General features: G+C 37.7%; 9 protein-coding genes across 24 annotated transcripts; 5 read left to right on the forward strand and 4 right to left on the reverse strand.

Annotated features, from left to right (window-relative positions):
• Positions 1-2,477: 2,477 nt before the first annotated feature.
• On the reverse strand, positions 2,478-4,490 carry LOC149936163 (uncharacterized). The gene is made up of 2 exons (XM_090153642.1): positions 4,481-4,490; positions 2,478-3,781 (listed from the first exon to the last, which is right to left on the reverse strand). The coding sequence occupies exons 1-2, from the start codon at positions 4,488-4,490 to the stop codon at positions 2,478-2,480; spliced, it is 1,314 nt and encodes a 437-aa protein (XP_090009768.1).
• On the forward strand, positions 4,121-11,225 carry eIF5 (eukaryotic translation initiation factor 5). Of its 3 annotated transcripts, none has more exons than XM_090180840.1 (10): positions 4,121-4,217; positions 4,515-4,914; positions 4,967-5,153; positions 5,214-5,462; positions 5,528-5,755; positions 5,823-5,903; positions 5,960-7,371; positions 7,494-7,618; positions 7,789-7,915; positions 8,097-8,587. In XM_090180840.1, exons 2-7 carry the CDS (start codon positions 4,535-4,537, stop codon positions 6,020-6,022), a joined length of 1,188 nt encoding a protein of 395 aa, XP_090036966.1. In that variant the 5' UTR covers positions 4,121-4,217; positions 4,515-4,534; the 3' UTR covers positions 6,023-7,371; positions 7,494-7,618; positions 7,789-7,915; positions 8,097-8,587. The 3 variants fall into 3 exon arrangements, with proteins under 3 accessions (XP_090036966.1, XP_090036964.1, XP_090036965.1); XM_090180838.1 differs by lacking the exons at positions 4,121-4,217; positions 4,515-4,914; positions 4,967-5,153; ... (1 more) ...; positions 5,528-5,755; positions 5,823-5,903 and adding exons at positions 8,723-8,804; positions 8,875-9,317; positions 9,383-9,535; ... (1 more) ...; positions 10,506-10,631; positions 10,697-11,225 and having other exon boundaries at positions 7,235-7,371; positions 8,097-8,660; XM_090180839.1 differs by lacking the exons at positions 4,121-4,217; positions 4,515-4,914; positions 4,967-5,153; ... (1 more) ...; positions 5,528-5,755; positions 5,823-5,903 and adding exons at positions 8,723-8,804; positions 8,875-9,317; positions 9,383-9,535; ... (1 more) ...; positions 10,506-10,631; positions 10,697-11,225 and having other exon boundaries at positions 7,235-7,371; positions 7,789-7,907; positions 8,097-8,660.
• A 124-nt stretch (positions 11,226-11,349) lies between these two features.
• On the forward strand, positions 11,350-20,896 carry Klc (kinesin light chain). Of its 5 annotated transcripts, none has more exons than XM_090180833.1 (12): positions 13,271-13,963; positions 14,339-14,534; positions 14,600-14,869; positions 14,927-15,023; positions 15,085-15,313; positions 15,361-15,571; positions 15,653-15,926; positions 16,007-16,233; positions 16,290-16,562; positions 19,296-19,465; positions 19,830-19,872; positions 19,932-20,896. In XM_090180833.1, exons 1-12 carry the CDS (start codon positions 13,935-13,937, stop codon positions 20,001-20,003), a joined length of 2,091 nt encoding a protein of 696 aa, XP_090036959.1. In that variant the 5' UTR covers positions 13,271-13,934; the 3' UTR covers positions 20,004-20,896. The 5 variants fall into 5 exon arrangements, with proteins under 5 accessions (XP_090036960.1, XP_090036961.1, XP_090036959.1 ...); XM_090180837.1 differs by having other exon boundaries at positions 13,273-13,963; positions 15,382-15,571; XM_090180834.1 differs by lacking the exon at positions 13,271-13,963 and adding an exon at positions 11,350-11,473 and having other exon boundaries at positions 14,600-15,023; positions 15,382-15,571.
• On the reverse strand, positions 20,847-22,108 carry Enoph (enolase-phosphatase E1). Its single transcript, XM_090180841.1, has 6 exons — positions 21,931-22,108; positions 21,749-21,850; positions 21,483-21,676; positions 21,287-21,419; positions 21,098-21,221; positions 20,847-21,029 (listed from the first exon to the last, which is right to left on the reverse strand). The coding sequence occupies exons 1-6, from the start codon at positions 22,009-22,011 to the stop codon at positions 20,902-20,904; spliced, it is 762 nt and encodes a 253-aa protein (XP_090036967.1). The 5' UTR covers positions 22,012-22,108; the 3' UTR covers positions 20,847-20,901.
• A 568-nt stretch (positions 22,109-22,676) lies between these two features.
• On the forward strand, positions 22,677-29,119 carry Spred (Sprouty-related protein with EVH-1 domain). Of its 2 annotated transcripts, none has more exons than XM_090154395.1 (5): positions 22,677-23,094; positions 26,065-26,422; positions 26,485-26,653; positions 26,921-26,982; positions 27,048-29,119. In XM_090154395.1, exons 1-5 carry the CDS (start codon positions 23,072-23,074, stop codon positions 28,233-28,235), a joined length of 1,800 nt encoding a protein of 599 aa, XP_090010521.1. In that variant the 5' UTR covers positions 22,677-23,071; the 3' UTR covers positions 28,236-29,119. The 2 variants fall into 2 exon arrangements, with proteins under 2 accessions (XP_090010521.1, XP_090010520.1); XM_090154394.1 differs by lacking the exon at positions 22,677-23,094 and adding an exon at positions 25,622-25,777.
• On the reverse strand, positions 29,043-31,167 carry mldr (mitochondrial ribonuclease P catalytic subunit). The gene is made up of 5 exons (XM_090154396.1): positions 31,085-31,167; positions 30,088-31,014; positions 29,759-30,020; positions 29,564-29,703; positions 29,043-29,505 (listed from the first exon to the last, which is right to left on the reverse strand). The coding sequence occupies exons 2-5, from the start codon at positions 30,978-30,980 to the stop codon at positions 29,193-29,195; spliced, it is 1,608 nt and encodes a 535-aa protein (XP_090010522.1). The 5' UTR covers positions 30,981-31,014; positions 31,085-31,167; the 3' UTR covers positions 29,043-29,192.
• Positions 30,870-33,377, forward strand: sll (adenosine 3'-phospho 5'-phosphosulfate transporter 1). 3 transcript variants are annotated; one of them, XM_090154398.1, is made up of 5 exons: positions 30,870-31,062; positions 31,399-31,426; positions 31,496-31,647; positions 31,709-32,315; positions 32,523-33,377. In XM_090154398.1, the coding sequence occupies exons 3-5, from the start codon at positions 31,518-31,520 to the stop codon at positions 33,013-33,015; spliced, it is 1,230 nt and encodes a 409-aa protein (XP_090010524.1). In that variant the 5' UTR covers positions 30,870-31,062; positions 31,399-31,426; positions 31,496-31,517; the 3' UTR covers positions 33,016-33,377. The 3 variants fall into 3 exon arrangements, with proteins under 3 accessions (XP_090010524.1, XP_090010525.1, XP_090010523.1); XM_090154397.1 differs by lacking the exon at positions 30,870-31,062 and adding an exon at positions 31,072-31,332; XM_090154399.1 differs by lacking the exon at positions 31,399-31,426.
• LOC149936170 (cyclin-dependent kinase 20-like) lies at positions 33,217-35,291 on the reverse strand. Of its 5 annotated transcripts, none has more exons than XM_090154402.1 (10): positions 35,236-35,291; positions 34,763-35,080; positions 34,659-34,695; positions 34,418-34,606; positions 34,236-34,357; positions 34,120-34,182; positions 34,019-34,070; positions 33,888-33,959; positions 33,496-33,651; positions 33,217-33,435 (listed from the first exon to the last, which is right to left on the reverse strand). In XM_090154402.1, exons 2-10 carry the CDS (start codon positions 34,912-34,914, stop codon positions 33,376-33,378), a joined length of 903 nt encoding a protein of 300 aa, XP_090010528.1. In that variant the 5' UTR covers positions 34,915-35,080; positions 35,236-35,291; the 3' UTR covers positions 33,217-33,375. The 5 variants fall into 5 exon arrangements, 4 of the variants coding, with proteins under 4 accessions (XP_090010528.1, XP_090010526.1, XP_090010527.1 ...); XM_090154400.1 differs by lacking the exon at positions 35,236-35,291 and having other exon boundaries at positions 34,763-34,972; positions 35,035-35,175; XM_090154401.1 differs by lacking the exon at positions 35,236-35,291 and having other exon boundaries at positions 34,763-34,981; positions 35,035-35,175.
• A 593-nt stretch (positions 35,292-35,884) lies between these two features.
• LOC149936171 (poly [ADP-ribose] polymerase tankyrase-like) lies at positions 35,885-50,717 on the forward strand. Of its 3 annotated transcripts, XM_090154339.1 has the most exons (41): positions 35,885-36,055; positions 37,835-38,126; positions 38,304-39,336; positions 39,406-39,528; positions 39,589-40,095; positions 40,156-40,399; positions 40,476-40,593; positions 40,654-40,808; positions 40,866-41,079; positions 41,139-41,339; positions 41,409-41,572; positions 41,637-41,749; positions 41,810-42,064; positions 42,120-42,328; positions 42,408-42,638; positions 42,707-42,763; positions 43,156-43,245; positions 43,514-43,633; positions 43,706-43,858; positions 43,931-44,035; positions 44,096-44,137; positions 44,194-44,248; positions 44,323-44,489; positions 44,552-44,625; positions 44,681-44,805; positions 44,878-45,103; positions 45,166-45,399; positions 45,470-45,698; positions 45,759-46,138; positions 46,198-46,480; positions 46,546-46,609; positions 46,677-46,886; positions 46,961-47,264; positions 47,328-47,433; positions 47,496-47,807; positions 47,873-47,988; positions 48,071-48,423; positions 48,485-48,687; positions 48,755-48,859; positions 48,931-49,051; positions 49,130-50,717. In XM_090154339.1, the coding sequence occupies exons 2-41, from the start codon at positions 38,019-38,021 to the stop codon at positions 49,279-49,281; spliced, it is 8,061 nt and encodes a 2,686-aa protein (XP_090010465.1). In that variant the 5' UTR covers positions 35,885-36,055; positions 37,835-38,018; the 3' UTR covers positions 49,282-50,717. The 3 variants fall into 3 exon arrangements, with proteins under 3 accessions (XP_090010465.1, XP_090010466.1, XP_090010468.1); XM_090154340.1 differs by lacking the exon at positions 43,156-43,245; XM_090154342.1 differs by lacking the exon at positions 35,885-36,055 and having other exon boundaries at positions 38,008-38,126; positions 38,183-39,336.
• Positions 50,718-66,281: the final 15,564 nt, after the last annotated feature.

Consider the following 66,281-nt stretch of genomic DNA (forward strand, 5'->3'; position numbering starts at 1 on the left):
GTAACTTCAATACATTCTTGGTCTCGACGTGATGGGTTTTTAACTCTTTGTTGAGCAAAAACCGAACTCAAGAACTCAAGAAAGACCTGTTTGGCGTCAGTGTGAGAAATAAGGCAATATCACAGGCTAATCGCCAGTTTAAAAATTAAATGCTTGGGGTGTTAGTGGCCCTGGTGAACACTTAATTAATTCAAAGTTTTTCCCTTCAAGATTTTAGTTCATTAAAAACCCTTATATTAATCGCTAAAATTGTTTTGTCTTTGCTTCTATGCTGTGTGCTTGACCTTGTGTCAATATGGATGGGTGACTGGGTGTCGTGAGTCTGTCTTCTCTACACTCTACACACAGTATAGAAGAAGCGAATTTAGCAGTTGCTTAAGCAGATTTATAAGCTTCGAGCTTAGGAAATATAGCGCTATCTAGCTGCCTTAATATCTGTAATATGTGAAAAAATAGCAGACACCTTTTGAATTTCTAGGTTTTCCGGTTGAACTTTCATCCGTTATGCATAGAGAATTTTGAACGAGCAGACAGCTTTCATATATTAAATTCAAAACTCGGTCGGTAGGCGGCGATACTTATGACCAAAATTTAAACTACGCACGAAGCCTATATAACTAACCTACTAAGCCTATGCCCTAGCACATATTGTCAAGAATAGATAATTTGACCATAAATTATGAAAGCCTTATTAAGATTAAAAATGGTAAGTGGCCACTGGCCAGTTTTTTAATTAAACAACCTAGGCCACAGGTCCAGTTTAAAAAAATCCTAACAGCGGTTTTTTTGCTGAACGGGTTTTTTGACTTCCGGTTTTGACGTCACGTTGATCATCGGAGACTCAGCGGGAACATCGGCTGAGCGAGATGGTTTTTCCGTTGCTCATCGGTGTCGTGACGTCATTCGACAAAAGTTAAAGGAGGGGTAGCAGACGATATTTTGTTCGTTAAGCCAGAATCGTACAACAACTTTTAGATTTTTGTGACGTAGCGTTGATTAAAAGAACTCAACGATAACTCAACAGTTTTTCTCCGTTGATAGTTGTTGAACGCAGCCCTTATTTCTCAATGTTAAGTTAAAAAGAACCACCTATGGACTGCATTGTTGAGGATGATATAATTTGCGAATGAGTAGATAAGTACATTATGAAAAGGGATAATAAAGCTAAACCCTAAACAAAGAAATTTAAAAACTTACTATTAGCTCGTACCGATTATTGTAACATCCAACCTTGAACTCTATTAACCTTTGAACTTGACGACCTTGACTGTATACACACATAGAGGGCACTGGGGGGAACACAACCTAGGAACCAGACATATATGTAAAAGATTCTCGACCATGTAACAATAAATGATCTCAGTAAATATATTTCATATCAATCAGTATTATTTAATCAGTACAATTAAACAACACAACACCGATAGGTCTTCGAGCAAACAAAAAACGCGAAACTCGGACCAAATAGATCTTCGAGTGAAAAATTAAATTAAATAGCCAGAAATTCCAACGGTACACCGGATTCGTCCTATTTGGCCTTAGGGACTCGTCAGTACCGTGCGGGAAATCTGGCTTGCGACTATAACGCCAAATAGAGAAACTAAGCCTAAATATTAAAAATTTCAAAATGAGTTGCATAGCAACGGAAAGCCGAATAGGGGGAGAGTGGTGGAGATTAGTATTTATTTATTTATTTATTATTAAGAAAAATACAAGTTACGAAGCTAGAATAGCTTGTATATAACCCACAAGTGGAAAAGCAAGAAAAAAAATTAAACGGTAGAATGGAGAAACTCCCGAGTGCGGCAGCGGAAAGTCCAACGAGATTGAGCAGAAAGTACATCTGCGGGGAGGGAGTTCCAAGTTTGGATAGCACGGAAAGCAAGGTGCCATTGACGTTGTTTGGTCCGGGCCCGTGGTTTGAATATTTTTGCTACATGACCCCTGGTCTTGCGAAGAGTGTCTAATTTGAAGAAAGCGGACAACTGGAGAGCAGACTGACCCGATCACATGTTGGAGAGCCATGTGAGAGCAGCTCCCGTAATGGGGAATGGTATCGAACGCTTTTCTGAAGTCTAGATAAATGACATCGACAGGCTAGACCTCATCCAACCAGGTCGTCCAGTCGTTGGTGGCGGACAAGAGATTAGTGGTGTAAGAATGTTTGACGCGAAATCCATGTTGAGACGGATGGAGAAAACTGGTGGCCTCCAGGAAGGCACGGATGGGTTTATCAACCAAGCGTTCTCCAATTCGAGCAACGTGACAGGTGTTGGCAATAGGGCGGTAATTGGCAGGGTTGTCACGGGCGCCAGCTTTATGAATCGGAGTGATGTTGGCACTCTTCCATTGCTGGGGTACAATCCCTGTAGTGAAACTCATATTGTACATGATGCATAACGGAGAGGCGAGCGCATTGGCTAGGAGTTTAAGCAGGAACGGGTGTAGCCCATTGGAGCCAGCAGATTGGGTAGAGTTCAACGACAGTAGTTGTTTGTGTTCATCAGCCGCAGTACAAGAAAAGGAGTCGAGAGAAGGCTGGGTACTGCCAAGGGTTTGGGAGGCACAGTAGAGGGCGAAAATGATTGATTGACAGTAGAGGAAACAGAGATTAAATGGTCAGTGAGGATAGTAGCCATCAAACTAGGTTCAGTGACAAGTTGGCCATCAGAGGCCCTCATCGCTGTAATGGTGAATTTAGTTCGCCGCAATCTATTAACATGACTGTAGAAGACCTTCGGATTGGAAGCAACTTGCGCAGTGAGGTCAGCTTCAAATTTGCGCTTAAAGTTCCGACTAGCATTAGTTACGGCATTCCTGGCATTTTTGTACGCAGCGTAGTCCTTTGCAACCCGAGATTGGGAGTACCCACGGCGTTTAGAACGCACGTACTGCGCCCAGGTAGTGGTTTTAAAATGTAAAGATTTCTGGAAGCGTGCAGAGAAATGAGCCGGACGAAGAGGACGGATGACCCGAAGAGGAACAAAACGCTGAATACCGTCATGAAGGATGGCCGAAAAATGGGCCCGGCAGAATTCAACATCGCCAGAGCCAAATTCCGCTCGCCAGTCGACCTGGGAGATAAAGGTACCGAACGAGTCGTAGTCCCCTCTGAAGAAGTCACGACATTGGCGGTGAGGCACCGATGGTGTTGGGCAGGCGATGCATAAGAGAATGACATTGTGGTCACTTTTACCCAGTGGAGGGAGCTGTTTGACATCGTAGACAAGGTGTTCTTCAATAGAGAAGACAAGGTCCAGTATACTAGGGCGCTGGAAGACATATCCCAAACGGGTGTGACAGTAGATGGACTGTGTTAAGTTGGCGTCAGTGACCATTTCGAAAAAACGCTTAGTGGTGGCATCAGCTGGGGGAACAGTGCGTCCTAAGGACCAGTTTACGTAGGGATAGTTAAAGTCCCCCAGCAGTATTAACTCCGAGCGAAGAGTTGCATTGAAGCGGAGAGTGGCTTGTAGGACGTCTAGCAGTTTAGTGTGGTTGTCAAAGGAGGGAGACCGGTAAAGAAGGCAGAACAGGAACGAACGTCCCGGGACGGAACACTGAACAATCAGGAAATCCAGCCCGTACTGGGAGGAGAGGGTGTCTGAGTCAGATGGTGACAGGATATGGTGCTGCAGCACAGTGCAGGAAGTAGGAAACATGAGAGCGACACCCCCTCCCTTTTGGGAACCAGAGCGGTCCCGGCGGAATATATTAAACTGCGGCAGCCTCAGTTCACCATCAAAGACCTCAGGTTTGAGACCAGTTTCCGTGAGAGCAACTATATCGACGTGGTTGGTGTAGATTATAGAGGCAAGTTCCGACGTCTTGTAGGTGGTTAGAGTACAGGGGTTGGTCAGCAGAAGCTCGAAGATCTATTTGGTCCGAGTTTCGCGTTTTTTGTTTGCTCGAAGACCTATTGGTACGAGCTAATAGTAAGTTTTTAAATTTCTTAAAATTTGTTTAGGGTTTAGCTTTATTATCCCTTTTCATAATGGACTTATCTACTTATTCGCCAATTTTATCATCCTTATTTCTCAGCCTGTCTGGCGTGCCATACTAACTGCGCATGCTCAGTAAGTAGTATTAGTACTAGCTTATTGTTTCGTCTGCTAATTCTGACGTGGGTGACCCTTGAAAGTGAAATGGGTTAAATGTGCGATAATAATTATTTTCTCAACACATAGAATAATATTCGTAGTACTGTAGTATATTAGGTAAGAAAATTTTCATTGGACTAGATATAATTTGAATATGTTTTAACATAAATGTATCTAAGATTAGTTAAAGCCAAGGCTTAAGGATAATTTATAGAGTTATTATACTTCTAGCTTTCTTGGCTTCCTGCTCGTTAGTCGTTAATATTTGTATTTTTATATATAAACTGACTAAAGTATTTTAATTTGGGCATCAGATTATACATTTTCTGTGCTAAGCAAGAGTAAAACATTTCCTTGGGATGGGTGTTTTCATATCTTACCTGCTTCCATTTTTATGAAAATGTTTTCCTGCAGGTAATTACACAACAAACAAAATGGATTCCATGCTACGAGATCGTTTAACAATGATCACAGCCTTAGGAGCTGGTGTTGTTGTTGGAATAAGTGGAATTTATATGTATTACAAATTGAATAGAAGTGTAACGAAAGAACTGACACAGCTCTCTGGAACCATTGAAATTCTTAAAAAAGAGATTGAGGAGCTTAAGAAAACAACAGTAACTGGTGACAGTGTTTCATTAAATACCAGCAGCTCAAAACGTAGTGGACGACACTTGCTTTCATTATCTGAAAGAAGGTCTTTGAAGAGTAAACCAAGTTCCTTAAATGGTGATGCTGTTAGCAAAACGGGTCATACTGGTAACAATGAAAGCAGTGGTGATGAAAATGAAGAGTTCTTTGATTTTACTGATTCGTAAGTTATCATTTTTTTTTATGTTCAGTACCAAAAAATAGTGTTTTTTTAGTGGAGAGGATGATGATATTGACAACTTGTCATGGGCCACTGCAAATGGCCCTCAAAGTGTAAGTTCTAGTGGGAGCATCACAGCCTCTGTGTTTTCTAATTTCCTGGATAAAATTGATGAGCTATTAGACGGAAACAGTGCTGACAAACAAAAAGCTTTTAATCAACTGTCATCTAAAGAAGATGATGTATGTTATTTTTTATATTAACTGATATTTCAAAGTGTGAAAAATTAATTGTTTATATAGTTTAAAAATGCAAGTGCTTTTTTGTGGAGATATTCAAAATCTTGCCATTTTGCCAAATTAACGTCTCAAAAAGAAGGCGATGATAATAGAAAGAAAGAGTTAACTTTCAAAGCTCACGAAGCCGCAGCTAAAGCTTTACAACTAACTAAAGATGATCCTGAAGTTCATAAGTGGTACGCTATTACATTAGGAGCTTTAGGCGAATATGTTAGTGTCCAAGAAAAGATAAAAAATGGCCACACATTTAGAGTATGTTTAATGGATTTAATTTTTTGATTTTTTTTTAATATTTGTTTCTCACTATTTTAAAAAAGGAACATGTTGAAAAAGCTGTGTCCTTAAAACCCGAAGACCCAACTTTGCACCATTTGTTGGGTCGATGGTGTTTTGAAGTTGCCAATTTAAGTTGGTTAGAGAGGAAAGCCGCTTCCATGCTTTTTGCCGAACCACCCACCGCAACTAATGAAGAAGCTGTTGAACATTTGTTAAAGGCTGATAAACTACTTCCTTCTTGGAAAGAAAATATTCTTTTACTGGCTAAAGTAAAAAATTAAATAAAAATTTAAATCTTTTATCATCAGGGTGACACAAAATGTACTTTTATTTTAGTGTTATATAAATGAAACTGACTATGGAACAGCTATTCGGTGGATAGATAAAGGAATGGCTATTTCTTCCAAAGCCGAAGATGTAAGTTTTATTTGTATTTTTCATTTAAAAATGTTAATACTTTTATCATTTTAAAGGATGAACTTGCTCATCAAGAGTTGGAGGGATTACAGCTAAAATATCGCAGTTACAGAACTTGAATTTATATACATATATAACTATAACAAGTTTGAAAGTTGGTAGAATTTTCTATCAGTTTCTGGAGTGGGGTATGACAATAGCAACTTCATCCGTAATGGGTTTAAAATATTTATTATTAGCCTTAGCTAAGACAACACCTTGGTGTTGTGAATTGGTTTGTGACTAAATTCTATGTTAATCATGTATCCAAAATATTTTGTTTTAAATTATCTATTTCAATATTTTTGTTTTAAATTAATGGTAGATATTGATTTTACACATTATACTTGTTGAATAATATATTTAGTTACGTTATACCACATCTCTTGATATAAAACAGAAGAAATAGCAACTTGAACTACATAAATTTGAAATATTTTAAATGCACACTGGTACCCTATCAAAAATGTTTAATATTTTATAACTGTAACTGATACCTAAATGTTTTATCTAGTTAACTGAAGGATTGTAATTTTACTCGTGAAAAAACAACTACATGTTAGGGTCCAAAATTCAGGTTAATAAGCCTTCTAGATCCGAACATGTAAAGTTAATGTTGCAGCAATAAGTTGTTTTGGAGATTGTTGAATGGGTGTTTCTCTATAATATGAAATGACTTATGTTTGTGTTGCTAAAATCGCATAAGCAATTTTCCTATAAATGTGAAATGTTTTTTCTGCAGATTTAAGACTGATAAGGTATCCTCCAGCGGTTTGTGTGGTTCACAATTAGTTTCAATCAGAAATTAATGCACCAATAAGAATTTAAAACTTCAGGAGAACTAAGACAAACAAAAATATTGGAACATACTATATTATAGAAAGACCTATTACAGAATAAGAGTATAATATGTTTTTTTTATTATATCAATAATTTAATCATTCCATTTTAGGTATCAGTGTTCTAATTATGTGGTATATTTAATTGAAGAAGTACAAAGTATTTTTTTAGGTAAACGAATTATAATAGAAGTGTAAAGAGGTTCATTAAAGAGATAAATATTGAAAAATATTTGATGTAAGAATTTAAAGGGGCACGCGAAATATGAAAATTTTACTAGTTAATTTGTCTTTTTTTTTGGCTTGTAACCAAAAAACTAACAAGGCGTATTTACTAACTGAATTTAGTACTTTTTTGGCATTAGGCCAAGATATTGTAAAGGCGTGGTTTATTACGTGCGAAGTCGGGATTGGTGTACAATTTTATAAATGTGGTTTATTGGTTTATTGTCCTGACGTCTCATGGGTTATGTGTTACGTCATTTTCGCGAATGTCTCTGAAGTTTGCGCATTCTTTCGCGACTGCTAACGTGGTCAGGATCCGTTCTTTCCTACCGTACAAGTTCCTTTTGGTCATCGATTGATTGTTGGTGAGGAATTTTAGCGCAGTTAGGCTTAAATAAAGTCGTTTTTAAAATCCATATTGTTAATTAATGTTGGAGAAACCTTTTCTTTTTTTAGTTGTAATTTGTAGTGTTTTTTTTGACGACAGATTTTGCTAACGTGGAAGTTTTATTTCTCAACTCTTATTTCAACTAGAAAAGTAATCAGTGGCTAAGTTTCAATTTCTTCGCGCTGGTCAACAGTTGTATATGAAGGCTTTATTACGTTGGATCGGTAAGAAAAAACGCTCTTAATTTTACTATTATTTGCAACCGAATTAAGCCTATTATTTTATCTTACAATCCTTGAAGCCAATGATATTTTTAAGCCTAGTTTTCCCTTCGTTCAACACCTACATTAGGCTAAAAACTGACTCTTATATTGTCTATGTCACAATGTTACAGATCTGTTGGGTCGTGGAAATCCAGTTCACTATCGGAATTACCTTACCGAGCATCCTGATTTGCTCGTATTACAAAGGTTTATGCATTTCCAAGAAACTTTGAGTCCCAGAGAGCATCAGGTACCAAGGTATCACCTTAGTTTACCAACTTGGTATTAAAGAAAGATTGCGTGAAACCTTACTTTTTTAAATTTATTGATCCAGTAGTATTAAGGTTTTTACTCTGTTTTTCTTTAAAACAAATCATGTCCCCACCTTAAAATAAGAAAACTTTGTTCATACTCTTAATACTTAAATTATTTAATATAGACATCCTTGCCATCACAGAAAAGTGCAACCTTTCCGGTCGTGACTTTAAACGGCACCAAAACGTCATTATTAAAAATAGCTTCGAAGCATTCTTCTACACTCTTTTCTTTTCCTTCCCTTTCTCTTAGTTTTCTCAACCAGTTATCTGGTCACTATCAACCTCAACCCTCTTTAGGTTTATATCTAGTTTCCCCACCACACCGCTGAACTTTTATCTCTTATTCTAGAGCTATTTAAATTTTTTATGCTTGGAGCCACTTTGAGACCAAAGATTCAAAATTTTCTGTTTAAGTACCTTTTTAAATAATCTCTTTAGCCACGAATTTAACTTGGGACTCTAATTAAATTTTTTTAACTAGATACTGTAAAAAATACATTGGTTAAAAAATTGTTGCCCGGGCTTTAGCCCAACCTTTTGATCTGACTCTTCCCCATCCTCTCCCCCTTTATTTATCCATTGGAATAAAGAAATAAGTAAAAGTCGCCGAAATGGGTAGCGTAAATGTAAACCGAAGCCTCACTGATCAGTTTTACAGATACAAAATGCCCAAAATCATTGCTAAAGTACGATAAAACATTAAATTAGTTTAGGAAAAAGTATATTGCTAACTTAATTACATTTGAAGGTTGAAGGCAAGGGTAATGGTATTAAAACAGTAATCGTAAATATGGTGGAAGTAGCTAAAGCTTTAAACAGACCCCCAACTTGTAAGTTTTCTTTAATTACTCTTAGCTTTTTGATATTCCAGAGTTGTTTGATGTATAACCGTCTTTTTAGATCCTACCAAGTACTTCGGATGCGAATTGGGTGCCCAAACGCAGTTTGATTTAAAAAATGAACGCTTCATCGTAAATGGTTCGCATGAAGCTCCGAAACTTCAAGATTTGCTAGATGGATTCATCAGGCGTTATGTACTGTGCCCTTCTTGCGACAACCCTGAAACTGTTATCGAATGCTTAATCAAAAAAGGTCTAATCACTACCAAATGTAAAGCTTGCGGCTACAGCGGAACTCTGGATAGTACCCACAAACTGGCTACTTTTATCCTTAAAAATCCACCCAATCAAAACCCAGCTGCACAAGGAGCATCTGTGCAATCTGGTAAAAAGAGCAAACGCAAATCCAAAGAGGATGGAGGGAAAGGGAAACAAAATGGAGAGGATGGTAACCATAGCCCTCAACAGGGGGGAGACTCTGATCAAGGGTCTTGGGGTGATAAGGTAAGACCATTTTTTTTATATAGCTTTAACCTCAATGCATGGCTTAAACATGTAGAATTTGAAAGGATGAAGATGATGATTGGTGTGTTGACACAAGCCAAGATGCAGTTGCTAGACGTATGGAGACCTTAACCACCAGTGCGAAGGGTCTCATGCTTAACGATGATCTGGAGAAAACTCCTCAAGAAAGACTTGATTTGTTTTATGAGTATGTCAAGGTAATATAGAGGAGGATTAGTCCAACTAATGACTTTGTAAGATTTTAATAAATTTTTACCTTTCAGAAACGCAAGATGGAAAATTCTCTAGAAAATGCTGCAAAGGAAATTTTGGGAGAAGCCGAGCGTTTGGATATCAAAGATAAAGCTCCTTTGGTTCTTTGCGAGCTTCTCTTTGATGAGAATATTTTGTCTCAGATTAAGACACACCGCTTGCTTTTCTTGCGCTTCACCAACGAAAACCAAAAGGCCCAGAAATATCTGTTAGGTGGCTTGGAACAAGTCATTAAGCTGCATCGTGACACTTTGATGAAATTAGTTCCCCGTATTTTCAAATCTCTCTATGATTATGATATTATTGAAGAAGAAGTCTTGCTTGAATGGTCAAAGAAGGTAAACTTTTTATTAGTGCTGTGCGAGTACTCGTTATCGAGTCCGAGTCCGAGTACTCGGACTCGGACTCGGAATACGTAATTTTATTACTCGCACGGGTACCCGATTCCCACGAAAAGGGTACATAATTACTCGAAGCGGACTCGAGTAAATAGATAATTTGAAAATTACCCGGTGAGTCCATTATTAAAAGTCCTAAAAATTAAAATATATCATACTAATTAATTAGAAACCACTATTAATGAATTTACAAATTTAATGATTATTTAAACAGCGGCAAATAAATTTCAGGCGAATTGGCCACGATAACTTAGGACTCGAATTGAACTCGATAAAAATTAGGACTCGAATTGGACTCGTTAAAAACATTCCGGACTCGTATTGGACTCGAAAGCTTTAAACCTAATTCTTTAGGACTCGAGGACTCGATCAAGTCCTTAATATTTGGACTCGAGGACTCGCGAGTCCAAGTTTCTAAGACTCGAGACTCTACTCGAATTTCAAAAAACAGGACTCGCACACCCTTACTTTTTATAACTCATTTGGAGGGAAATTTTAATCTCATTTGAATTTGAAGGTTTCTAAGAAATATGTCAGCAAAGAAATAGCCCAGGAGATTCACGAGAAGGCTAAACCCTTTATCATTTGGCTCCAAGAAGCTGAAATTGAAGAAAGTTCTAGCGGAGAAGAAGAAGCTGTTGAGGTAAAACTTTTATACATCTGAATTTGGGAGTTTGACGGGCCATAGTTCATAATTACTTCTTTTAGGTTGTGTACTCGGATCGCGTTCACATAGAGTCATTGAAGGAGGTGAAAGAACCTGTGGCAAAACCGAATGTAGTGAAAAACTCCTCTAAAATTGAGAATGAGGGTGAAGATGACTTGGATATTGATGCTATATAAAATATTGAATTCTTGTAAACTTTTTACTAATCTTTTTTTGGATAATACCACCTTTCTAATTTTTTTAATAGTATAACCCCTTCTCCCAAGTTAATAAATAGGCCTATTTCTTGTTTCTGTGGTAAAATATTTATCTTCCCTTTCATTTTGAAATAGTGAGAATCTAAATTTACGAACTTTATTGTGGCTCCGTTGATAGTCTTAATTTTTTTTAAACTGAGTAACGCACTTTGGAAAAAATGGTTTCTTTTAATCACATTTTTCCTCGTGAGAAAGTTAATGTTTTTGAACAAAAAGGTTATTGGGGTTGGGAATAATATTTGTCCTTTGGATCAATCCATAATTGTATTTTTGTGCCATTGAATGTGAAATTTAATAAAGCACTTGCAAAATTTATTGTTAGTTTTCCTTTTTATTTGCAACTACTTAGTCTATTTTTAATCGCTGGATGGCGACAGTGTTCTAACTTTACTTCGGAGCCGTGATTTTTTCCTTGATTTCGTCTAGCCGCGTCGGAAATCGACGTTTTGGTAACGCCATTTTTTCTTCGCGTCCCTTTGTATCTTCTTATCACGTCGGAACGTAGTTTTTAGTGAAATTTTCACCTTTGCAACGTAAATTCGATGAATTTCTTTTTCAGTTGTAAGTTATTTCATATTTTAATTTTTGCGTCTGGTATACCATTTTTCATAGACCTACGATAAAAGTAAAGTTCGTGATACAATTTGGTCCACACTAACCAAGGCTCGTAATCAAAATCAAATTAAACTCTTAAGCCTTGGCTCTAAAACTGATAATGAAGGCGTTGACGAATGACGGGGTTGGGTTGTTGTAAATGTATCCGTTGTAGCTCAATATAAGATATCTTTGACAGGCTGGTCTGTATTGTTTTAAGTATATAGTATACGCTACGATGTAATTGTAATTAGTGTGATAAATAACCGACTTTTCTCTGGTCAAAATGAGAATATTATATGCCCAAAAGTACCAGTACAAAATTCTTTATGGCAGTGAGAGCAAGTCTCTGCCCGATTGCTGCAGTTAGTGAAATATTGTTGGCTAATGCCCAGTAAATGTCAAGTTTGAAGCAGACTGGCCTTAAGGCAGGTGAACTATTAAAGCCTATCAGTCAGCTTAAGGAAATACTTTCCTTATGGTTAAACAACGCTGATTTGCTACAACCCTTTCCATTGCTTTGCACTGTCCGAGATCCATAAGTTCTTTCAAATGTGTGTAAAGAACAAAAGAACTCTGCTTAGTTTACATTGGTTATTGTATTGTCAGCTTAAGGGTATAAATATTGTAATGTTAGAAAAAGACCTAGTTTTGCATGAACTGATAGCCATATATTGGATTGACATAAATATGAACAAGCTGCGAAATCAGTACTGGTAGTTATAGTTTGGACATAGTGGGTAAATGTATATATTTTGATGTGTTCAGGAAGGTGTGACCAAACTGGAAATAGCTTTTCTGAGCTCAAAATAATTATAGGAAGAAATTGTTTTAGAGTAACTTTAGATTACTTTCTATACCATTTTTCAAATTTTTAAACTATTTGGTTTATTGGCTAATGTTGTTGACCCCAGAGTTATTGTTAGTTTTGAGTTGATTACTACTTCTCTTTGCTTTATCAATGTGAATTGCCCTATAGATAATTTTTTCTAGAAATTTGTATCCCAGATTTTCTAATCAATTACCTCCTGGGTATAGGCTTACTTAGACCATAAGAAGTTTTTTATTAACATTTGGGAGGAGTGACCACAGCTTTCCGCATTTGTCTTATTTAGCTGGTCAGGGAACCATGAAGCGTTTGTTTTTTGTATTCACATGTACAAACCAACCTTTCATACATACATTTACCATATAGAAGGCAGTAGATGCTGGAGAACAATTGGTTTAGGAAAATTGCATTTTAATCCGATTAAACTGTTACCTCTTCTCACTCCTCCCCTCCAATCATAAAATTCCTTTGTAATATTCTAATGGGTCAGTCGGTCAGATTCCCTATATTTTAAAAGGGGCCTCCACCTATTTTTAGTTATAACCCTCAGGCCAGGGGGGGGTGGCTAAAAGACCGTCTGGAACATTTTTTGCCGTCATTTTGCCCATAAAGAAGAACTTTTACTCTTGAAAAGTAGAGGGAATAGAGATGATTATATAAATGTCTCGGGTCTTGGAAAATGGTATTATCGATTTATTTGCAAATTTCCAATATTTTATCTAGTGAAAGGTGCTTTTTTGCTTGATTGTGTCTTTAGCAGTGAAGGAGGTTTCGAGGGAGGGTAAGACGTGGGGGTGGAAACAGGGACCTTGCATTTATCGATTAGCGGCCTCCCACTCCTCCTTTGCTGTATTGCGGGAAGCCGTCTTATAGACTAGACGGCGGCCGGGGCCCAGTGGAGCATCTACCTCACCAGTACGCAGCCGTTCTTGCCTTTCCTCCCACCCATTTTCGCTAACTTCGCCTTTGATAGCCCGGACTAAATTTTATTTTATTAAGTAGCTTCCCTAACTCGGTACCCTAGTTCTAACAACTGTCTTCTTTTCTCGGCTTTAATTTGACTGGTAACGAAACTCGAAATTCCAGCGTTGGTAGAAGAATCTTGGCGTTATCAAAATTTACCGTAATTCATTGAATATTACGCGTTGCGAATAATTTCAGTTCAAGTACGACGTAATAATGCGCCTCGGGGATCCCCTCGTTCACTTTTCAACAAAAAAAACGATCGTACCCTGATGCCGTCATGTTTTCATTCTGAAGCCACGCCTGTGTAGGGTGTCGCGATCGATTATTGCGCTCAACTTCGTCGATGTAGATAGTCATTCCCGGACTCATTTCGAGGGATAACTCAAAAACTTTGCAAAAGGGGAAATAGTACTCTCTCTTAGGACTAACTACGTCTTCAATCTCCTTGCATATTTTCGATTTCGCGGTTATTTCGCTTCCATAGTGTCTTCGAAATTTATCGTTATTTTTCTTTGCTATCGAGATTTTATCCCCCTAAGTATGAATTGTAATGGCCCTAACTTTATGCGTGTTCGGTGATTTTTCTGTGATTTTATTTATAAAATAAAAAAAAACGGTGGTGGCTTTTTGAATATGTCCGAAGCTATCAAGGCCTATAGAGTGTGAGTAATATCATTCTCTCTGGAGTGGTTGACTGAGGGAGCTTATTTAGACTGTTATCCATTTCCTGTGGTCCTTTTATTTAATTACTGAAAATTATACTGAATATTGAAAGTAAGCAGTGAGCGTGGTTTTATTTCTCTAGCGTTTCTCGAGCTTTAAATTTTGTTACCTAAAATAAATGGTTATTTTTTCCATGTGTTGTTATAAAGCTTCCTGAAGAAGTAAAATTTTTATTTGAAATTAAGTCTCCAATTCAGTCAAGAGAAAAGTCTCCAAAGTTTAGTTTTTATGAGAATATTTTCCAAAGCTGGAGTAGAGTGAAACATAGTTTTTAGTTTTAGTGTGTATTAAGACTGTCCAATTGTTTTTATCAGGAGGAAGATCGAATCGATCGGTAAGATGACTCAAATGACACAGGAGGAGATTATCTCCAATACCAAAACAGTAATACAAGGGTTAGAAACGCTGAAAAATGAGCATGGTTCAATCCTCACTGGACTTATGTCGTCTTTACGGGCAGTCCAGCAAGAAAAGGGTGATGGACTGCTTATGGAAGAAAAATCTGGACTTGTAAGAATCATATCTTAAGAAATCCACCTAACCAAAGAAGCATAAAAAACTCCCAAACTGTTTAGGTTCGAAAAAGTCTGGAATCGATAGAATTGGGACTGGGTGAGGCCCAGGTGATGATGGCTCTGGCTGGCCATTTACAAATGGTTGAAGCTGAGAAACAAAAGCTTAGAGCTCAGGTACGAAGGCTGTGCCAGGAAAATGCATGGCTGCGAGATGAACTAGCTAATACTCAACAAAAACTTCAAGCATCGGAACAGTCGGTGGCTCAACTAGAAGAAGAGAAAAAGCATTTAGAATTTATGAACACCCTCAAGAAATACGATTCTGGAGAAGTAATTTCTGACAATTGTTTCAAAAATGAAATGCTAAAAATGCCATATAATTACCAGACTATGGATGAATCAGTGACAGAAAAAAAATCCGATGCTGAACAGCCCTTAGATTTAGGTTTTCCTGATGATGATGATGATTCCGCTCATCAAGAAGGTATTGATTTCATTAAGATTAATATAATTTTACAGCTAATTCAATCTTTCCTTTTCATTAGCTCTTTCTCCTACCCCACCTGGTCAAATGGCAGCTGCAGCTAATGCTGGTTACGAAATACCCGCCCGACTGCGTACCCTTCATAACTTGGTTATTCAGTATGCCTCTCAGGGAAGGTACGAAGTTGCTGTACCTCTTTGCAAACAAGCTTTGGAGGACCTAGAAAAAACCAGCGGTCACGATCACCCTGATGTAGCCACTATGCTTAATATATTAGCTCTTGTGTACAGGTATGCCTTTTGCATGTGCTTGTTTAGATTTAGCCTTTGTGTTTAAGAAACCTATATTGGTTAAATAGAGACCAAAACAAATACAAAGAAGCTGCCAATCTGTTAAATGACGCTTTGGCCATTCGTGAAAAGACTTTGGGTGAGAACCATCCAGCTGTTGCTGCTACGCTAAACAATTTAGCCGTGTTATACGGCAAAAGGGGAAAATACAAAGATGCAGAGCCCCTTTGTAAGAGAGCATTGGAAATTAGAGAAAGGGTAGGTTGAATTGGTTTATTATAATTATTATTACTATGCAAGTTCTCGTTGTCTTATATAAGCATTAATTTTGGTTATCAGGTATTGGGTAAAGAACACCCTGACGTGGCAAAACAGCTAAACAACCTTGCACTTCTGTGTCAAAACCAAGGAAAGTACGAGGAGGTTGAGAGGTATTACCAAAGAGCCTTGGAAATCTATGAAAAGTTTTTGGGGCCCGATGATCCTAACGTAGCCAAGACCAAAAACAACTTAGCTTCTGCCTATTTAAAACAGGGCAAATACAAAGAGGCTGAAATATTATACAAACAAGTTCTGACGCGAGCCCACGAACGGGAGTTTGGTTCTATTGACGGTAAGCTCTTTTCGCATTAAGCTGTTATTCTAAATCATACATTGTATCAAAATTAGTTAATTTGGATCGTTATTTTTCAGGTGATAACAAACCTATTTGGCAAGTAGCAGAAGAAAGGGAAGAAAATAAAAATAAACAAAAAGACAATGCGCCTTATGGGGAATATGGAGGTTGGCATAAAGCTGCCAAAGTCGACAGCCCTACAGTCGCAACAACCCTTAAAAATTTGGGAGCCCTTTACCGAAGACAAGGCAAATATGAAGCAGCTGAAACGCTAGAAGACTGCGCATTAAGAGCTAGGAAAGAAGTTAGTTAGATTTACTGTTGTTCATAAAGACCATTACAATAATAAGTCTTCCCCAGGCTATAGAAGCTGTTAGGCAAGGCGCAGGTGGTGCCAATGTTGGCACGGGAGGTAGCAACAAGGCCTCAGCTGCTCTTTATCTAGGCGCTGATTTTTCCGCCTCAATGACGCGTAGTGGAGATTCCATTGGTAGCAACACGGCCTTGAGTAACGCTGGAAGGAGGCGACCTTCGGCTTCATCCAAAGAAGGGAGTCGTCGAGGATCCAGGGAGTCTTTGGATAGTTTGGGAATGGACAAAAATGCACCAGCTGGAGGGGAATATGCCGAAGATGTGAGTGCATAAACGTTTTTTTTTTATTTCGACTTGTTTCATTGTATCTGTATTGTGATAATTTTATGGTTATATCATATTATATTTATAAAATAATAAATAGCAGTTAGGGTAACATTGCGAAATTTTTAATTCGGTTGCCCTCCTTTTTCTCTGTAATGAAAAGGAGAATCCAAACCCTATCAAGTAAAATTTGGCAAAAGAAAAATGATTCTAGAATCTCATTTTAAAGAATAGTTCCTTTTTTCTTAAATTTTAACAAGATGGTATTTAGGGTCCATTTAACAGTTTTTTTAAATTTTGTGTGCCAGTTGTAAAGTTATAGAGATGATTTTGAAATGTTTTAGGACCAATTTTCTTCCCCCTTTTGACCATAGCCTGTAATGTTTAAAAGAAATTTAACAAATAAGTATTTATTTACAAACTTCATTGGGTCTTAAATGTAAAAGTTGTAAATCCAATATATATATATTAATTTTTGTTTAGTTGCTCACTTTTTGTTTCTTTTTTTTATGGTAATTCATATTGCAAATTTGAAATTTAATTTGAATAATTGATTAACTTCAAATCTGTAATACTTTATTTTCTTTCCTTCGTACTTATTGTTTTCAGTTTTTCTTACATTCTTTATTTTTCCTTTTGTTTTATTTTTCATATTGTTTTCTGCAATTATTTCTATTTTGTGTTAATTTACTACACAAACAAAAAAAATTAAACTGCGCGTGTGACTCCTGTAAAAATGTGTGCGTGGGTATTTGTCTGTGCGTGAGATCAGTCCCCAGTTGGCCTGTCTTCTTCCTCAGCCACCCTTAGTTATGTACAGAGAACCCTTCAAGAAAACAGCAATTCTTCTGCGACTGGCTCCTCTGGCGTCAATTTCAGTCCATTGTCAAGAAATTCTGGAACCAACTCTACTGGTCTCAAATCTAAACTATTCCATGCCCTTGGACTTCATACCCCTCCACCTAGTTCCCCAAATATGAGTTCCAACCAAAATGTTTAATCCATCTCTTGGTAAACAAGTCATAAATTTTTTTTTATAAATAGGAAAATTTGGTATATTTTAGATTTCATCTTAAATTTAAATATTAAAGTTATTCTATAAAATGTAAGAGATAAAACTTGATAAAACAAAATCGCATACCGCAGTTTATTTTGTAAGTTTCACTGGACTGGTATGAGACTCTTATTGCGTGAGATTTCAGTTTAAGTCTTTAGTATCGCTGGTGAAGAATATGTGGATTTTTTTAATAGTACCAAAATCGTACCCCCAAATTTAAATTTTGTAAAATTTGATATTGAATCACAACTTTTTTTATTGCAATTTTTTCAAATATATACAATTGCTTTAAAATGGGAGGAAAGAAAAGGGGGAAGAAAATTGAGGCATTTCAGAGTGTTTTGTCACAAATCGTATTTACGAAAATTACTATATAAATTATTTTCTTTTTGTATGAAAGTATTAAGTTTTTTAATATATTTGTTTGGGGGTATTGTGAAAGAAAGAATTTTATACAGTGCACTGTAAACAAAGTCTTTTCTGATAAAAAGTCACTGCGAAAGTAATGTTTCTGGACAGAAAACGAATCTGGCATATTCATATTTTATGTACATGAGAACTACGAAACAGGGCATTTTTAAAACTGTCAAAACTTTTCATTTTCAAATCAGTGGTTTTTTTTTTGTTTTTACTGCAAATCATCTTAATTTGATAAATTATTTGCCTTATTTGCAATTGTCAGTTAAAGAACAAAGTGTCAGGATGAATTTTGCGAATGAAAAGTTTAATTTAAAAAATAAGCTTTTTAAAAAATAATTCCTATGAGAATATACTGTGATAATTATTTCCAAAAGAATAGCTTTGGACTCTTGTTTTTGAATTTTTTAAGCAAGAAATTAATTTTTGAAGAGTTTAGTGTACTTACAAAAGTAGCTTTATAGATGTATAGATTTTTTTAAACTAAAATGCCGTCTGTTGGGAATAATTTCCATATCATAGCGCTTACTCCTAGCTTATATTAGTTTAAATTTTCAAACTTGAACAATATTTTTTATAGAAATACTCCAACATATTCGATCTAAATAAAATACTTTTTAATTTCTAAGTAGGGGTAAATGGAATAAATGACAGATTTAACGAGAAAGCGAAAATATTTTTTTAAAAGAAGTTTGTTTTCTTAGTTATTTTGCTTTCGCCTGGAAATAAAATTTCACGTGACTGATAATATACACATTTGTTTTTAATGGTTTTATAAACTTGTACTAAGAACGGATTTAGTATTTACACCTAAAACCATTCTTGGTTGTACATTATTTTTGTTGGCTCTATAGTTATCAAATTTTGGATGTGGTATAGTAGTTTATAGCTTAAATTAAAAATATAGTCTCCAAATACAGAATAGTAGAAATATATTTATTTTTAAGCATAATGAGCTACTATAAAACTATCTGTTGGAGATAAAAACAATAAGTTTAGGGAATATGTTCTCTGTACATGCTTGCGCTCAAAACTGTGGTGTGGGTGGCTGGGCTAGAAGAGGATGCTACAATATAATGGTTGCTTTTGTCCTCTTCCATCCATATTTCCTTAAATTTTCCTCTATCTCTATCTCTCTCTTAACACTTTTAAAAACCATTTATTTTTTCCACCTCTTGCCAATTTTAACCTAATATCCTAATTTCCTAAATCACCATATAATTGCCCACTTTGCCCTGGGTTTTTAACTTAATCAGCAACTCCAGTTAACCAACGGATCGAGTGGCAAGTTGAAACGTAGTGGCTCGCTTGGCAAGTTGCGGGCTTCCATCAGGAGAAGCAGTGCGAAACTGCTCACGCGTTTAAAAGGCAAAGAAGAAAATTCTGCGGCTATGTTAAGCAGAGCCAGTTTGGAAAATTTGGCAAGGTAAAATACAAGCGAGTTATAGTCCAGATACGAATGATGTGTGTGTGAAAAACTTTGCAAACGCGCAATGTGAATAGAGAGTGTGGTATAGAGAAACAGTAAATCATAAACGAGCATTGATAAAGGTTATTCCCTTAATAGAAACTTTTCCTTCTATTGTTATTTATTTTTAAATTTTCAGTTGTTATAATAATATTTAACAGTTATCAATGCTTGTTTTTATTCAAAAACACAATTTTAAATTTTAATTTGTTTTGTATGATTTTTTCGCATGGTTTGGTTTTTTTCCTTAGTTTATAGGTTGGGGTAGTATTAATATTTTAAGTGAAAAAAGTCATCATCATTGATAAATATTCTATTCTAGAATGAAACGAGCCAGTTCAATGTCGATGCTTAATCAAGAACAGGTAAACTAAGCCAATTTTAGGTGTTTTTCACGTTGTAAAAAATATTTACGTTATTTCAGTCTCGTAGCAACTTGGTGGGCATGCGCCCAAGAACTACCAGCTCTGATCAGCTTCGCACACCATTTCCATAGCAAATTTTTGCCCTTTCCTAAAATAGGTTTTTAAATGTTACAGTTATTGCAAATTAGTTTTTAAAATACAATTAACAAACAATTAATTTGTTTGTTTAAATTTTATAAGACTACTTAGGGGATATTTTAAGGTCCCCTGTATAGAAACTTAAATATCTGTGCAAGTTTTTAGTATAGAGATAAACATTGACAAAATTTGCAGTCTGGCCACCCCCAATATGAAAGACTTAACTTGGTTATTATTGGAATTATTGTGAAAACAATTGAATTCTCTTATTATTTAGATATTAATCATTCAAAGTGCAGAAAACCTCCTCTCTTAATCAAAGATGAGTGTAGGTTTTATATTTGAGGTCTTATTGTGAAGGCGTTTGGATAACTTCCCCCAATAACTTTGCATATTGGGCAAACTCCTCTGAGACCATTTATTTATTTTTGTGGTTAAAAAAGTTTTTGCATGATTCAGTATTGTTTTCAATTGGGGCAAAAACTTCAGCTAGAGATGTTTTTTTACTAGTCAATTTCTTTTACATCAATATTATTTTTAAAATTTAATTTTAAGAGCAGTACATTCCAGATATTGTTGATGATGTAAATCTAAGGTTTACAAATGAAAATGTTTCTTATGAAAATTTTATTTATTCTTAGTATAAAGAAATTAATGGTTGTTTTGGACATTCATAAGGTTGAGGTTGAAAACAATTTTGGTTTATCTTTTCTATATACTTAATATAATTTATTGAATAATATTGCTTTTGTGAAAAATTATTTTTTGTTCAGAAAGTCTAATTTCTTTGTTACTTTTGCTGAGCATGCAAAAAAAATGTAAAGAATACAATCGAGTGATGAAAGAAACTTTAATTAAACATTAAAGAAAAGACTATTTCACGCAATACAGTTATTCTTCAATGTTTGAGAATGTAGGAACAGTTTGGAATCTTTTTAATTCATCATCACTTAAAGGTGAGTTTCCTTCACGTAATATTATCTTTGTCCTTAAACCTGATCCCTCCGCCGCACTAGCCTCTAAAAATATTTAAAATAATACTCTTATGTAATTCCAAGGTATTAATTTTAAGTAACTGTTATATTACCAGCTGGAATGTCCGTTAGAAATAGAACTTGGTTTGGGTTTATATTTACTTCATCTAAAATATTCCTATAACTTTCGGGACTGGTTTTGGCACCAATTTTGGTATCGAAGTATCCATTAATTAACTGAAAGAGAATAGCTTGTGGGTTTTATTTTTAACACTTTATATCACCACACATGGCATTTATACTGGTAAGAGGTCTCCGTAATTAGTATGACCGAACAATAACATTTGAGCCTCAACACTTCCAGAAGAGTAAATGTAAACTTTCCTTCCTTCCCTTCTCCACTGTTCGATGGCTGGTTTAACATCATCAAAAACCCTGCAATATAGGAGTTTGTGTAACTGTTTGACTGTTTAAAATTAAAACTCTTCTTTTTCTTACTGGGCCTTTAAACTACCATCTGCATATCCTTGCCTCCAAATATGACCTTGAAGTTGTTTAAGTGATGTTGTCTTACGGTCTCCTTCCATTTGCCATAAAACATATTGTTCTACCCTTTTTAAAAGGTCTATATTTGGTCCATCTTCATAAGGAATACCTTCTACTGACTCCCCTTTTTCAAAATCTTCTATACTCTGTAAGCATAAATTTTCTACAGAGATTTCAATATGTACTCTGCAAATCCCAAAATGTCTGGTTTACTTTACCTGTTTTCTCAAAAGTGCAATATCTTCTTGTAACTGTTTCTCATTCCAGTTGCTAACAAGATATTGCTTAAGATGCGTTCTTGCGTAAGGAAATAAAATATCCTACAAAATTAATGGAAATAACGTATTGCAATGTAGCATTTATTGCTTCCCTAACAAAACTTAATTAAGCCTAAGCCTACCTTAACAAATGATATTGGAGTTGTGGTTCCTTCAATATCTAATAAAAAGGCGAGTATTTTCTCCTTGTTTTGGTCTTCCATCTATTCTTTATAAAGCTTTTAAGTTCTATTAAATTTATTATATTTAAATATTACCCGGTTTTTCACGGTTAAAGGTTGCGCATGGAGTGAAATTGCGAGAATCGTCATAAATTGCAAATTTTAAAGATAGCGCCATCTATTCCTTTATACAATATTTGGGCTTAAATGAAATGTTTTTCTTTTAGATGGCATTAGTATAGCTAGAAAAAAACTAACTTTTACAAACAAACTTTCTCATCGATCAATTAAACGAATCCATTACTATCGTTAAAGCATGGGCCAATAAAAGATTTCATCATATTGGCCCATGGTTAAAGCGTTACTTGTAGTCGTAAGAGGATAATAACATTATTATTATTATCCTCTTATGAAAAGTGCATAAGGTTTTTGAAGTTTTTGAAGCAAAAATATTAAATAATTTCCTTAATTTTTAGTAAAGTCGAAAAATCCTTATTTGGTAAAGAAATATATTTTTCCGCGCTAAAATTTCAAAAATATTTTAAAGTTCAAAAAATATTTTTCATTGTGAAATTTATTAAAGCGAATTTCGTGTAGAAATTTCGGCAATGTCTAGGCTAATAATTTTCGGTACATGAAATATAGGATGTAGTTCATAAATTTATTGCATAGACTCCTACTATATCGCGTAGAATGGGATTTTACTCAATGGCCCATTCTCGATTGAAGTAAAAGCCGTGGAAAGCGATTTAATACGTATTCATCCGCAAAGCGCGCTTAAATTTCCAAAGTTAGTACAAAATAAGTACAGCTCAATATCTTATAAGAAATTAAGTTTGATTATGTTTTTTTTCCTTTTTACTGGTATATAACGCAATTTTACGAACATTTCATTAGTTTAAGTACTGAACTACTTTTAGTCGTCGGAGTGATTTTACGTCCATAGGAGGTATTCGGCTTCATTTCCTGTGTGTTTATCAGTTTTGATGGTGGATGGCCGTAGAGCGAGAAAACTCAGGGCTCGGGAGCCTTTATTCCCGACATTTAAACCGTTTCACATGAAGTTATTAATAATAAATAATGGGGTTTCCACGCAGAGAAAATGACCGAAGGTAGCTACGATGAGTGAGTACCATTTTTATTCCTAACCTCGATTATCCTAAAAGTTAAAAAAAAAGTCATTGATAATATCGCAGCCAAGGCTTAGGTATCACTTTTGCGTGAATTAGCCAAGCTAGGATATAATTTAGCGTGGATATGATGCGATTCTTTTTGATATTTTGTTTAGGATAAATTATAACTAGATTTTCCTGTAAAATATTGTTCTTTGATTTAAGTTTGCTTTCGAACAAACATATCGTTAGGCCTAGATTTTATGCTGTTAAAAGTGTGTAGACCAAAAATGGGACCCGAAGGGAAGTCGCATTTTGGTGGGGGGATAAGAAGGTGGGGAACGAATTCCGTTCAATGGACGACTGTGTTCACTCGTTATGAATGAATCGCGCTTTTCTCAGGCAGCGGTGCGCGTCAAGGAAGGAGGCCCGCCGTAGGCCATTCGGAATTTTTAATTTTGACAATTTTCTTGTAAAATTTAATCGAGATAAATAATCAGTTTTTTAAATGCTGTAGAATATTAACACGTTTCAAGGAACGAATAGCTTTAACCAATGTATTATACACTGTGTATGTAAAAATAAATAAATTAAGGGAATAGGTTTTTGTCCTACATTGAAGATTTCTGTTATAGACTGGTGACCGATAATACAGGGACATATTCCCAATAAAAATCAAAGACAACAAATTGGCCTTGTGCACAAGCGTTTAAAAAAAAATTTAATAATAAAAAAATCGACCCAGGTTTCCATAACCCCCATGGTACCATTATCAAGAGTTAATAATTTCGTCATCTGTAAACAAGGGCTATTGAGTGGTTGGTCCCAGTGTATTTATCTTGGATTCAATAAAACAGGGATTATTTTGTGTTTGGGAAGGTCAATGTCATGATTAATATTTGAGGAAATGAAGCTGGCCTACCATCTTTCTATTTGTTAAATGTGTTCAAAGGTTTAGTCAATCTAGTTTTTTCCAAACCATCTTGAAAGCCCATAAGGCCTATGATGTATTGACAGTTGGGAAGGAAGGGGGAATAGTTAATTTTTATTTCAAGAACGAAGTAACCGGTTTTGAGGACACTTTTACTATGAAACAAAATAAATATCGGTCATTGTGCCGGTGCCTTTTTACGAAGATAACATAAATTACTTTTGTCTCACCCCTATGGGTAGTTAGTTTTGTTAATAAATTGATTTATTGTTGTTGTTATGGGGAGCATGGGCGAAATAATGATTTGGACAATGTGGGGAGAGGCTTAAGATCTCCCGCCAATTCAGGGGTGGATTTAGGCATGGTCTTTATGGGCTGCAGCCCCGTTCAATCAAATGGCCCCTTCACGGTCATAAAAATAAATAAATTTAAGTAACATGAAATTTTTTATTTACCCTGCAAAATGCATCTGATACCCTCAAACTTGAGTTAATTGGATAGGCCGCAAACAGTGTTAGTCCAGGGTCCCCGAATTTAACGGTCCGCCCCTGCCCGCCACCAGATAGCATTCTTTGAGCGGAGTATAATAGTTTACCATTTCTTCGACCAGATTTCTTAGAAGCTAAATTACTGGCTCTAGTGGCGTTAATTGGTCGTAGCGCGTGTTAAAGGACGATTTTTCAATTTAGAATATACTCCCTTTAATAGGCCAACGATGTGAAACTCTACCTGGTGGCTTTGACTGATAAACTTTATTCTGATTGCAATGTCGGTTAGAACACGAGGATTTATTGGGCAGATCATGGGTACATGCAATCTTAATTTCGAAGAACAACTATGAACGTAATAAATCTTATCATAAAACCGCATAGAAGTTAACCATATTTAATTGTCCTTGTGCACGTAATCGTCGTTATTGAAAAGTTTTGTTAACCCACCAGCGTTTCTTTCCAATTTCCTAAAATGGAAAAGGCGAAAACTTTGGCCATTAGCGGAAACGTCGCGGTTGAAAATGAACCAAATTAGACACGCGAATAGTTTCGGCTAAGTGAAGCTGGTGTATTTAAGCTAGTTTTTTTTTAATTCGTTTAAATGAAATCGTCCTTCTGCTTAAGAGTTTAGAATATTCCTACTTTTAGCAGGAAGTGTATATATTTATGGAAAAGCTAAAGCCCTATTTTACCGAGGAAATTCGCTTTCTATTTAGGAAAATAGCATTCATTTGCCTAAAAAAAGCCCGTTGCCTCTCCCAACTTCCGCTCTTTTCTCGGCCAGCTTGCGTTACTTTAAGGAAGAGTATAGACATATCATTTTCTGGGAGGAAGCCTGGCGGCTTTCTGAGCATATGGTTGGTGAGAGAGGAGGAAACCAGATTGTGGGTGTAGAGTACATTGTAGACATCCTCCTTGGTGTAGGGATGGGCTTTTTTTTTTTAAACCGAAGTGGGGGATAGAAACTTTGAGAAAGAAACCGCTCTAAAGAAACAGATGAGAGACGAGAGGGGGGGGGGGGCGCGTAGTTTCGCCCACTGCGTGGTCGCCTATTTCTCCTCTCCATCCCCCTCTTAGCTTGTCGCAAGCTTTTTGCTCCCTAACCTCCTAAATGAACCTGGTTGTAGATGGGTGGAAAGTACCGCATCTCACATCCTGGAAATAGGGTTTGCAGTTAAGTCTATTTTGTGTGTCAATGAGTTCCAATAAAGTTGTATTTACATGTTCAACATGCAAGATCACGAACTTTTAAAATCTTCCAAATTTATGATTAGGTGATTTTTTTTTCTTTGTTCAACGTTTAGTTGTTAAGATTTAATTAATTGGTATTTTTATACGCGAGTAAAGATGGTTTATTTTTATAACTGGTAAACCACTAGGCGAGATTTGGTTTAAGATATTTTTTACTTGTGGGAGGGGACTTCATCACTTCCATTACCCGGATAGTTATGAAACTGTTTCAACTGATTAAGTTGAATTAATTGACCACTTTATTTCAGCCTTTATAAACATTGTATTTTAATAATTTATGTGAGGCTAATACTAAATTCTTCGTTTATAGTGGTAACTACCTGGTGCGTGTCCGTGCCCAGGTCATGACCAGAGATGATTCAACAGGTGGATGGCTACCTATGGGAGGTGGTGGGCTTAGTAATGTCTCTGTTCGGAAAAGGCTGCTCTCATCGTCATCTTCATCGAACAACTCTTCCACAGGGATTCCTCCACCACATCACTCGGCGCCTCTGGGTGTTGTTTCCAATGGACCAGGGAAAACTAACGGAGTTAGTGCTACAAGAAATAGTGCTCTCAATAGCGTGGGTGGAGGCACCTCTTATAATGCCGGAGGAAGTGACGAAGATTTGGAATCTAATCTGAAACATGAATATTTAATATATGGGAAAAGAATTTCAGACAGCTCTGTAATTAGCTCAATTGAAATTGTCTTTAGTCCCAATGTTTTAAATGACAACTACATTTGTAGGTTGTATTGAGCTGTCCTATCAAGAAAGATTTTCAGTATAACAAGGTGATGCCTACCTTTCATCACTGGAAGACTGGTGACAAGAAGTTTGGGCTCACTTTTCAAACTGCAGCTGATGCTAGAGCATTTGATAAGGGTGTTCGGAGAGCGGTTGAAGACTTATTAGAAGGCTAGTATACATTTTCCTCATCTTTCTCAAATTTATTTAGAAAGCTTATAAGTAGTTTGTAATTAACGGAATTTTAAATATTAATGAAAGCCTTTTACCATTTATACGCTTTTCCCGGACTTTTTTTTATAATTTTTTAATTAATAAAATTTTGGTAAGTTTAATTGTGTTATCGTTGTTAGTCATTAGTTTTAATTTCGTTTTTAGTTTATGTTCTGAGAAATTTAGTTTCACCTTTTCCTAATTATTTTTTTAATTGTTCTGTAGATTTTGGTGAATTGTCTTGCTTTCACGATGAGACAGATATTGGTGATGATGATGTCTTCATGGTAAAAAATTTGTCTCTTAAAGATGCTAAATTTATTTCATGGTGCATTGTTGGTTTTTTGCACAGACATTGGAACTTCCGGTGGATTCTCGATCTTCTTCAGGCTCAAGTAGTGCCAGTGGAGGTGGTGGTGGTAGCGGGGTGGTTGTGACAGCTGCTTCCTTAGCAAGGCATCCGCTAAATCCACTATCTATGTTTCCTGGGTCAGTAATGGATTCCTCTGGTGGTGGGGTACTAAACCAAAGCGCTTCACCCTACACTCATCCGCATGCTAACCACCACCATTTACATCGCATGCATTTCATTCGTTCTTCCAACACTTCGGGCAGCAACAACAACCAAGGTTTAGGATCTCTACGTAACCAGTATAGCGCTCCTCCCGAACAATGGACTAATTCGGGTAACAATCCTGTAGTACTTTCGGGTGGAGTTGGAGGAGAAAGCGGTATTTTATCTGACTCAATAAATCAGCCGTTTTCCAGCAGCAAAGACATTTGGGTTTACAATAAAAATGCCAAAACATTACCCGAGGATCGCATAGAAATATCTGGCGAGCCTTATTCCTACGTGCAGTTTGCCAAGGATAAGAATACTGGACCTTTTGGACCTCGCGTAAATAGTGGCGAGCATGAGTACTCCTATCCCGTGATGGATGCGTTAAAGCTAGGTGGGGTAGGATCAGGGTTACCTGGTTCTGGTCTTCCCCAACAGCATAGTAGTTTAAAGAAAAAAAATCAGCTACATCAGGGTAACACAACGTCATTATCTCTGGCTCAACAGCCTCCTTTACTTTTACCTACAAAGTGCAAAAGAAAAAAGGACTATTTTGGTCGACATGGAATTCAAAATCTCATGGCTCCGGGACACCATGGCTCATCTAGCGGTGCCAGGTCATCGAGTGGAAGGGCTCAATGTCGACATTGTCTAGAAATGTATGAGAAGGATAATAACGGACGAGGTAGTTGCGAATATGCTCCAGATGGAGTTTTAGCTTGTATCAACGCAGCTACGTGTATTTCGTGTGCTCAGTGCATGCTCTACCATTGTATGTCTGACGCGGAAGGGGACTTTGATCAACATCCTTGTTCTTGTAACGGATCCGACGATCATTGCTGGCGTCGATGGGCTTCTATGGCTCTTTTGTCCTTATTTGTACCCTGTTTATGGTGCTATCTGCCATTTAAAGCGTGCCATAGGTGCGCCGTACAGTGCGGTGTATGTGGGGGCAGGCATCAACAAAGCTTCAGTGGCTAGTTATCTAAATATTTTAGAGAAGATATATTAATTTTCTGCTGGAATTAAAAAAAATTTGCTTGCGAAAATTTTCTTAGCAGATCTTGACTGGTCTTTCTGTGATTGAAATTTATTTGCGCAGATTTTAACTCGCCAAACTGGCTTTAAAATAAGCATTTGAAGGTAAAATTTGAGAAACTATAGCTTGGTAGTTTCTCTTAACTGCCAGTTTGTATTTTGAAACTACAAACAGGCTAGTAGTGTCAAATCAAACTGCATTATATTGCGCCCATTGTTGTACAACAAAAATTATAAAGCTTGAGTAGGTGAAACTACATAACGTTTAATCTAATAATTGGAAATAATATTTTTAAATGTTTTCTTGATCTATAGAGAAGTAATTTTGTTTAAAGTAAACAAAAAATAATTAAGCGCTAGGAAAATCCAAAGATATTAAGAAAAATCATGAAAAGGCATCAAATGGCTTCATGGTTTTGTATTTGTGAAACCCAGTTTCCTTTGCTTATTTAAAACTTACTCGGCTTATGTTTGACTTTTTATTTACACTAAATATCTCTGAAGAATATCAAGCATCTGTTCTTACAGTTGTCATATTGGTAGACAAGATTCTTGATATTTAAACTTTAGTTGTTGGTTTTTCTTTTGAGAATTTTTGAGTGTGAAACTGGGAAAAGCCAAGCGAAAGTAAACATTAAAATCACTAAAAAGCCAAATTTTTGTACATTGTATATAAACAATAATATAAAAGAAAAGGGAAGGATATTAAAGAATTTAAAAAAAGATACACCCTAAAAAATCCCCCAGGTCAACATGATCAAATCAAATAGATGTTTATTCTGTTTTACATAAAAATGAAAGATTAAAAACCTTTCTACGTAATTGGATTTTGGTCTTTATTTAACTGATCAGACTTGGGATTATATGTTAAAATTTATTGAAATCCTAATTTGTGTAAAATTATATTGTTTTTAGACAAAGCCATATTTGAGAATGAGTTTGAGGATCTACTTCTGAGGAAGGTATGTGAAAACCAGTTTTGAGCTTCCCTTGGCATCTATCAGAGACAAAAATGGGTCCGATAGTCTTCAAACCACTATTGTTTATCTCGTAAAAAACTTGGTGAGTTTTTTTCCATAAGTTAAACAACGCTTGTACGGAGTCATCAGTGTGAAATTTATAGGAGTGGTTTCTCATTAGATCACCCGAAAGGAAATTTGTATTTGGGCCACCGGAAATAGCCGCAAGAAGTAGATAAGGATCATCCTCAGACCTGTAAATAATGTCAAAATAAGCACACCGCTAATGAGCTTTCGCAAAAACTAACTAACAAGTTTGCTGTCAAGTAGACCTGTGACACTTTCTGAATTTGAAATAAGATATCCTTGGGCCATTTCAACATGTGTTTCCTTCCTAACAAGAGGATTTCTTCTTTTTTGAAGAACCGAAGGTACTTCAAAACATTCAGCAACTATAAAAGTTGTGGTTAGTAACATATTAATGTATTTTACATTTTAAAATAAAACCTGGGCAGCCATTTCTTTTTTATTTTTTGACCCTATTCTGTAGGCAACATTAAGTCCATCTACAACTAAATTATAAGGTCTCGCCTCATCTAGGAATTTTCTAAATTTGTTTATTTCGTCTGGGTTTGAGTTGAGATAAATATCTTCGCCCCTGAGAAGTTTTTTCTCCATTTCTACTCTCAGTAGCTTAAATTGATTCTCCGTCATGTTTAATGTTTCTAGTTTTTCATTGCAAATGGGGCAGTTTTTGCTTGTTGGGTTTCTATAAAAAAATAGACGTTGGTATTATCAAAATCACCTTCTGAAATTAAGAAATTTTTAGCTTTTACATTTTAACTAGGCTACTGCTAAAGTTAAAATGCTTTTCCAACATAGACTTTAAACTTTCAATGTTCTCCAATGAAAGGAGCTCTTCATGTTTCCTCATAATTGCAAAAAATTGATCCAGATGATTTAATTTTAACGATTGATTAGTGGTTTGAGGAATGGCTTCTATCCAAGCTACAATGGAAAGTTCTGAGGGTGATATTTTATCTTCATAAAGTTCTTGTAATAAATTAATTCCTTTGGCTATATCTCCACTTTTAAAAGCCCCAGTGGCCAAGCAATTCCATATAGCAGAGTTGCATTTTTTGTGAAATTCCTTGTATAGTTTTAGCATAGGCCACGCTTTTTCCCATTGCTGTGACTGTGACAGCCCCATTACAACTAATTTATTTAACTCCTGGTCTATGAAACAGTGCTTTGGTATTTGTTCTAAATGATCCAACATTTCTTTTTGAGAATGGTTTTTGCCACAAATAGCTACATAATTAGCTAAAACCATAGCATTAGGCATTGATTGTAATTTTAAATGGCCTAGGTATGCTTTAGCCGAATGAAAATCATTGGTATGAAAAAAGTAGTTCATTAACAGGGTTTGGAAAGTTTCTTTTTTCCACAATTTGGCACCGTTTTCCAATATTTTGTCCCAGTTATGATTCTTTAAGTCATTTTGCATTGGTTCAAGCTTCATTTTAAATAATTCCTTTGTGTAAAGTTCAATATTTGATTTTCTTAATTGCTGAAGGGAATATTTTGAATCTTCTGATGGTATCTTATTTGTTCTACAGGTCATGACCCTTGTAATCTCTCTCTCTTGGAAACGAAAAGATGACGTTTGCTTTAGTAGAGGGAAAATATGGAAAGCAGCAAATGGGGAAAATGATCTACTTCGTTTCATTTTGACCTCGATTTCCAATAGCGGTAAAATCGTACTAATACCGAGATAAAATATGTTTAGATATATTTGATACTTCGATTTGGTAGGTATTCATAAAACTTTACCATGAAAATTTGTTGTCTCCTTTCAGTCTTTCCACTTTATTGTTAAATCCCAAGCCTTTGTCCTAAGCGCGTGAAGATAACTTCCCGCTCCCCCCCCCCCCCTTTTTTTTTAACGTCTCCCACTTTTAGCTTTTAGAAACACGAAAGAAATGATTTTGTCTATTTACTTTTGATGAAACAGAATCACTATCCGCCAGTGCACTACCCGCTTAAGGAAAATATTTTTTCTTATGGCATTTCAAATTTAGGTTATTTTTTTGAAAGGTTGAATGACTTAAATATGTCAAGTGTAATATTTTTTTCCTGAATTACAGAATTAGGGGATTTTGGTCCTATTTGATTGTAATTGTAACATTGAAATTTTATTCTTTTTTTATCAGAATTTTCAGGCTGATAATTTTTTCTTTACAGATTTATTAAGAAATATTAATTAATGGTTCCTACGGAGAAAGAAGAGTGGTGGTTGTACCTTCTATTTTATAACCTTCTTGGTTATGGTACTGTGCTTATACCCGGTGGACTTTTAATTTATTTTTTAAAGAAATACAAGCACCATTATGAAGGTATGGGTTTAAATCACTAGGTTTCTCCTTATCTCTTGTAAAACATTTATTCTATATGTAGGGCAGAGTATGTGTGTGCAAAAATGCATTCGCATGTGCATCGAGGGGGAAGAGCCATTATCTAAACCAAATTTATTGGAGTTGGGAGAAGCAATTACGGAAAACCATAAATCTCATACTTCAACCCAAAGTCAACTACACGAAACTGGGCTTCTGATCTTCTGTTTCTGCGGGCTTCAATTTTCTTATTTGACATGGGGTATTTTACAGGAGAAAATTATGACTAAAGATTACACGGATTATCATGGAAACCAACACAAATTCACAGACTCCCAATTTCTAGTTTTTGTCAATAGGGTGTTGGCATTTGTATTTTCAGGGCTTTATTTATTATTGATGCCATTATTATTCTACCAAGCACAACAACCTCGTCATTGTGCACCCTTGTATAAATACTCTTATTGCTCCTTTAGTAATATCATGAGTAGTTGGTGCCAATACGAAGCTCTGAAATACATTAGTTTTCCAACCCAAGTCCTAGCCAAAACATCGAAAATTATACCCGTAATGCTCATGGGGAAAATTGTTTCTAAGAAGACATTTGCAAATTACGAATATGCCACTGCTGCTACTATATCAGTGGGAATGACTATATTCTTTCTGTCAAAGTTAGTTCTTTTTTTATATAATCCAGGGACTGGCAAGCATTGTCCGTAGGTCTTACATGATTATATAATTCATTTTAGAGAATGGGACGTTGAGGTGATAAGATATGGTAGATCACCATACCTGGAACAAAATCTGTCTTTGGAAATGCTTACCAGTTCTTTTTAAATTGTTGCAAAGTATTGTTTATTTATTTTTAAACCCCCTAGGACTTCTGGTGGTGCTGAAATAGACAGTAAACAAACCACAATTTCTGGCATCATAATTTTAATTGGATACATGGTATTCGACAGTTTCACGTCAAATTGGCAAAGTCAGCTCTTTTCTGTGTATAAAATGTCATCTATTCAGATGATGTGCGGAGTCAATCTGTTTTCCTGCATTTTAACTTCAGTTTCTCTGTTACAACAAGGAGGATTTCAGAGATCATTAGCATTCTCCTTCACCTTTCCAAATTTTTTCTTTGATTGCTTCGCCCTCTCCATATGTTCTGCATTGGGTCAGTTGTTTATTTTTTATACAATATCTCAGTTTGGACCAGTTGTTTTTGTGATAATAATGACTGTTAGACAGGCAGTTGCCATCCTACTATCGTGGTTAATTTTTGGGCATAATATAAGTCTTTTGGGCTTCTGTGGCATTTCATTGGTTTTTGTCGCTGTTTTTTTACGCATTTATTTAAAGAAGAAAGGTTTTAAATGATACATTTTTTCTTTCCACTGGTTTTATGAAAGTTAAATTATTGGATTTAATCAACCTTGAAAAGGAACAAAAATTTAAAAGCCAGTGTTTTATTCAAAATATTTTAATTGGTTTTAAAATGATTTTAAAATGGGTTGGTCAATTCCTGATGCATTACTGTAATTAAAATGAATCTCAATTTTATTTTTTTAATAATTTTAGTGTTCCTGAACAAATTTATTATAGATTTAAATGCAATATATTGAATCATGTACATGTACTGTAAAATAAAAAAACATTGTTCAAAGAACTTGTTTGCCCTGGTGGTAAATCCACTAATTTTGGTTACAATACCCAAATAACGCTTTAAAAGATGTCATTTTAGAAATGAATGTTTAACCCTGGCAATGGTTCAGTAAAAAAATAATCATGTTGTAGCGCCTTAAAAAAAATTATTATCTGAAAACTGTATTATAATAATTATTATTATTATTATCATACTTGTGATGCAGTTATTCTTTTACTAGGTGGGTAATTTATTAGCTTGTCCATTAAGTTTATAGTTAGTTCATCGGCATCTGGTATCAGGTTACTTAAATTTTGCCTTTCATATAATGGAAAAGTAATTTTTCTGTAGTCTGGTAATTCTGAAACGCCCTATAACAAGTTAAATAGAAAATATTGTAATTACACAATATATTGTTGTGGTTTTGATTTTTCGCCTGACAGTTATAGAGAGGGGGATAAGGTTAACATCTCTTATTAATAATAATAAAAGCATCTTTATTGAGGATATCAACATTAGCTTAAAGCTATTGGTCCTCAAGTTAAATTAAAAATATATGAATAAAAACATAACTATCAGGTAGGCAATTATAGATTAAAAGTATTACAGGCCATGTATCTTCTGTTGGTGTTCCTAAAATTTGTAATACTTGAAACAATTGTTCAATGTCGTTATCCCCCTAAAATTTTAATATTTTAATTTACAACCAATTTGCCATGAATAATTTTTTTTACTCACTCTGAAAAGTGGGAACCTATTATATAGTTCTGCCAAAATGCAGCCAGCAGCCCTTTAACAACATATTTATTGATATGCTAATTTCCTTTTTATTAACTTACCATATATCAACTTCTTGGTCATAATCTTGGCTACCATACAGTAATTCTGGGGCTCTATACCATCTAGTAAAGAAAAATAATTTAGTAACAATTAAAATATATTTAAATTGATGAACCTAGTTGCCACTTGGTGACTGTATTCTCTGTTTGAATTTTTATCAAATAGTCTGGCTTGGCTAAAGTCACCTATTTTTAAAACCCCATCATGTGTCAGCAACAAATTTGCTGGTTTTAAATCCTGTAAATTGAAACATCTTTTCAGTATAAGCGTAGGCGCTATACTTTATAATTTCTATACTCTATGAACTATTCCTTTATTGTGACAGTATTTAAGTCCATGCAACAGCATAATAAATATTTTTTTAATGCAATTTATCGTCACGTCCCATTTTGAATCAAAAATTAGAGATGACAGGTCTTTTGGAACATATTCCATCACCAAACATAGGCAAGAACCATGTGGAAATACTGAGAGTAAACTAACCACCTGTTAAATAATTTATATTAGTATTTTTTTTATTTATTTATTTTTTTTATACATTTTCATGTTCAATTTCTTCTAAGGTCTTGAATTCCCTGCAAATTTTATGTAAGGAAAGAGATAAAAGGTTTTGACATTGAATCTTTCAAATATTTCTCTTACTGAAAAGTTGCTGGTTGTAATCCTTTCATGTCAAAGTTTTTAATCCGAATTTTTTTTATAGCAACAGTTTTGCTGTTGCTTTTCTGCTTGCATTTTAGAACGATACCGTGTATCCCTTCACCAATACAGTGATCCACTATATAATCGTCCATTTTTTCATTTAATTTATATATTAATATAAAAATTAAAATGGTAAAATCGAAGGTCGTCCTGTAAAAACTATATTTTTCATATGGTTCAAATAAAGAATAATTTGGATAATGTTTTCGTACAGTTTTTATTGAAAACTTGTCGCGGCTTCCTTTCAATTACATTACTCTGAAATATCATTGATAATAAGCGGCTCATTGACAGTAGTGGGCCCTAGTCTACTCCTTGCCCTCTTTCTACGCCCCTTCCCCCTTGCTTTCTCCCACAGAGTTAGAGCTCTGCGTTTGGCTAAAGAAAATGTAGAAAGGGAATAGAAATTGTACCTTCCAGGAGGCTTTAAAAATATCTCGACCTCTGAAATCTGTTTCTTTCGCTTCAAAACTTCCGGTTAATAATTGAGCGTAGCTCTCACTGTGGAAACTTGCCAGGAAAGTTGGCTGTCCTTCGCGCATTGGGGGAAAGGAAAAGGGGAGCTTCGGAAAGCGACTCGAGAGAAAAGGATTGCTGTCCGTCGGAACCCGGGTTTTAATATTGCGCGCCTTTTAAAAATTAACAATAAGAGTGGATTATCTGCCAAAAAAAAAAACAGAACTTGAAAGGCTTAAGATCCTTTGCGGTATTACTACATAGGCCAAGTTTCAAATAAGATAAGCAATAGCTGTGTACAGATATTTTCGATTTTGTTTTATCTTTACCAAATAAACAGTAATCTTTGGTAAACTAAATTATTTCTCTCGCTTTTCTTTCTCTACTTGGGTTTAATTAATCTAAGCCTAATTAACCACTGGATTTTCAGCTCGCTCCGCTCAAGTCTTTGTTGAAAATGCCGTTTTCGGTTTTTGAAACGACCTAGTATTTCAATAAATGAGGCTCACATTAATTTCCGGAAGTGAATAGTCCAACCCAATGAACCCAACCGTATCCCGAGACAAATTTTCTATTCCACTCACTCTGTTCACTGCCTTGCTCTGTTACCGTAGAGTGGCGACTCCTATGGTAGCGGAACGAAATTATTAAACTTCGTGAAAATGGCCGACGGGATAGCGGCTGGCCTCGCGAAGCATAATGCGAAGTATTCGAGTATTTAAGTTATAATGGAGGATTTACATCAGTGAATTGGATATTGATTCGGTTTATTACAAGGTAAATGTGCAATCGTTTCTTTTAATTTGTAGAATTAGCGATCTATATCGCTAGATTCATGTTTCCACGCGAAACATCCCTCAAATTCTTGGCTATGCAAAAAAACAATGGTGCACGCTCTGTTCAATTTTTACTCCCGTCCCGAGCCAGTATACCATAATTCTACGAGGGGGTCTAGGCTAATAAAGCTGGGTTAGGGTTTATGGCTTTGTAAGTTTGTACGAAGCATCGGGAAAAAGTATGGAAAATCTGGCCCCGCGCTGTTTGTTTCGAACCTTTAGATAGAAACAACGTTTAGGCCTAGGAATAATTTTAACTCTTCCCATTTTCGATTTAGTTAAATCTCGGTAGGCATTTGTTTCTATTAGAATTTTTTTTTAAATTTCATCTCATCTGTATACGAAGGCGTTTAGTGTAGTGATGGATTGAAGTCCTTAACTGTAATTTTTGGTAATTTCAAATTTCGGCAATGGTATTGAAATTTTTTAGGACTTTTTTTGTGGAATGCTTTGGCGCGATCACCACCGCGTTGTAAATAATACCCTTTTCCCGCCTTCCAATGGTTCTATATTATCCACCGAAACACAGTCTCCCCTCCCCCCTTCCGCAGAAAAACTGAAACATTTAGAAGTATCAAGGTGCGAGGCCTAAATTCTTTAATCTTATTTGAAGATCGTTGTAAATTGATTGAAGTCATAGTAGACCCAACGGCTCTGCCATACATGTTTTGTCACGTCATTTTGCAGGGTTGAGGAGTTATGAAAAGGGCCCACCTCCTACTGCGTAGGCGTCTACCTCCCGTTTTGTGCGCTGAATCTGTTTGTTTTTGGGGTAAACTTCACCCACGAACACGTAATATTGTTAAAGAAAAATTAATTTCGATTTTCCATACATTAGGGATTTGAAATTTGGGAATCATCTATTGTTCTGGCTTTGTTTGAATTTTTTTTTCCTACCACTTTTACTGCTTTGTTTTTGTATGGGTTCTTGCTTTATTTTTGGGTTCCCAACTGGAGGTACCCCCCCCCCCCCAATTGTCTAGTAATTTAATATGTCATAAAATTCAAATGGCCAAAATTTTGGAATTCATTAAATATATAGTTTTTGTTTTCTGGGAAATAAATTTGGATCCATATATTGATCATAACGTTATTCTGTTACAATTTAATCTAGTGGTAGGATAATTATATACAACGGTATAGCACCACGCCTGTAGTGTTGAAACAATTTTGGTGCAGGGCCTCACAATTCCTTTCATCACACAATCGTGCATTGGGGGGGTGCCCCCTTTCTGGCTACGCCACTGCACTGCTTCAACAAGGTTTTTCTACTCCTAAATAAACCTTGTAGGAGGCAGAGCTGCCGAAAGCTGGCCCAACTTTCAATGTTACAATCTATGACAGTTATACGACACTCCATACCTAACTAACTGGCACACTCATGGAATATAATTATAGACTGTCGGCTAGTTCTAATATTGGCTTTTTGATGGGTCTTTATGGGAGAATTTAGAAGCTAGTGTTCCAGAGGAATAGTATTTTTTTTTAAAAGCACAATTTTTTTGAAATTAGATGGGGGAGTTTTGATCCAGTTTAGAATCAACATTTTGAGATAAGATTGTATACGAAAGCGCGTCCAACTTCTATAAGTCACTCTTAACGTGACAGCGATAAATCAAAGTTAATTTAGTTTGGGTACTTTTCACAAAATCGTGTATCAATCCTTTCACCTAGAGATTGTGAGAAATAGTTGAAACCAATTTTTTTACATCTTTTCCAGAAACTAGTCAGCTGATAGTTTAAGGCTGTAAAATTGTACATTGCCATATAAAAGTTTCGTCTTATGTCGTTCAGAAGAAATCTACAGACATTTTATTCTTATGAAAAGTGTTGAAAGTGGTGGCAGTGAACCTGGAGGCAGGTTTTGTGACTATAGATAATACTGAATTTTCTTGCGCAACGGCATGGAAAGCAAGCAAGGAAAGCAACAAACTAATGGTTGCGAAATGGATAATGTAAGCCCAAATGCCAGAGTTTCAAATAACCCCCAGAATGTAGCCAGCCACACTCAGGTATTTGTAACGTAGAAAATGTTTTTAAATGATTAATGTTTAATCTTTTTCATTAGAGTAAATTAGGTTAGTATCTCTTATAAAGTGGGAAATAGTATTGAAGATTATATGAAAATTTAAAAACACTATAAAATTTGAAGCAACTTGAGTTTTAAAAGAAAAGGTGGCTTCTTACAGTTAGCCAAAATGGAAAGGCAAGCCATGAAATCCACCACTGTTAGTGGTGAAGGGGGTACACGCACCCCAAGGCAACATCATCATTCTATTTCAAACGCTCGTCCAAGAAGACACTCTCCTGCCATGGTGCCAGTTTCTCCACCGGCAGCCACTGGAGGGACTGTTGCTGGAATGACCACTTTGACACCTTCAGTTCCCTCTGCTTCTAGTGGAATGGCATATTCAGGAATGTCATTGGAGAGAAGAATAACGCGACATTCGCCCCCCTCTTCAGTCAATAATGATAGGGAAAGACCCGCAGCGACCAAAAGTCCAAAGGGGTCTCATTCACCAGGATTTGCCACGTCTAACCAGTCCTCAACTACTAAAAGAGGGGCTCAAAATTCGGCAACTTTGATTCCTGGGGCTGTAGCTAGCCATCAACATAATTTACAACAGCAACAGTTAGCTGCTGGTTCTGGAGCTGCTCTTTCACAAGCACCTGTGTTAGCTAAACGCTCCCAACCTACTCCCACATCCATCGTTTCATCACTGGCTGAAATCACCCCATTGTCCAACGCTAAGTCGTCCTTAACTGCTGGTGCTAACTCGACTCGGCATCATTATCATGGCTCACAATCATCTCATCATCACCATTATCATAATAGAGACCATGCCCATGCAGCTGTGACTCCCAGTTCGAACACAAACACTCCTTCCCAACCCACTCCTCTTCCTAGTTCGGCCTCGGTGACCCCATCCGTGGGAGCCTCCTCATCTTTAAATACAACCACACCCGTGACAAATAAGAGAAAGAGAGTTAACAGACAGAAAGTCGAAGCTATCAGTCCGCCACCACTTTCCCCATCCTCTGATGAATTTATAAGACCAGGAAAAAGGGTACGACTTCAACACCAACCCTTTCAGTCACCTAGCCCTCCGGTCATTCCAGCCATATTACGGCATACATCATCTCCACATGTCAACAAGAATTCAGATGAAAAGATTCTTGTATTTCAGAGGGGAGACTTTTTGGCAGTCAGAAATGAAAATGGTAATGTAATAAGATAATTTTTTTCTTATAATTTGTCCATTCTTATCTGACTGCTACGATTTAATTTAGGTGGTTTTTTCGTTTGTCGCACTGCCCAAAATGTTTACAAAAGCAGTAAACGTTTCAAAATACAGTGGATGAACAATGACAAGAGACCAGATCTTTACACCCCAGATTTTTATGATCATACTGGTAAGATTTATATGCACTATTTTATAAAGTTCGGCTGTCTTATCATGATTCTGGTTTCAGATTTTGAATGTATTTTAACAAACCTACGAATGAAACGGGCAGACAAAAGCAAATTTTTGTTACCTAAAGATGAACAGCAACGAACAGAGAATATTCTTCAGAGAGCTCTCAATGTGGAGAATGGAATGGATGTGCCAGATCCATTGGCAGTTTCTAAAGATGGAGTTGATGTTTCTTTTGTGGGCAAGGAGGAAGAAGAGGAAGTGCTTCAGCAACAGAAAAAACAAAAACAACTCGAAGCTCCCAGCAAAATCAAACACACTCCAAAATCAGCAAGTCGTTCATCCTCTCGTATTACTTCTGGCTCTTCCGGTGTCTCAAGTAGCAGCAGCTTGAAAACCAATAGCACTAATAACAGAGGGAGAGGCAGACCTAGAAAAGCCTCTGAACGAATTTCCAAAGCTCAGTTTAAAGAAACTAGCGAAAAAAACAAAAAGGCAAAGATTCCTTCCGCTGTCATGAAAGTCAGAGCAAGAGCTAGAGCCACTGCCAGGGCAAAGATGAAAGGTAAAATTCTTTTAAACGGTGGTAAATATAGCGAACTTCCAAATTCATGTTTTTATTTAGTTACCGCTCAAAAAAATGCGGTGATATCAGTGAAGGGAAAAGGAACAGTTTCCTCCAAAAGAAATAATCGAGTAACTCCAAACCACGTTGGTTCTACAATTAAATCTCTGTCCGCTTCGAAGCAAAAAACTGTCAAAAAGAAGGTTACTCCAGCAGTTTCAAAGAAGAAGGTTATTAAAGCCGAGCGATTACAACCAAATCCCAAAGTTATTGTCTTTGAAAAAGACCCAACCTTTGAAACAAAGTTAGAAATCCTAATACAAATTTTATTATTGTGATCTCATTTATCAACAACTCATTTTTATCTTTTTGCCATGTAGTCTTCCTATACCTTTTATCTCAACCTCAGCTCATAGTCGACTCTTAATTAGAGCTGTCTTACTGAGTGACCATACACTTCTGCAGGCCTTATTAGCAGACACCAAAAATGTTTGCTCTGTATGTGTAGTAAGATGTCAATTTTTATCAAAGGTTACCTAAGAAAATTGTTTTTTTTAGCTGAGAGTCACTAGGAGTATTCACGTTGCTTATGATGCCTACACGTACGCTGTGCTTCGTGAAGATCATCAACTAATAAGAGCTCTTCTCAAAGCAAAACAGAGAAACTATGCTAAACCTCCTGATATTTTATTGACAGAGGATGACAGTGGAAGGTACGAAAGAGTTTATGCCTATCTTTTAATTTAATTTAATTTATTTGCTTATTTTAGAGGCAATTCAAATATGTTTGGTCATTACATGAAAAATGTAAATGTTTCACGTGGTAGTCGCGAAGGTAACAATGCCCTTCTCAAGGACCAGTACCAATATCAACAATCCTACCCATGTACTGATGATCAAACAGTAATACAAATAGCTGTAAGAAATGGAATCTCTCTAGATACATTGGATGTTCTGTCTGAAGGAAATGTCTGCGAATCGATTGTAATTGTAAAAAAATTCGTGGCCTTAATGGATGGTAACTAAAGCTTTACACTTTGCAGAGGAACCTTATTCGTAGGGTGATAGTAGATGCGGTTCGCAATGGTCACCGTAAATTGGCTGGCCAACTAGTCAAAGAAGCTTTTGAAAAGGGTGGATTTGGTTTTAATTCATTACATCAAGATGTTTTACTTCTTGAAGACCAACCATTGTCAAAATTTAAACCACAATCGGTTATAAAAAAATCCATTGACAATGGAAGGGTGGGTACCATCATTATGTATAGATAAATTTATTGATTTCAAGTAATAATATGTGTATATTCTTTATAGATAACTCCTTTGCATTGTGCCGCCATCAACCCAAACTCTAAATATCTGGCTACTCTTTTATCTGCCACTGTTCATCACAGTATTGTTGATAAAAATGGCTGGCAACCTGTCCATTATGCTGCCGTGTGCGAAGGTCCTGGACCCTTGAAACTACTACTGTCTAGGTATAAAGTTATTATATTCATGGAATTTTCAGTCTTTATGAAATATTTGTGTTTCTGCTAATAGAGGAGTTCAGTTAACCGAAGTGGACTCTGAAGGTAATACGCCTTTGCATCTGGCTTGTAGAGCCGGCAGATTGGCCAACGTAGATCTTATACTTAAACACCATTCAGCATCTGGTATAAATTTATTAATCAGTGTACACATTGATGAAAAATTACAATGTTTTTATTTAAAAGGATTTAAAACTGAGGATGATGAAAAGAATAAACTTAAGGAATTATCCAATAAACACAGTTATACACCGTTACATTTGGCAGCTGAACAGGGTCATGTTGAAGTGGTCAAGAAATTGCTTCAATTTCACGCTGACCCAGAGAAAACATTAAGTGCTCCTCAAGATAAAATGACAGCCCTGATGCTGGCAGCCCAGCAAGGCCATTTTAATGTTGTAAATATATTGGTTCAAAATGGAGCCAAAGTAGAAGCTAGGGGTAAATATTTTGTCTTTTTTTAAGTTAAATTATTTAACAAGTTTTTCTTTCACAGATAAAAAGCAAAGAACTGCTCTGACTCATGCCATAATGGATGGCCATGCCCATGTGGCCTCGTACTTATTGCGACTCGGTGCAGACCCCAATGCCACTGATTCATCTGGGAACACATTAGTTCATTACGCCGCTGCTTATGGCTGGTATTTCTGTTTGAAATTATTGGCGGAAGCTGGAGCCTCTTTACTTTTGGCCAATGAATGGAAAGTTAGTTCAATATGAGTTGAAATTTAGTCACAATCATCTGTAAATGCTTAGCACATAGTGAAATTAATTTTGGTTCCAGCTAACTCCATTGAGCGTAGCCTTTGTCAAAGGTCATGTTGGATTGGTTGATTTCCTGCTTTCTCAACCCGGAGCCGATATAAATGTCAGTGTTGATGTTGAAGATGGTAAAACATTACTTATGCAAACGGTTCATGCTCGAATGACACCATCTATGATGGAGAGAGTGCGCCTGTTGGTTGAGAAATTCCAATGTAATTGTGCCAAGACCGATTCTAAAGGAAATAATGCTGTAAGTGTAGAAAAATTTCTAAAATAATTATATTTTGCATAGTTTCTTACATCATGTCCATTCTTTAGCTTCATCATTTGGTTCTATCTGAAGTGAGGCATAGGTCACACCTACAACATGAAAGGGTAAGTGTATTGAGATAGTTTTTAAATGTTAGTTAAGAAATTGCAGAAGGACTATGTGAAATAGTGCTTGTTTATTAATTTGCAATGAATGGTTTAGTTTGCATGTTGTACCGCATTATTTTATTAGCTTCTCATTTCATTAACTGGTAAAATAGTATGTGCTCTTCACTATTATAACAATTACAGATATAACATAGGGAATAGGGGTCTGTGAAAGCTGCTTAAAATTCACGTCAGTTTCTTCTAATAAATTGCTCCCATTTTTGTTAAAACCCATGGTGTATTAAGTGCTTAGCTCTTTCCGTCTAAATTTAAAAATTATTTTCATGTACATTGTTCCTCAACCTGTGTAATTAAATTAAATTATCCAAATTTGTTAATGTGGCCATAAGCTGTGGGATTCTGAGGAAGAAAGGCTGGCTAATGTAGATGATCCAGATTGGTCCCTGCAACATGAAGAAGAGGTCAGGTTCCTGGCAGAAGTAGGTTTATTTTTCTCTTGATGGAAGCTGTTCTATAACATGCATAGGTTTTATGCAAATTAATTGAATCATTGTTCATCCTCATTACGCAGTGAGCACGCTTCTTGTCTTGTGAATAGTTCATGCACGCTTTAGAATATTTAATTTACAACATAACACTTTTCTAAATTAATTTGATTTAATAATTCTCTGAATACTTTGCTTTTCTAACAAAATATTTAATTCTTTTTTATTAAAACTGTGAGATTTTAATATTGGTCTGTTGTAGAATTATAATGAGCATGATATGGTTGCTGAAAGAGTGGCTGAACTGCTACTAGGAAATGGTTGTGCAGCACAAGTTGCAAATTCCGAAGGAGAAACTCCATTTACTTTGGCTGTCAAACGAGTAAGAACTTTTAAATAATGTAGTCAACCTCTGCAAAGTCATCCTATTAATACGTATTCATGAAATTTTCAGGGAAGTTTGGTCCTTGTCCAGGAGTTTATGAAAGCTGGTTGCGTTCTGTCTCCTGGGCATGTTGAGTCTGCCGATGAAACTATTCTGCATTCATTAGTTCGTCAAGCAGCCAATCGAGATATTTTAGATCTGTATGAAGCTATTTTGCACTCTGTAAGGAGCTTTTGATTGACTTTGATGCAAATTTGTCTTATTTTATAACAGTCTTTGTTAATTTTTTTTTAGCCTAATGAAACATGCCCGCGTCAAGTGCTTTTGATGATGGCTCAAAGCTACAATCGCGATGGCTTCACCCCTCTTCTGTTAGCATTGAAACTTCTGTCAACCTGCGTATGTTATTTTTAGGAGTAGATCTAGATCAATAAATATTATAGTTCATTTTTACTATAGAAACAAGTTGCAAGTCACGTGTGCCTTATACAGCTAATCAGAGTAAATTGATAAATTAAAGTGGACTATATTTTATACTAAAAAATATTTTGTTTTAGAGTTTGTTAACAGATTTGGAATCGGATATTTCTAAAGTAGTTAAAAAGCCCCAAGGTTCGCATATGTTTTTAAATAAAATCTATTGTATTTGGGTTCTACTTTTATCAATTGTTAATTTTCATTTTTAGATGATGCCTCATCAGCCCTGCATTTGGCAGCAATGTGTGAAGAGAGAACTGCTATGGAATTGCTTCTAGCTGCAAAACCTCCCAGCTTAGATCCGTTAGATTCTTGTGGAAGAACTCCTTTCCTTGTGGCAATTAAACACGGAAATGGCTCGGTAGCAGAAGCCCTGGTATTTGTTTTTGAATTATTAATATCAGGTTTCATTTTTTAACTAATAATTAAAAACCCTAGATAAAAGCCGGAGCTAATGTTAATATAAGAAGCCCAGTTGATAACAATCTTTCTGCTCTTCTCCTTGCAGCTAGGTAAATATATAATATAACCTTTTTTCCATTTAACAATATTCTTTGATTATTTTAGAAATTCAAAGTTGCTAGGTGTCACTGAACTTCTGTTTAAGAGTAAAAGTTTGAAAGGCGTTGCAGAAGTTAATCCAGCTGATGGAAATAATGCCCTTCACTACATTGTCGTTCATCAAAGTCATGGTTATTATCATTTCTATATTAAGAGTGATACTGATGTGTTTTCGTCAGTATCAAATTTGTTTGTTTTTGTAGAAGTGGTCAGTACAGTCCGAGCTCTTATTGAAACTGGTGGTATTGAAATAAATGCTGTCAACAATGATAGAAGAACTGCTCTTCATTTGGCTGTAAACAGCAATTTGGGATTAACAGATGCTTTCTTTGGGGTGGAGGAGCTTTTACTTGCCAAAGGAGCTAAAACTGATGTGGTGGATAACCGTGGAAGAGTGCCATTACATTACGCCTTCATTAGTATTGAAAAGTAAGTTGAATAAATGTTAGATGCAAATCCAATAATAATAATTATTTGTGTTTTTTGCTTAGACCTGATGATACGAGCCAACATGACCCAATTGAGCTAGTCACTTTGTTAGTTATTCACATGAATGGTGTGGTGGACACTGCCGATCATTTTGGTCAAACTCCATTGCATTGTGCAGCTAATCGTGGCGCTACGATTTGTTGCCTTCATTTATCCCAAAAAATGAAAAATGTAGATCCAAGAGATGTGCATGGAAATACACCTTTAGGCTTAGCTGTTTTGAATGGACACGAAGGGTATATCTTATTCGATATTGATAAGTTTAAATCGTTTTTATTCTAAATTGTCTTTAATTGAATAATGTAGCTGTTCGCTAACATTACTACAAGGAAACTCTAATTGCATGGCAGATGTGATTTCGCCCCCAAAAGGAACCCCCAAAATGTGGCAATGGCACTATATTGAAGCTCGTAAGGCTCCCAAACGGCCACATTCAATTTTAAAGGAAGCAATTAACCGTGACTGGCAAGGAATTTTGTACCTAATGCTCGATCAATTAGAATCTACTGGAAAAGGACTTACACTAGCGATACAAGTAAAAACAAGTGCCTGCCTTTATTTAATTTCATGTTCTGAAGATTTTGGTTTTCTGTAGGCGGCCCTTCAATGCCAAAAATATCAGTTGGCTTTGAAACTAATCAGTCGCGTGAAGCATGGCTGGACTCTCTACAGTGATAAGCACAGCATGCTTCATACTTTAGCCATGGAAGCTCGTCCAGGAAAGCAAGAAGATTTGCAGCTCAAAGTGGCTCAGGCTCTCTTGGATAAAGGAGTTCCTCCCATGGCTAGGGATGAACATGGGTGTTCCGTTTTAACATACGCTGCTATCAACTGGAATCACATTCTGTGCCATTTTTTCACTGATTTGATGGGTATCACAGTTGTAGTGAAGTCTGACCCAGATAAATCTCACAGAACACCATTTTCAGCTCTATTCTGGAACTTGGGCACTGAGGATTTTCCTTATGCAGTCAAGTATGATAATCAGTCTTACTCCCACCCTTTACTGGTTATATATTTTTGTTTTCTTAAAGGGCCTGGTGTAAAAGTCTTTTAGATGCTGGAGCTTCTCCAAATGTGTTAACATCTTATCCAATCCGTGAATCTCCTTATCCTGGGGTGTCTTGTCTTTTAACCCTTAACTTGTATGAAGAACCTGGTAGTAATCCAGGTTATGGAGCTACCAGGCTATCCCCTTTAATGAGATCTGTTTATGCGGGAAATCTGGATGTTGCGCGTTTTCTATTAGCTCACGGCGCCCATGTTGACTTTTGTGATGATTTACAAAGAACTCCTCTAATGCACGCGGCTCGAATTGTAAGATAAATAAATGGCTAGATACATCTTTTAAAAGTGAAATAAACTATCGTTGCATTTTCTAGAATAACCTTAAAATGGTTAAACTTCTGCTCAATCCAAAGTACAACCCACAGGAAGAAAATAGAGGTGCTTGTTTAACAGAATAGATTTTCATGTGAAAAAATATTAATACAAAGTTTTGTTGATTTTTTAGCATATAGTGATGCTAACCTTCGTAAAACTAGCGATGCTGATTTATCTCGCCAGGACATGCAAGGGTGGACTGTTGTCCACCATGCTGTGGCTCCATTACCGACTTACAGCTACGTGGCGACATCGTCATTGCTTCAACTTTTAGCCCGACTGGGCGCTCCATTGGATACTCCTGATACCGGCGGTCTTACTCCAAAAAATCTAGCCACAGGTAATAAATGTGGATATTCTTCTTTCACTAATATTGACTTTGTTGGTTGATTGTTAAAAATAAACTCTTTATAGGAAGAGGAACTCAAAACTTGGTGGAAACGCTAGAATCATTGTTGAAAGTTTCTCCAGAAAATAAAACTAAAGTTCCAGTTGAAGCTTTTACTCCTGTAACTGATAATGTTCCGTCTATGCCTACTTCACTTGCTGGAGAACTAGTTGCTGGTGCAGCATCGGCATCAACAGATGACAAGAAAGAAGTGGTGAAAAATGAATTTGACTTCAAGAGGGATTGCAGTTTGGCCTTGAAGACCCTCAGACTTGAAGAACAAGTTGAACGAAACATTCCGGATCCAAAATCAGGATTTGCCGGAGTTGGGTGAGTGGATAAATAATTTTTTTTTAATTAAATGTGACTGTCTCTAATGACTTTGATATTTAGGGAGGTGGTTGTTGATCCGGGTCAAAATTTGCCATACGATGTGTTGCTGACCATGGTTGATATGAATTATGGAAATATGGGACTCTACAATTATTACAAGATGCAGGTAATTTGTATTGCGTATGTGTAAAACTTTTTTTTTTTATATTAATGGTGACTAAATTATAGGTTATACGCCATCCTGCGCGTGACCTTATTATTTTGTTCACAAATTGGGGAAGAGTGGGTGACAATGGGCAACACCAAAAAACTCCTTTTGCCACACTCGAAGAGGCTGTCAAAGAGTTTTGTAAAATATTTAAAAGCAAAAGTGGCAATTCCTGGGACAATATAAAACAGTTTATTCCCCAACCAAAGAAATATCGGCTGGTTAGTCTGGAGAAACGAAAGAGGCTGCCCCTCTCTGAGGTTAAAGTCAATCTTCCTAGGAAGGTTCCTTCAAAGTTGCCAAAGTCCCTAGAGCATCTCTTATGGCATTTGGTATGTTTCAAATTTCCATAATTTTTTTGGTAAGGCTAGACTAACTATTTTAAATTTTCTTTCAGCTAAATTATAAGCAACTTAAGAACTCTCTAGCAGAATATAGCGTACCAGAAAAGGCCTTACAGCAGCTAAACCAAGAAAATTTGAAAAGAGCGGAAAGAACGTTAAGTGAAATTGAGTAAGAATTACTATTTCATACTTTTTTACTTGGTTATATCTTCAGTATGTTTCTTTTACAAATAAATTAATGTTTTTATTAGAGCATTGATAAATCAACAAGCCAAAGTGCCCACTACCGATCCATATTATGGACAGTTAACGAATCAGCTATTAGAATTGAGTGAAGATTTCTTTCAATTAGTTCCAATTGAAGGCTACCAATATGAAAAACTAATGCCATTGATCACTTTGAGTGATGTTCAAGCTAAAAAACATGTTCTACACAACCTTTTGCATCTGGAAGTCGCGGGACAACTTTTGGTTGCTGCTAGCAGTAAAGCCGATGAGGTTAATCCTGCGGATTATGTTTACAGATGTCTTCATTGTAAGCTAGAACTCTTAAAGCCTGAAAGTGCCGAAGCTCAACTTATTTTGCAGTATATTTATAATACTGGTGAGTTAATTTCCAAAAAAAAACTTTAACATTTCTTAATTGTTATTTTGTTGAATTTCAGCCTCCCAAAAAAATATTTCTGTGGCAGGAATATTTAGATTAAGTCGAGAAGGGGAAACTGAGCGCCTAGAGTCTAGTGGTTTAACAAATAACTTTTTGCTATGGCACGGAACTCCTGGACCTAATTTACTAGGTATTCTGGCTACTGGCTTGCGCGTAGCTCCCTATGATGCTGTATGTACTTCAGGGGGGCTTTTTGGACAAGTGAGAAAGTTTTATCTATACCAGAAAATTTAGGAATCCTCCAATTAAACCAATATTTTACGCACAGGGAATTTATTTGGCCGATATGTTTGAAAAAAGTAGAAGCTATTCTACTTATTCCTACTCAAGTGGACCTACAAAGCGAAAGCCAAATTTTATGCTTCTCTGTCAGGTATTATGATTTAATTTAGGCTAATTTAGTCTTCCGTTTAATTTTTATAAAAATTCCTTTTTGAAATTTAGGTTGCATTGGGGCATATAAAAGAAGTAACATTATCGGATACCTTAAACCCAGACGGATCGGATAGTTTCAAAGCAGTTGGTAGGAGAGAACCAGACCCAACTTGTTCGGTCACTTGGAGGGGTGAGTAACAATATCCCTTAGATATGCTAAGCTAACTGCCTTATTCTAAGTTTCTGGGAATATTGATCTTTTTAATAGGGGTAACAGTTCCATTGGGTCCTCCAGTTGAAATTAGCGAGCCAACGAAGAGCGATTCAAGGTCATTGTACAGGTATTTGGCCCATAATGAATATATAATTCAGAGAGAGGAACAAGTGGCTCTCAGATACCTTGTGCAATTTGATCAATAAGAAATGATAAAAAAACCGCATAGTCAAACGTAGTGACAAACTGAACTTGCGTTGCAAAGAAAATCATTTTAAAAATCTTCAAGGTTACAAAAAAAGTATTTAAAGAGAATGAAATAAAAAAAAGCTAGCCATAAGGATTTAAAATGGCCCTGATCCCTGTAATAGAAGATTCTGAAAAAAATCCTTCCCCAATTTTCCCTGCCCTTAAACCACACCCATCCACCCCTTGTCATTGTTTTAAAGTCAGTGTTATATTAAGAAATATTATGACAATGGGACAGTATTGCACGATTTTTACATGTTGAAAACAAAAGAATGGCCGATTTTATGTCTAAAAATTATTATTGCTGTAATATTCATATCTTCCCCGTTTAGAATTTTTAATTTTACCGGTATTTTTATTTTGAAAATAATTAGCTTTAGAATCTTATTCCACTTTTTAATCGAAATGGCATGCAAGAAGAAAGACATTTACAGAGCAGATATTTCTTTTAATTATATACCCAGATTTTATTTAAAATTGCCAGTTCATTTGAACCTATTTTATAGTTCTATTTTTTAAAAATAAAGCAAAATTTTGGTTGGTATTATATAGATTTTAACATTTGACCTAAAAAATGTTCATCTGTTTTACTTTATAAATTATTGTTATTATTATCATAATCAAATTTTCAAAATCAATAAGCTTATTTTAGTATAAATTTATTGCCTAATGCTTTGCGGTTTTACCCCTTTTATCCGACTTAATGCAATATCTGCTCTGTTTACTTAGGTTTGTAACATGAATAGGAAATTAATGGTCACCGATATCTTATAATAAAAAAAAATAAAATGTTTTATACGCGTTTAAGAAATTAGGGTAAAAAGATTTTTCACGTAAAATCAAACAGATAAAACTAAAGCCACCCAAGCATTTCTGTTGGTAATACTTTATTTTATCTGCCTTCAACTTTAGTAAACTGATAAGAAATGTGATTTATTTTTAAATTAACCCTTTTATTTGAATAATAATTTTAAGTGATTACTTTAATTTTACATAACATTCTACACATTGAGTTGGTCTTAATACTTTTAAATTAAACAAAAATGAACGAATAGAAACATAATTGAAAAAAAAAAACTTTGCAATCATCTAGAAGTAAGTTTAGTTATTATCAGAGTAGGTTCAAGAGACCACAAAATAAATGTATTTTAAGAGTGAAAACAAATTGCGCAGTTTTTTAACATTCTTGGTAAAGATAGTTTGGTGATCAAATTTATTGAAAGACTGGAAATCAAAAATGATTCCCTAAGGAAAAAAATTCCAAAACCTAGAGTATGATCTTGTTAACTTCGCCCTTTATTTTTGTTTTCAAACCGATAAAAAACGGGGATAAAAGTAACGTTTTCAACCATATTGCTATTATACGATTTTTTTTAAATAAAGAAAAAATGTATGTAAATCGTTTGTTACCTTTCGCCATGTTGGTAACTCGTGAAAATGATGTGAACAAAAACGTCTACTCGTCTCACCGATGTTTGGCTACAAGGGCGAGGAGAGATGTAAAGGTTTGCGTCATTTTCATGCTGAAACTGTCAATCGTATCACTGGGATGCTAATTGGGAGTCTTTAAAAAAAGGGTTCGACACCGGTCTTTTTTTCGGGTGGGGTGCATTTGGCCGACTACTCTTAGCCGAAATTCTGGTCGGTCAAATGAGCAGCCCATTTGACGGACTGCTAAGTCCGGCCCCGTTCTTTATAACCAAGCTGGGCCTTCTATAACGTGACCTAGAGGACAGTACCTAGCGAAACGCACTTAGTGTCGTCCAGCCCAACCGGAAAAACCAAGTCGAGCTCGGAAGAATAAACTTTCTATTTCATTCGGTGTAACGTGTATTTTGTGGTTGGACAAACTAAACTCCCCTTTTTTCGCGTGTGAAGCGCCGTGAAGACGTTGCTATTCTCCCGCTGGCGTGACTGTAGTTGATTGAAATTGTCTTACAACACGACTCCTTACTATTGCTCCAAGCTTTCACGCTGTAACGTTTATTTGGTGCTTATTGTAACTTGGCCTTCGAGCCGGTCTCCGAAATTTTACAAAATGATAGTAATTTAATGTACTGCTTCATAATGTAAACATAGTATCATGGTTATTCAACTTTTAGGAGGTTGGATTACGGCGCTATACACCAGTCATGGGGGTAAGGATCAAAACGCCAACTCCCCATTACCCCAACTAAAAATTCCCATAACGCCAACGGCTCATAAAACCAACTGCTGGTGTAATGAACAATTGGTGTTATGGGCCGTTGGCGTTATGGGATGCTCATAACGCCAACTCGATTTCGAGATACAAGGACTAGTGAATTTATATACCCCCGTACCGTAGATAAATACATACCGGGGGTTAACGGCAGTTGGCGTTGTGGTCTGCTCATAACGCCAACTCGGTTTCGAGATACAGCGGCAGTTGGCGTTGTGGTCTGCTCATAACGCCAACTTAATTTCGAGATACAGCGGCAGTTGGCGTTGTGGTCTGCTCATAAAGCCAACTCGATTTCGAGATACAGCGGCAGTTGGCGTTGTGGTCTGCTCATAATGCCAACTGATAAAACATCTACAATGCGTCTACTGTAGAGTTAAAACTCCTACTCAAACCACAAATTTTCGGGTGGTAACGACAAGTCACCTGAGAGCAATAACCACGTAATTTTTGTCGGGCATTTTGAGAAAAACGTATTAAAACATTTTTTATCTCGTGCCCCTATTATAAAATTCTAGGTTCCCCTCTTTTCTTAGCATACCCATACTTAAATACTCTGTGGTTATTGTTGTATGCCTTCATTTTTTATTATTTGTTTACGTTAATTGTGTATTTTTAACATTACCACCTCGTTCTGTACCGATGCTTAATTTACTCGAAGCCCTACTGCGGCTTATTGACCAATATTTTTCATAAATAGATAGATAAACATTTAATCGTTAAATGGTTTTCAGAGAAATACAATCAAATTTAACACTAGTACAACTTTTCTGGCGGTGTACTTCCTTCAAGTGAACAGTGGCGTCGCCAGACCCTTTTCAAATTCAAAATTGGCGCCTTAGCTCCTCCAACTCATGAAAAGGCTCAAAAGCTCGCCAAATAGTGTGTTGACTTCTAAAAGTCTAAAAGGATATTTTGGTATCGACCTGCCTTAACGCTGGTTAAAAAAGAGACAGCTATCAAAAACACATTTTCTTAAATCGCGGGTTCGCATTTAGTATTTTAGGGGGATTCAGTCATCAATTTCGTGGGAAAAAACTTGCAACAGTTGCACGGCGAACTTAGATCTGCTTTGAGATACACAGTTATGAGATTTTTAGTTAAACAAGACGTACGACGGTCAGAATACACACAATCCTTCTAATGTGTTAAGTTTGTTTGAGCTTTTCACAGCAACCTGCAACGCCGGTATCACAACCAAAATATATCCACGGTTACACATATATACATATTTACACTTCTCTGTTACTTCTAGTCATACTTTGAAAGCATCGAAGATTCCTTCGATCAGTGTCCCTCTTCATTTTTTACTTCTGATCACCCTTATTTGTTACTACTAGTCAGCCGTTGAGTGTCACCCTTATTTCTTCTGGTTATACGACAAAGACTAGTTCGATCAGTTTCATACTTATTTGTTACTTCTGATCACACTTATTTGTTACTTCTTATCACACTTATTAGTTACTTCTGGTCACACTTATTTGCTACTTCCGATCACACTTATTTGTTACGTTGAGGGTCACACTTATTACTTCTGGTCATACGCCGAAGACTAGGTCGATCAGTGTCATACTTAATTGTTACTTCTGGTCATACGTTGAAAGCGCGGCGCACTCTTGAAAAACGCTAGAGGGAAACGGGCGCGTAGACCTCTATAAACACGGGGATTTACAATGTTGGAAATTGCAGGGGTCCGTATACGCTGCCGAAAAAACCTTACTTAGAATTAAAATTAAGGAACGTATTTGCAACTCTAGGTTATATGTAAACCGTGCAGCTATTCAAAAATATAACTTTCTTGAAAATCGGACTTAAATTAAGGAACTGTATGTAGATTTTTAGGCGAAAATATAAAACCACGAAAATTGGGATCCCGTAAATTACCCTGAAAACTATACTTAATTTTAATATTTACTGATATAACCGAAGTTGTAGGTCCGCTGAATCCTAACCTATCCAATAATATTTTTTTAACGTTATCGGACTTAATTTTAAAGAAAATATCTACCACATAAAGCGAAATCACCGAAAATAGTAAATTGGGAAAGAGACTCTCCCGAAAATATATGGGGGGGGAGGCTCTCCCCCCCCCCAAGAGGACGCCCCTGTATATATATATATATATATATGTGCCATCAAATTCCGTGTGGGTACTAAATTCCGAGTGGGTAGGGCTACCCACGATACCCACATTATCCGCCGGTCCTGTAAGTGTTGGTCTAAATGTTTCCTCCTGTATATGTATATATCACCATTTAATCATATGTAAGTTATACTATAAATATTTGGCCTAGATTGCCCCCCCCCCCCTCCCAAAAAATGGTAACCCTGGCGACGCCACTGCCAGTGAAATGAGGACCAAAATTAGAAAAAGGTCAAGTTTTATTGAAAAAAATTAATATACAAAATATGGGTTTTATTTAAAAGTTCTTTTTCTCTAAGTGTCGATCAACCTTTGAATATGTCGTCGACAAAACGGACATCTTCTCCTTAATTCTGGCCTACTTAAACAAGTGCGGCAAGCAGCATGCCCGCAGGGAAGTGCTATTGTAATTGACGGGTTTGTAACGCACAGGAAACAAGTGCCGTCATCCTATAAAAACAACACTATCTTTCAATATTATGAACCCTTGATTTTTTCAATATAACATAAAATTTTCACCTCAATTTCATCCGTTTCTCTCTGGACGTTCTCCGGTGGGACTTGGACGTTCTCCGGGGGGACTTGGACGTTCTCCGGGGGGACTTGGACGTTCTACGGGTGGACTTGGACGTTCTCCGGGGAGACTTGGACGTTCTCCGGGGGGACTTGGACGTTCTCCGGGGGGACTTGGACGTTCTCCGGGGGGACTTGGACGTTCTCCGGTGGGACTTGGACGTTCTCCGGGGGGACTTGGACGTTCTCCGGTGGGACTTGGACGTTCTCCGGTGGGACTTGGACGTTCTCCGGTGGGACTTGGACGTTCTCCGGTGGAACTTGGACGTTTTGTTCTCGCTGATTATTATGATTGGGCGCTCCAACAAGTTCTACTCTTATCAGTCCATTTGCTCCACGTACCACTCTTAACCGGACGTTTTGTTGTGGGACTGGGGCGATAAGAAGTTGTCCGGCTGGTGGTAGCTGTCCAGCGGCTGGTAGTTGTCCTGCTGGTGGTAGTTGTCCAGCGGCTTGTAGTTGCCCAGCTGGTGGCTGTCCATAAGCTGGTGGCAGTGGTCTGCCTGGTAGTAGCTGTCCAGCTGGTGGTAGCTGTCCAGGTGGTGGTTGTCCATAGGCTGGTGGCAGTTGTATGGCTGGTAGTAATTGTAACGCTGGCGGTAGCTGTCCATCGGCGGCGGCGGCGGCAGCCACTCGTGGTTGTCGGAAGGGAGCCACATTATCGCGTCTTACTTGGCGACGCACAACACGTGCCCCAGCCTGGAGATTTCGTGCAGCTACGAAATCAAAATCATTAACATTTTGTAATTATATAAACTTTTAAAAGCCATTGAAGTATATTACCGTTTCGTTGTTGTCTGCGAGGTTCTCCTGGTGGACGCAACCCTCCTGGATTGACATAATTCTGGGCCGTTTGAAGAAAATCTTCTACTGAAATTTCCTCTCTCTCGAGTCTTCCCGAAATGTTTAGAATTCTTCTACAATTATTTTATATTAACATCCCTTATGAACAAAATTGGTGTATAAATATTACGTATTATTTTCGTCGTGGACCCTATTAAAACCAGACCTAATTGGTTGTCCATTAATGGCGCAGGCATGGTCTCTTTGTAGAGCGTCTTCCAGAATTTGCAGGATTTCTAGATATCGAAAATATATATAAAAAATATCAAAATTATTAATTAACATTAAAAAGCGACCAATATTGTTAATTTATAACTATGTATTTCCAATCACCGAGATTCGGGTCCTTAACATACTTATTAAGCTGTGCGTGGAATGACTCTACGTCGTTGTTGGTCCTTCTCAAACGGTTCCATACTGAGAGAATATCTGGAGTAACTACTCCAATCCAATAATCGTTTACGTACTGCGCGAGGCCGTTTAATGCGGCTAGTTGACTTGGAGTCAGCTAAATAAATAGTTATAATGCGCATTAATGTAACATAATGTAATACCAGGAAATTATATAGATCGGTGGCGGCTTAAGAAGGCTGGCTCCCCGGGCGGCAATGTTTAGTGACACCCCCCTCAGATTTTAATATCAATTTTTAAATTATGTTTTTATTTATTTATTGAATTATTTATTTGAATTGTCTTAGATAAATGGCACCCCTTTCTACCCTAGCACCCGGCGCGGACCGCTTCAGTCACCCCCCCCCCCCTTACGCCGCCACTGATATAGATATATATTTGTAATTTCAAAGATGATTGCTGTGATGTTCGACCTTCAATTGTAGTTTAGGCCCTTTTTGTTCTAAAACAACAAAACAAACGTGGTAGCAATGGAACCATAGACGTTACAAGTAGCAATATATGAGGGTATTTGCTGGTTAAGGACGCATGGTCAGCGTCCTGGTGATGGTGCAACGGTTTTTACAGATTGTCTTTTTGCTATTAACGCAATAAGCAATCATAAAAACAATCATGGTTTATGCCATGATATCCGTAAGGTGTTAAAACGGATGGAGACTCAAGTCAACTTTACTTGGATAAAGTCGCACACTGGGTGTGCAGGGAATGAAAGGGCTGACTTTCTTGCAAAGTCAGCAACCGATCTTCCCGAGGTGAAGGAGATGAAGCCAACTAAGTTGGTGATCAAAAGGTGGCTCAATGAGGTGACGACTCAAAGGTGGCAGGAGTCGTGGGATGAGAGTGAGAAGGGAAAGGTAACTAAGAAGTACTTTCCTAAGGTCAATGGTAGCTTCAACACGAATTACTATTTGACGCAAATCCTAAGTGGACACGGTAAGTTCCCACTTTACCTGTTCAACTTGGGTCATATTGCATCGCCCAAATGCATATGCGGCGCTCTGGAAGCAGACTCAGAGCACTATGTTTGTAATTGTCCTAGAACAAACCATTTGTTAAGGAGACCAATCCGCGAGAATGGACTCCACAATCTGGATAACGAAACGATCAACGATCTTGAACGCGTAATGCGTTATATCGTTGTGAATTTTGACGAACTCACGAGTGAGTCGTGAGTAGGAGATGCAGGTATACGGGTGTATACCGTTGTGTGCATCTGATTTAGGAAGCATTTCCTATCTTTGTATACAGGTCGACGGCTCGACCAGGACAGATGATGAGTAACCCCTGTAATGCTTTGGCGGTGCACGGGGTATATAAATACAACAATCTGATGTATCTCGAAATCGATTTGGCGTTATGAGCAGACCACAACGCCAACTGCCGCTCTATCTCGAAACCGAGTTGGCGTTATGAGCAGACCACAACGCCAACTGCCGCTGTATCTCGAAACCGAGTTGGCGTTATGAGCATCCCATAACGCCAACTGCCGCTGTATCTCGAAACCGAGTTGGCGTTATGAGCATCCCATAACGCCAACGGCCCATAACACAAATTGTTCATTACACCAGCAGTTGGTGTTATGAGCCGTTGGCGTTATGGTCGTTGGCGTTATGAGTAGTTGGTATTATGAACAGCTGGTCTTATGAAAAGTTGGACTTATGAGTACCACCCAGTCATGGCCCACTGCACGCGCTCACTTCGCTCGCACCAGGCGGCATGCTCAAAGAATTTAAAATCCATGTTTTGGCGCGAATCAAAAGTTTGGTTTTTGCCTTCGTCGGCCGTCGGGAGCGCCACCTCCGGACCTTAAAGACGGCCCAGGCCGTAATATTAGTTCCACATCAGTGTATTAGAGTGGACAAACATATACACCCTTAGTAGACACAGGTAGGCAAACTAATACAAAAGCTAATGAGGCTACGTGATTTATTATCGTTTGATAAATAAATTGCCACCCTAAGTTAAAGAGTGGATGCCGCCCACCATCAGCTGACCCGGGTGGGCAAACTAATAAAAAATCTGTTTGGCCCATGTGATTTCCTATTGTTTGATATAAAATTCACCATCCTATGTTAAAGAGTGGCCACCGCCCACCCTCATGAAATCAACTTTCCGGTAACTCTCCCTTTAAGGGGGTTGGTCGGAGGGGGCGGAAATTAACGGCACTGCGTGCGCGTTAAAGAGTTCTATCGAATGAGACCAACTGTTTTTTTTCGGTCACTATCCCTTTAATAAGAAAGTGCCACACTTATTTATTACTTCTGACCATACACGGTTTCGATAAGAATGTGCGACACTTATTTATTTCTTCTGACCATACACGGTTTCGATAAGAAAGTGTCACACTTATTTATTACTTCTGACCATACACGGTTTCAATAAGAAAGTGTCACACTTATTTATTACTTCTGACCATACACGGTTTCGATAAGAAAGTGTCACACTTATTTATTACTTCTGACCATACACGGTTTTGATAAGAAAGTGCCACACTTATTATTATTATATAATATTATATGCTCTCTGCTGCAATGTCTAACGGATCTATCTCTCCTGCCTTTACGGGCACTACTAGTTAACAATCTACTTGTACCGCTATAGAAAGTGCCACACTTATTTATTACTTCTGACCATACACGGTTTCGATAAGAAAGTGCCACACTTATTTATTACTTCTGACCATACACGGTTTCGATAAGAAAGTGCCACACTTATTTATTACTTCTGACCATACACGGTTTCGATAAGAAAGTGCCACACTTATTTATTACTTCTGACCATACACGGTTTCGATAAGAAAGTGCCACACTTATTACTTCTGACCAAACAAGGTTTCGATAAGAAAGTGCCACACTTATTATCCCCAGTCCGACCCGCAGACCGCACCGTCAGCGGGGCCTCGCGATTCAGGGGCGAGGGAGAAAATTATCGGGCGAAAAAGCCTATGTGATACGAAAAGAGAACGGAATATGGTTGTCCGCAAATCCCCAGTCCGACCCGCAGACCGCACCGTCAGCAGGGCCTCGCGATTCAGGGGCGAGGGAGAAAATTGACGGGCGAAAAAGTCTATGTGATACGAAAAGAGAACGGAATATGGTTGTCCGCAAATCCTCAGTCCGATTCGCAGACTGCACCATCAGCGGGGCCTCGCTTTTCAGGGGCGAGGGGCGAAAAGGCCTTAGAGTTTTATTATATAGAAAACATGCTCTCTGCTGCATAAGCTCTCCTGAAATGTCGTTCCGCCCCCAATGGAAGAAATGCGCCCCCCTATAGGGCGGGCACGAAACAAAAACTGTTCAAGGGTAAAATTTTAAGCAAACGATTACTGAAGACGGCGTGGCTCGGTTGGTAGGCCGTGGGGTTTTTGGAGATAACAGGGCCCCCAGCTATCTGTGTTCGAGTCTCGATGAGGCCACCAATATAAATTACTAGCCGAGAAGCCCGCCTTACAGGCGGGCCCTCAGCTATTTGTGTGTTTCGAGGCACTCCACCCCAGTACGGCCCCCAACCTCTTTTACCCATGCGAGAATTACCGTGGCCCCCTTTTCCCCATAGCCCCCCCTTTCCCATGTGATAATTACCGTTTTACCCTTTTCCCCATAGTCGAACCACCGCAGTAAGGCCCACTCCCCCTTTTACCTTGCGATAATTTCCATGGTACCCTTTTCCCCAAAGTAGAACCACCCCAGTAAGGCCCTACCTCCCCTTTTTCCCCATGTGATAATTACCGGGGTACCGCCAGTAAGGCCCTTCCTCCTCCTTCCTCCCCCTTTTTCTCATGTTATAATTACCGTTGTACCCACCTCCCCCTTTTCCCCATGCATGTGATAATTACCGTGGTACCCTTTTCCCCATAGTAGAACCACCCCAGTAAGGTCCTTCCTCCCCCTTTTCCCATGTGATAATTACCAGGGTAACCCTCCCCCTTTTGCCCATGTGATAATTACCGTGGTACCCCACTCCGCTTTTCCCATGTAATAATTACCGTGGTACACTCTCCCCCTTTTCTCCATGCGAGAATTTCCGTGGTACCCTTTTCCTCGCAAAAATAACTCAAACTCGCAGTCGTACCAAACCCCCTTGTATCCCATTAAACCCCCTGTATCCAATGGCTGATGCATAAAGACCACGGGACTATCGTACGCCGAGAGACACACGGGACTTTCAAATCGGAACGACCCCGAAACCCACCGCCCCTCCCCGTTCCAGAATCTCACAGGCCTTCTGAAACTACCCTATACGATCCCCCTTACAATCCCCCCTCCGAATTTTGCGGCGGAGAGAGAGAAAATTTCGGGTGTATTGCGGGCTAAGACAAACACGGCCCAACTCTCAGGGGCGACAGATTTTGAAAAAATAGATAGTCGAACCACCTCAGTAACGATGCCAAAGGCAGTGTCGGTTTCCCTCTGTTCCGCGGGTCACTTTTTCCTCGCCGGCCCGCCTTCACCTTCATTACTGACTAACCAAAAGCTCAAAATAGATAGTCGAACCACCTCAGTAACGAAGCCAAAGACAGTCTCGGTTTCCCTCTTTTCCGCGGGTCACTTTTTCCTCGCCGGCCCACCTTCGCCTTCCTTACTGACTAACCAAAAGCTCGAACGACGACGACGACGACGACGAAGTGGTTTTTATAATATAGACTAGCCGAGAAGCCCGCCTTACAGGCGGGCCCTCAGCTAGTTGTGTGTTTCGAGGCACTTCACCCCAGTACGCCCCTTAACCCCTTTTTCCCATGGGATAATTTCCGTTCCACCCTTTACCCCATAGTCGAACTACCGCAGTAAGGCACCCTACCCCTTTTACCCATGCGAATATTTCCGTGGCACCCTTTTCCCCATAGTCGACCTCCTCCGGTAAGGCCCCCTTCCCCTTTTCCCATGCGATAATTTCCATGCTACCCTTTTCCCCAAAGTAGAACCACCCCAGTAAGGCCCTACCTCCCCTTTTTCCCCTTGTTATAATTACCGTGGTACCCACCTCCCCCTTTTTCCCATGTGATAATTACCGGGGTACTCCCCATTTTCCCATGTGATAATTAACGGGGTACTTCCCATTTTCCCATGTGATAATTACCGAGGTACTCCCCATTTCCCCATGTGATAATTACCGTTCCTCCCCTTTTTTCTCATGTTATAATTACCGTGGTACCCACTTTTCCCCTTTCCCCCTTGTGATAATTACCGTGGTACCCTTTTCCCCATAGTAGAACCAGTAAGGCCCTTCCTTCCCCTTTTTCCCATGTGGTAATTACCGGGGTTACCCTCCCCCTTTTGCCCATGTGATAATTACCGTGGTACCCCTTCTCCGCTTTTCCCATGGGATAATTACCGTGGTACCCTCTCCCCCTTTTCTCCATGCGAGAATTTCCGTAGTACTCCCCTCCCCCTTTCCAATGCGAGAATATCCGTGGTACCCTTTTCCTCGCAAAAATAACTCAACTGGCAGTCGTACCAAACCCCCCTGTATCCAATGGCTGATGCATAAAGGCCACGGGAGTAACATACGCCGAGAGAGCCACGGGACTTTCAAATCGGAACGACCCCGAAACCCCCCCCCCCCCCCCCCCCACCGTTACCGAAACCAAAAGTAAATAGGGGGAGAAAGTCTATCACTGCCTTCAGATTTTACCTTCCACCCATGACACCCTTTTTAAAGAGCTAGTGATCACGTGATATTTCTAAACAATTAGGATAGCACATTACGCGCGAAGTAGTGCATTTGTGGTATTCCGGTCCGCGCTCAAGATGTAAATTTTGAACCATGTCACCGCCTTGCGATTTCAAATAGTCTCTCTGTCAAATGCTGACCATTATTTCCTTCGATAACGGTTGATTTTAATTAATAATTTTTATATCAATTGTAAAATAAACAATAAAAGCTCGTAGCTATATCTATTATTTCAGTTAAACTTGCAAATTGTTAGGCCTTAACATCGTAGATATACCAATTAGTCCCGATCTCTGCTCTTAGATGGCGCCACGCTCTCTACGATTTAAGTGAGCGTTTTTCTACTTACGGTTTATTTCTTTTCGAAAGTCGTTTTATTATTTTTAAAATGTCGAATTTTAGTTTCTATCATATATCAACTTTATTCAGGAACTAAATTAACCAAATTATCGAAAGCAAAAGTTTAATATTCACGTATTTTATAGATAACTATTTTTCATCGTGGCGGAGTACAACCGGTACCTTTGTGACCCTGTAAAGAGGCGAGGGGGAAGTCATTTCCGAATCCCAAAAATTTTACCCCTCAAATAAGACGTCGTGCGGTTGGACCCAAGTGCCAGCCTTTTCCCCCCTATTTACTTTTGCTGAAACTCACAGGCCTTCTGAAACCCACCGCCTACAACTCCTTAAAATTTTTGCATAACCTTTTAAACACCTTGTATATCGCAAAATTTTAATAATTTTTTTCTTAGGCTATAATATAAAGTTCAATTTCCATATATAAGTAATTTTTAAATAGTTTATTTGAATAGTTAAGCCTTGTCGGATTTTAGATTTTATTTATTTATTTTAGTCATAGAGAGGGTACATAATAATACGCCTAAGACAGTAGAGGCTTCTGTGGCGCCCTCTAAAAAAACACATAAATACAAAAATACATATAAGATAAAGAACATGAAAAATTTAGTTAATAATTCTTGACCCAATCAATTAGCTTAACACGAAAAGAACCCTTTGATTGACTGTCAATGAGGTCTTGAGGCAATGAGTTCCAGTCACTTAGGGCTCGAAAAGTGAAGTGGTTTTGTCGCACGGTGGAGTTCACACGTGGTATGAAAAGTTTCGCAGAGTGACCGCGCATGCCGCTGGTATTATTAAGGGTAAAAAACTTTGAGAAGTTTAGGGAAACGTGGCCTTTCAAAATTTCAAAAATAAAGACAAGATCATTAACAATATGACGGTCAACTGTGTCAAGAAGATTAAGTGAAGAGTTCCGGTCATATGGTTGAAGATCTGTAAGACATGGAGTCAACTTAGTGAATCGGTTATGCGCCTTTGATAGGATGTCACGGTCACCAGCAAGTGAAGGAGACCAGATGACGGAGCCAAAGTCGATAGAGGGAACAATTAGAGAATTGTAGATAACACGCATTAGGGTTTTCGAGCGGTAAAAAAAATTCCGGCGGGTGAGTCCAGTTTCTAGAGTTGATACGACTTACGACGCTTTGGGTATGTTTGGAGAATTTTAGATTCTCATCAAATAGAATCCCAAGATCGCGTAACACAGGCACATTAGGAATGGGTTCTCCCGCAATCGCATATGTATGAAGAACATTGGATGTACCCAAGTGAAAGACGGCACTTTTCGATGCGTTAAAGTTCATATCATATTTGTCAACCCATTCAACGACACTATCCAAGTCCAATTGCATGTTAGCCCTATTTTGACCAGAATCGACGTTATTGGCTAACTTAGTGTCATCTGCAAACAAGTGTGGAACGGAGTGCTTGACATTCTGAGGTAGGGAGTTTATGAAAATAGAAAATAAAAGTGGCCCAAGTACTGTGCCCTGAGGAACACCACTGAGTGTAGAACGTAGCGAAGAAGAGCAGCCTTGAGGACTACACGGTGAAATCGATCTTCAATAAAATCACCTAACCAACGTAAGGCCATATCACAAATCCCAGATTCCGAAAGAGACCGTAGCAGATGACTATGTGGAATAGTGTCGAACGCACGGCTCAAATCTAGAGAGATAATGTCCACAGGTGAACCGCTGTCGAGCCAGCTAACGTAATCAAGCGTTGCTGATAGAAGATTGGAATTACAGGATTGACGGGATCTGAAACCGTGTTGGGCATCAGATAGAAAATTTGATTCCGTGAGAAAATCTTCAGTCTGGGCTTTAGATATGCGCTCACATACTCGAGAAATCTGGCTCGTTTTGGTAATGGGCCTATAGTTTTCCTTCTTAGTCGGTGAACCCTTTTTATGAATAGGAGTGATAGTGGCAATTTTCCAGTCTTGTGGTACTTTCCCCAAGGAAAAGCTAAGAAAAGCGTAGACAGAGGCCTACAGATAGAGTGGGCAGTGGCTTTTAAGAGAACAGGATGAAGGCCATCTGGACCAGCGGACTGTGAAGTGTTTAAATTTCGTAGTAAGTGAAAGACATCTTGAGGAGTGCTACTGAAGATATGCAGTGATTGATCAGGAACCGTTGGAGCAACAACGGATGGAGCTGGAGGTACATTGGAGGACACATCAGCAAAATAGTCATTTAATGTTTCAGCAATTGTTGGAATATCAGTGGTCAAGGAGCCATCTGCGAGTGCCATTTCCGAAACAGTAAAATGTGAGATTCTCAACTTACGCACATGACTCCAAAAGACCTTGGGGTTCAAAGATATCTGTTCGGTTAAATGTTTTTTTTCTTTACGTTTGCATTTTCGTGACGAATTGATATAAGCATTACGCGACTGTTTATATTTAGAGTGAAGTTCCGCAAGTTTATCAGGATTAGTTTTGTTTTTTCTCTTAGCTTGCACATAAATACTCCAAGCATTCAATTTATGTCTACGGGACATAGCAATTCTTGCATGAGTGTGCTTTTTCGGCACAAAAGGAGTACGAAAGGGTATGAATTTTTCAATACCACGATGGAGTATAATTTTAAATGAGTCCCAAATAAGGTAAATATTATTTGACGAGAAAGTGTCCGACCAGTCGATGGCTAGGAGGTAGGAGTTAAATGCTTCATTGTTTCCCTTGAAGAAATTACGGCATAAGCGTTGGGGAAAAGATGACTGGCGAACAGGGAACAAAAGTTTAAACTGTATAACTACATGATCGCTTCGTCCAATCGGAGAACCATGATCCAAGTCGAAATCCAGGTCAGGTTCCAGAGTAAGCATTAAATCAAGCGTATTGCTGGTCACACTTGGGCCACCAAACCGAGAAGCCTCAAGTACATGTTGAAATAGGCCATAATCGTTGATAAATTCCAAGAAGGCGCGAGCAGCGGAAGAACATTGGTTCGATGGCAGCGAAACATTCCAATTTGGGCCAGGGTAGTTAAAGTCTCCTAATAACTGTTTTTAAATCCATTTTCGCGGCGGGTATTTGATTTATTTATTTGCAATAAAAAAAACCACGAAGCTAGGATAGCTTATATGTAGCGGTATGTCCAAGACAATACAGTAGGTATATACTAAATAATATTAATAAAAAGGGAGAAAAGGAAGGAATAAATATTTAAAAAAAAATAACAATAGGTATATTACAGGGAACTATGTTCGTAATACTATGTTAAAAGATGTTCACGCACAAACATTTTTAATCCGCGACGCGTGGTGCAGGCAAAAGCATCTTTTGGCAGAGAGTTCCAATGATTAACAGTTCGAACAGCGAAATTCCATTGACGGCTGGTAGTGAGGAACCGAGGTTTTTTATTTTAGCTCCATTGCTTCTTATTCTGCGCAAGGGTTCGAGTTTAAAAAGGGCAGAGAAATTGCACGCAGAGGTACCTGTCCACATGCTCCACAATTGGGTTAGGTCGTTTAGGGTATGCCGAAGAAGTGGGTTGTCCAGGTTGAGGCGTTTGTCTCTAGATTCAGGGGACAATTTTTCAAGGCCTTTTGCCAGTTTTGTGAACCGGTTGTGGGCTTTAGTCAGTCGGTCTTGGTCACACTTCAGAGGCGTAATCAATTTGAGGTAAAATCAATGAGGTGTATAGGGTTCGCATTAACCTGGGATTCCTAAAGAAGAATGCTAGCCGAGTAAGGCCCGTGATGGAGTTTATGCGATTGACCACTTTGGTAGTATGGTGGGTGAACTTGAGAGACTTGTCTATCCAGATTCCTAAGTCTCTAACAGGAGAATCACACTTCGGAAGTACAGCGCCATCCATGGAGTAGCTTAAACAAGGGTTTTTACGACCTAGATGATGTACTCCACACTTGGAAATATTAATTTTCATCTTATGGTTGGAAGCCCACTGCGACACTGCGTCCAGATCGCCGCGGAGGTGAAGTTGGTTCAGGGGAGTGTGAACAGGGTGGGCCAATTTAGAATCGTCTGCAAAAAGGTATACGCTGGCATTTTTTACGGCGCTTGGCAAGGAGCTAATGAAAATCGAGAAGAGCAGTGAACCAAGCACACAGCCCTGAGGAACACCAGCTAGAGGAGTTAGTGGAGGAGACCCACTTCCTTGCAGTACCACAGAATGCTGTCTGGCAGTGATAAAATCAGAAAGCCAGGAGAGAGCTAGGCCACCGACACCAGCAGATTTAAGAGCTTCGATCAATTCGGGATGTGGAATAGTGTCGAATGCCTTGGCAAAATCTAGGTAAATGACATCAACAGGTTTGCCTTCATCAAGCCAGGTAGTCCACTCGTTTGTGGCAGTAAGGAGATTAGTTGTACAGGAATGTTTGGATCGAAATCCGTGCTGAGATGGGTGTAAGAAATGCGTTTCCACTAAATGGGAACGGGTTTGCTCATCTGCTAAACGTTCACTAATTCTTGCAACATGACAGGTGTTGGCGATTGGTCGATAGTGTGATGGGTCGTATGGTGTAATGTTAGCACATTTCCATTGTGTTGGTACTTTGCCAGTGGCAGAACTCTTGCTGATAATTAAAAATAGAGGGAGGGCGAGAGTAGTTGCTAACCTCTTTAAGAGGACTGGATGTAAACCGTCAGGACCAGCGGCTTGGGAAGAATTTAGCACCAGGAGCTGTTTCAGAATATCTGATTCGGTGCAGGTAAAATGTGTTAAACCAGGGTCTGGTGGAATATGACTAACATCGCTGCATTGGGGAAAACCAGGTATCGGAGA

Source organism: Leiobunum rupestre, chromosome 7 (genome assembly GCF_980474605.1).
Source record: "Leiobunum rupestre chromosome 7, qqLeiRupe1.1.hap1, whole genome shotgun sequence".
NCBI classification, from domain to species: domain Eukaryota; kingdom Metazoa; phylum Arthropoda; class Arachnida; order Opiliones; family Sclerosomatidae; genus Leiobunum; species Leiobunum rupestre.

Bases quoted from the DNA above. Each gene is read 5' to 3' on its own strand.
- eIF5 (XM_090180838.1), top strand. From the start codon at position 8,586: ATGGGTAGCGTAAATGTAAACCGAAGCCTCACTGATCAGTTTTACAGA. The intron at 8,661-8,722 runs GTACGATAAAAC...TTACATTTGAAG, and splicing joins TGCCCAAAATCATTGCTAAA to GTTGAAGGCAAGGGTAATGG. The intron at 8,805-8,874 runs GTAAGTTTTCTT...CCGTCTTTTTAG, and splicing joins TTTAAACAGACCCCCAACTT to ATCCTACCAAGTACTTCGGA.
- Klc (XM_090180832.1), top strand. From the start codon at position 13,935: ATGTCCGAAGCTATCAAGGCCTATAGAGT. The intron at 15,024-15,084 runs GTATTGATTTCA...CCTTTTCATTAG, and splicing joins TGATTCCGCTCATCAAGAAG to CTCTTTCTCCTACCCCACCT. The intron at 15,572-15,652 runs GTAGGTTGAATT...TTTGGTTATCAG, and splicing joins CATTGGAAATTAGAGAAAGG to GTATTGGGTAAAGAACACCC.
- Enoph (XM_090180841.1), bottom strand. From the start codon at position 22,011: ATGGAAGACCAAAACAAGGAGAAAATACTCGCCTTTTTATTAGATATT. The intron at 21,851-21,930 runs GTAGGCTTAGGC...TTAATTTTGTAG, and splicing joins CTCCAATATCATTTGTTAAG to GATATTTTATTTCCTTACGC. The intron at 21,222-21,286 runs GTATAAATGCCA...ATTCTCTTTCAG, and splicing joins ATTACGGAGACCTCTTACCA to TTAATTAATGGATACTTCGA.
- Spred (XM_090154394.1), top strand. From the start codon at position 25,725: ATGTTCAACATGCAAGATCACGAACTTTTAAAATCTTCCAAATTTATG. The intron at 25,778-26,064 runs GTGATTTTTTTT...CTTCGTTTATAG, and splicing joins TCTTCCAAATTTATGATTAG to TGGTAACTACCTGGTGCGTG. The intron at 26,654-26,920 runs GCTAGTATACAT...ATTGTTCTGTAG, and splicing joins GGTTGAAGACTTATTAGAAG to ATTTTGGTGAATTGTCTTGC.
- mldr (XM_090154396.1), bottom strand. From the start codon at position 30,980: ATGAAACGAAGTAGATCATTTTCCCCATTTGCTGCTTTCCATATTTTC. The intron at 30,021-30,087 runs GTAAAAGCTAAA...ATTTTTTTATAG, and splicing joins AGCAGTAGCCTAGTTAAAAT to AAACCCAACAAGCAAAAACT. The intron at 29,704-29,758 runs GTTTTATTTTAA...CAACTTTTATAG, and splicing joins AAAAAGAAATGGCTGCCCAG to TTGCTGAATGTTTTGAAGTA.
- sll (XM_090154398.1), top strand. From the start codon at position 31,518: ATGGTTCCTACGGAGAAAGAAGAGTGGTGGTTGTACCTTCTATTTTAT. The intron at 31,648-31,708 runs GTATGGGTTTAA...TTCTATATGTAG, and splicing joins ATACAAGCACCATTATGAAG to GGCAGAGTATGTGTGTGCAA. The intron at 32,316-32,522 runs GTTAGTTCTTTT...TAAACCCCCTAG, and splicing joins ACTATATTCTTTCTGTCAAA to GACTTCTGGTGGTGCTGAAA.
- LOC149936170 (XM_090154402.1), bottom strand. From the start codon at position 34,914: ATGGACGATTATATAGTGGATCACTGTATTGGTGAAGGGATACACGGT. The intron at 34,607-34,658 runs GTATAAAAAAAA...ATTATTTAACAG, and splicing joins AAGAAATTGAACATGAAAAT to GTGGTTAGTTTACTCTCAGT. The intron at 34,071-34,119 runs GTAAGTTAATAA...ATGTTGTTAAAG, and splicing joins GACCAAGAAGTTGATATATG to GGCTGCTGGCTGCATTTTGG.
- LOC149936171 (XM_090154339.1), top strand. From the start codon at position 38,019: ATGGAAAGCAAGCAAGGAAAGCAACAAACTAATGGTTGCGAAATGGAT. The intron at 38,127-38,303 runs GTATTTGTAACG...GGCTTCTTACAG, and splicing joins ATGTAGCCAGCCACACTCAG to TTAGCCAAAATGGAAAGGCA. The intron at 47,434-47,495 runs GTAATTTGTATT...ACTAAATTATAG, and splicing joins ACAATTATTACAAGATGCAG to GTTATACGCCATCCTGCGCG.